Raw genomic sequence first — 71,404 nt, forward strand, 5'->3', positions numbered from 1 at the left:
TCATTCGCTGCATTTCTCCAGCTCTACAACATTACTCATCACTTCGGCATTCCATACAACCCCCAAGGGCAGGCTATAGTAGAATGCATCCACCGCCAGCTCAAAGTGCAAATTCATTAAGAGAAGGATCTACACCAACATAGTCAACCAGGCGACATTATCACTGCCTGCCTCATTCACATAAACCTCCTCTCCTTTGATAAAAACAGGTTTTTCCCCCTCCATAAGCATTGGGGCCCCTCCTATGCACCAACAGTTGCCCCGATGGTGTTTTGGAAGGACCCAGAAACAAACAATTGGCAGGGACCCAGTCCCCTTCTCACCCAAGGCAGAGGGTTTGCTTGTGTCTTTCCAGAAAATGCCTCCCAGCCGCTCTGGATCCCCGAAAAAAACATCAAACCCGCCACCGGCCAGCAGCAGGTTCCAACGACGGATGATGAGAGCACTCGCCCATCGGATGGAGAGGCTAAATATGGCCGCGGATCCAGCTCATGACACCCTCCTCCTTGGACAGCTAGTACAGCTTGCTGTCCCCACCTTGGCTTCAAACAAAAAACCTAAAAATCTACACTCTCTCCTGCTTTTCATGTTAGCTCTGCTCCCCTCCACTACGGACCAGGCTAGTATAAGCCATCGGCCCTTTAACTGGACACTCTCTCTTTGGCAGCAGGAAAAGCTCCTCGCTAATAACATTACTGCGGGTGCTCCCTCCTTCACAGTGCACATATGTAATCTTGCCAACCTTCCTGTCATCAGTTCCCTCGTAGACGTTACACACAAGACTCACCGGTGTTGATACAGCTCACTTACAGGCCTTGATGGCCCCTATAATCATGAAGTCTCAGGCTTCTATATCTGCCCTTCCACGGCCAGAGGCTGCCATGACCCAACGCACTATTACTGCCCCTCCTGGGGGTGCGAAACCATGGCCCACGAATGGTCGGGAGCTCCCAATAGGGACCCCTACCTCTCCCTTTCTTTTAAGGATAAAAGTCACAGGAGCAGCATTAAGCCCTACTAGAGCAACATTACACTCACTGTCAAAAACCCTAAAAATGCAGGCTGGCTACAGGGCCGCACCTGGGGAGCCCGACTTTACATGAGCAACTATGATTACGGTGCCTTTTTCATTATAAAGAAAAATTCAATCCGCACACAATCCACCGCCGTGGGCCCAAATCAAGTTCTCAATCCTCCCCACACACGGCCTCCCCCTCCTCCCTCTGTTTCTCCTTCTCCTCCCGCTACCACCTTAAATCCTTCCATCACTAGGTATCCTCCCCACCGCCAAACCCTGCCACCCCCCAACCCTCTTGTAGCCCTCCTCAACGCATCATTTATCTCCTTAAACTTATCCCAGCCCAACCTTACACAACGTTGCTGGCTCTGCTTCTCCGCCGAGGCTCCCTTCTATGAAGCCATAGCTACCAACGGTGCCTATCGCACCTCCCCAGACTCCACTGGTACCTCTTGCAATTGGAACCAAACAAAAAGAGGACTCACCCTCCGATCAGTTTCCCAGACTGGACTCTGTATAATAAAAATCGGCGGCAAAGTTCTCCCCTCCATGCAGTCCCTCTGCAGCCTAACTCACACCCCTAATGCAGCCGCTAAGTTCCTAATTCCCCTTAATAATACCAAATGGCTATGTTCTTCCTCCGGCCTCACTCCATGTCTCAATGTTCAAACCCTTAACTCCACCAGCGACACCTGTGTGCTCATACTCATTGCTCCCCGTGTTCTCTTTCATACTGATAACCAATTCTTTGACTCCTGGCAGCACTTCAGCTCCCCGCAGCACGAGCAGAAACAGGAAGTCTTCACCGCCATCACAATTGCCACCCTTCTAGGTCTTGCCGGTGCAGCCACTGGAGCTGCAGCTCTCAGCCTCCAAGATAATTCCTTTTCAACCCTTAGGCAAGCTGTCGATGCAGACATCGCCCGCCTTGAGACTTCCATGGCCCACCTTGAAACATCTCTCAACTCCCTGTCCAAAGTCGTTCTCCAAAACCACAGGGGCCTAGACCTCCTCCTCCTAAAAGAAGGGGGCTCTGCGCAGCGTTAGGAGAAAAATGCTGCTTCTATGCTAACCACTCTGGCCTCATTCGAGATAACCTTGCACAAGTTAGGGAGGGCCTCCGCAAGAAAAAGCAGGAATGTGAAGCCAGATGGTCTTTCTCTTGGGGGCTGCCCAATGGAATCCTTTCTTACTTTCTCCCCTTTCTAGGCCTGCTCCTCACCCTTGTCCTCCTATTAGCCCTAGGACCCTGGATCATCAGGCGAATTGTCCGGCTTGTCAAAAATCAAGTTAACTCTGTCCTTAGTAAGCCCATCCAGGTCCGGTACCAGCGAATCTGCACCACCGACAAAGACGCACCAAGAGTCTCCATTAATTGCCATCCTCCCCAAATGGCCAGCCGCCTCTCAACGCACCCAAGCCCCAGCTCCCCTGCCCCTACCCCTTCTCACCGCCCATCCTAACCACTTACCCTTACCCTTTCCCCTCCCCCGCCGTTTATCTAAGGCCACCAACATTCCATCGAGGCGCTGGACTGGTTAGCCAATGACGGGCAACGGGATCGGCCCGCCAGTCAACCTAAGGCAGGGACACGGCCTTTTGCTGCCGCGCTTCCCCATGATGGGTAAGACTGGCCACCTGTGTGGCACGGGCATTGCCTGGCTGGGCGCAATCCCAACCTAAGACAGGCACAGTCCCCCTCCCTCCTCAAATCAAGCTTTTCGGAGGAGCTTAATAAAAACAAAGGGGGAAATGTGGGAGGAAGGGCGCCCAGCTTGCCACAGTAGCAAACGGTGCGGCAAGAAGTGATACCGCCTCTGCCCACTGGGCCTAGATAAGGTAACCACGCCTGACTAGGCCTTTGCTGCTAACGGCTGGCCGGCGCTGCCCTCCCCCTTTCTATCTCCCGCCTAGACCAACATCCGGCCAGCTCTCACTCCCCCTTTCCCCTCCCCTATTCCAAACCTCTCAGCCAACCCTCCCTTCATCACGCCCCTCCCTCTACCCAACCCTATATAGCTAGTGTACTTCCGTAATAAAGCAGACCTGTTCTTGCGCTCAAGCAGTCTCCGTGGTTTTTTCCCCAACCGCGCGTCCCCCACGCCTGGAGAACCGTTGCTCCCCTCGGGAGTACCCCCTGCCGGCGGTTCGGCAGGAGCGAGCCCCCCCCTGACTCTTGGGCCTGAGCGAGGCTAAGCTCTCCAGCCCGACGGCAGGGAGATGCTCGGAAAGGGGGAGGGGAGGGGCTTCGCGGTCAGCAGCCCCCGCGCGCACGCGACCTGCCACGCCGGCAGTGCTGGGGTCCTAACGTCGTCCCCATGGACCGGGAGGATGCCCTGCCTGGTGGGCCCCAGCGTGAGATGCCAGGCCAGCCATGTCCAGCCTCAGGGCCTGTGGCCTTCCTCCCGGGCCACGCGGCCTCCAGGAGAAGGGGGCCACTCTGGGCTGCCGCTGGCCCAGGATGCTTCCTGGCCCGGTGGCCTCGTGCTGGAGGCCGCCCTGGTCCCTGGGATGCACCGTCCACCTCCCAGCTCGAGCGGCACCAGGCAGGGTTTCCTCCGAGGCTCCTCCTGGAGGCCCAGATTTGATGGTCCATCGCCTTAGTCCTGTTCTCTTGGCCTCGCGGAAAAAGCCCTGGGACTCCCCAAGCCCGGGCTCTTGATTTCAGAGAGAGAGAGCGCAGCCGCGGGGCTTGCCAGCGCAGAGGGACCTGGGGGAAGGCGGCAGGGAGAGACGCGGGTGGAGGAGTGGCCACCGCTTGGGTCTTCCTGCTCTAGCCAAATTCCAACCCCACATGGCCCTGGGCTGTTGATACCACCATTTACCTACAAAATCAAGGTTTTCCTGCAATGACAACCTTGAGACAGGGCCATGACAGGATGAAAGAATAAGGGCCACAGAGAAAAAAAATGGAGATAAGTGTTCTAGAAAAGTCTAAGCCACACTGCCTGTAACCAAATCCAGAATAGAGTTCTGAGCTTCCCTGCAGCCAAGGCAAAAAGGACTAGGTGCTAACTCCCATAGCAGTTAGATCAAACTGGCCTTTTCATTTTTCCTATGAACCTCCCCAGCCTCTTAGAAGTGCCAGTCAAGTGCTTGGAATCATGGCCGGTCGGCCAGGGAGAGAGCGCTGTGGTGTGGTCAGCCCGTCAGCTCTGCGTCCTGGGCCCCCTCCCCATCCTTCCCCTGCTCTGACGCCAGAGAGGTCCCCAAGGGTCCCTCTGCACCACCCTCGGTCTCCATACCAGAGCTGGCGCCAGGCCCAGCTGGGCCTGAGCAGGGGGTGGCCCAGATGAGGGCACGGCGGGGGGCACCTTCCCCCTAAGAGAGCAGGTCACACAGCCCTCTGATGCCGGCGGGTGGCGGGTATCAAAGCCCTGGGAGCTAAGCCGCTCTCCCAGCCTGGAATTTCACAGCCCGGTGGCCGATCGTGAAGTCACGCGCGTGAATGGGCAGCTAACGGGGGACCCATCGGCCCCCAGAAGCCGAGATGAAGGTGCCGCCAAGCCCCCTGCCACCGCAAGTTCTCTTCATCTTCCCTCACTGCCATCAGGAGGCCGGGTTTGGGGGAGGAGCTGGCCTGCCCGGGCATGGTGGGCCTCGGGGCTTTCTGTGCCCTCCACCGCCTCGCCCACCGCCCCTCCAGCTCGCCCGGCGCCCTCTCCAAGGCGTGACGCCGCCTTCCCTTGCAAAGCTCCCTCCTGGAGGGCATGGCCTTGCCAGCCCTGGCTGGGTCTCTAGCCCCAGAAGCACGACACCCCTCGCCCATGGAGGGCCCCGCTCCCCGGAGGCTTCTCGCCCACCCTTCACCTCTAGCCTCTCAGCCTGCAGGCCGGCCCCCCAGGGCCCTTCTCTGGGAAGTCCCTCCTCTTGGTGGCTTACCCTTTCTCCCACTGGACTGAGATCCTTGTCTGAACTGGTCTTGACCTTTCCCCCGGGACTGTCCCCTCCTCAGGAGCACTGGCATTCTCTGCCCCTCTGAATTTCCAGGACCTGGCATGTAGTAGGTACTTAATCCATCAGTGTTTGTTGAATGACTGATCAGATTCAGATCCGTGGAGGAAACCAAGCAGCTTTCCTTTTCTGGAGTCTGTGTTCCTCCATCTCTTTATTCCGCCATCTGTCCATTGATTCCTTCCCACAGTCATTTGCCACTGAGAACTAGCTCTCTAGGGTGCCGTCAGAGCCAGGGGTGGCACGACACCATGGATTTTGAGGTGAGGCAGGCTCAGCGTGCGTCCCAAGACTGGCACATGCCAGCTCTGACGTTCGGAGCCACTGGCTTTTCATGTGCCTGAGCCCAGTTCCCGCCCGTGTGGTGGAGGCAGTGGAGACCCTGGTGGAGAACTGGAGTGAGCATTAAGTGGGAAGTGGGTTCCCTCCCGCCGAGCCCAGTTCCCAAGCCCTCGTGACTTGGCGGCGCCTCGGGTGCCACCCAGATGTGCCCCCCATCCAGCTCCGGCCTAGCCCTGGCTTCCCTCTCGCTGGCAGCCCTGAGAGGCACTGCCAGCTGCGGGTAGAACCCTCCTGCCAGGAGGTGACAGAAGCAGGGCTCGGGGTCCTTGGAGACCTGGAGAAGAGCCCCCAGGGCCTGAAATGGGGCTGACAGCGAGGCGGGGGGAGGGCCGAGGCCCAGGCGGCCCTCCTCCGGGCGGGGCCGGGCAGCAGGAGCCACTTGCAGACCCCAGCCCACACCTCTGGCATAGGGGCCGCTGAGCGGGGCCCGGGGGTCTGCTCTACCCGCTCCGGCCGGCTCTGCTGCAGGCTCAGCGTTGGGAAGCGGGAGCTGGAGGGAGGCACAAACAGACCCGTTTGAACCCCAGATTTGGCCTTGTTCCCCGGCCTGCGTGCCCGGAGCGGGACCTGTCCGCGCTTCTGTCTTAGCTGTCCCTGCATCGGGTGGCGACTTAGATTTGGTCTCTGAGAGAGGTCAGCTCGGAGATAGAGCTCCGCTCCTCTGAGGTCGCGGGGCCAGCAGCTGAGGCCAGGGCGCGGGTGCCAGCTGCAGACCCAGAGCCCCAGCCTGGAGGGCCCCAGGGTGCCTCTTGACAAGACCTGGAACCGCAGGAGGAGCTGGTGGAGGGGAAGGGAGAGGAAGTGGAAGGAAGCGATCGGGGGAGGCACCTTCCCAGGAGGGTACAGACCCCCTGCCCCTGGGAGGGGGCGTCTAAGCCCCCTTTTGTAGACGACACTGAGGCCCGGTGCTCACCCTGAAGCAGGGGACGGACCAGCCTGGGGGGTCTGCGCTCTTTCCATGCCCCTCCCTCAGGCTGGGGCCTCAGAAGGGAGACCTGAAGAGGCTGCCCCCAGGTCGCAGCATGAGTCTGAGGAGGGGACCCCTGCCCCCCCAGCTGAGCTCTCCTGAGCCAGCCACCAGGCAGTGGGAGAAAGCCCCACCCCCAGGGAGGGGTCTGCACCTGGGGTGGGGGCTGAGGGTCTTAAGACTTCGGACCAGCCCGGCTCAGAAGGCGAGGGCAGATGACCCTGGCCACTTAACCCTGTCCTCCCAGGACTGGGGGCGTGACCCCTGCCCACACTGTCTTGGGCTCCTTTAATTAACTACCCAGCGCTGGCCGAGCCAGAGCCTTCCTTCCACCCCTGGGAAACGCAGCTAAACCTGGAGGGAGCCTGACGCCCCTTCCCCGGCCGAAGCCTGATCGTCACCTTGTCACCTTGAAGCTTGCCTCCGAGGTAAGGGCTAAGGGGTGGCGCACTGCCAGCCACAGAAGCCCGCCGGAAGTGGGGGGGGATTGGGGGGGTGGAGGGAGAGTGGCCTGAGATGGGGGGGAGGAGGCGGGGGTGTGGAAGAGAGGCCTGGGGAGGGGGTCAGGGTCGTGGTGGGGTTGAGTGGCTGGAAAGGGTGAGGCTAAAGAGGGGGAGGGAGGGGGCGGTGCTGGTTTGTGGGGAAGGGCTGAGGACCACACGCTGGGGGCACGTGGAAGTGCCACGGTGTGGATGGGGGAGCGGAGGTGAAGAAAGAGGAGGACCAGACCCGCTGGTGGGACGCATCGCGTCTCAAGAACTCTCCCTTGAGCTGGGGAGGCCCGCCCCGCGCCCTCCGTCTGCGCCTGCAGCTATGGAAGGCCCGAGAAACGGGGCCCGGCCCGGGCCCGAGGACCCGCGGCCCGGGCCCGAGGACCCGCCTCCGGCTGCGGCGCCCCCCGGCCTGTCAGCCCTGGGTGCCGGCGTCATCCTGCTCAAGTCGGCCCTGGGCACCACCGGCCTGCTCAGCTTCCCCTGGGCCTTCGCCAGGGCAGGCGGCGTGGGCCCTGCGCTGCTGGTGGAGCTGGTGAGTGCCGGGGCGACGGGGGGCGGCGGGGGCTGCGCTGCTGGTGGAGCTGGTGAGTGCCAGGGTGGCAGGGATGGCAGGGGCCTCGTGCGCTGGTGTGGACTGGCACGCGAGCCTTATGAACGGCCCCTTTGGGATTTTGTTTTCTTTCCCGCTCGGCGAACAGGGGGAAAGTTAATCCCACAGTGGTCCCGGCACAGAGCATCCCCCACGGCCCCTGCTGGGTCCGACCCGCAGCCCCGCGGCGCGAGGTAGAGATGGCGCCAAGCCCCGTCTGGCTGGCAGGCCACCATCCCGCCTGCGAGTGACCATTGTTGGCTGCTGGCCTCAGCGGGGTAACTGAGAGTCCTAAATCAGGGCCTGCGGCTCAGGCCTCCTACTGATTGTGACAAGCCACGCGCGCGCTTCGCACACACTCGGGCCAAGGCGCAGGAGCCCGCCCCTCCCCGGGTGCTGTAGGTCAGGTCTGCATTCCCCTCCCAGAAAGCCACTGCGGGGCCAGAAGAGCCTCCCGCTGTGCACAGGGCCTTCTTCTGGAAGATTCTTCCCCCCTCGATGCCCAGCCCTCCCCCCTCGATGCCCCGGCCTCCCGTGCCGCCGGCTCAGTCTCCTCTGCTGCCTCCCAGAGGGTACTGGTCCTTGAGTTCCAAGTCGTCCCGGCTGCTCTCATCTCCGCAAAGACCTTTCCGGGCAGGTCGCCTTACAGGCTCTGGGGGCCAGCCGGTACCCCAGGAGGGGCATGGTTCTGTCAGCTCCTGGGGCAAGAGCGGCGAGACGAAGGACGGGGTGGGGGGCCCAGGGGCAGGGTAGGCCAGGGTGGGCCCCAGCAGAGGAAGCAGTATGGACAGGGGTCCCGTGGCAGGGACAGGATGGCGGTTTCCCACGAGCGAGGCACCTCAGTGCCCTGTCCAGTAGGTACGCTGTGGCTTCTGGAGGAACGCGGCAAGAGCCACGGGCAGCGGCCTGGGCTGGTGGCGTCTGAGATTTCTGCAGAGAGTTGGGCGCAGTCAGGCCAGGAAGGGCTCAAAACCCCCGCCCGGGCACCCGGGGCTGGTGCTCGCCCTTGGTGGGGGCATCCAAATTGTGCAAAGCCTTCTGGCACCTTCTTACAAAGCGCCCCGATGCCTCCTCTGTGACCCGGTCACTCTAGCCCGGGGCGTGTGTCTGAGAGAAGTGACAGCTGTGTCCTCCAAGAGCCTCGTTCTAGAACACTCCGTGCAGCATTGTTCACAGAAGCTGCAAACTGAAAACACCCCCGATAACAGAGCACCCGTAGGAGGAAACCACCGATGCCCGCACCAAGGCAGATGCTCCGCATGGCCGTGCCCGGTGGGAGAGGCTGACATGGAAGGACGCGGCCATGGAAACGTGGCCCATCCCTGGTGGTTTCTGGGGACGGGCTGGGGGCAGGCACGGCCTGGGAAGGGTACGAGGAACTTCCGGGAGGAGGCGTTGTTCTCGCTCCAGAGGGGTTTGGCTTGTCCTGGGATGTTTGATGTAACTCTTCAAACCATACAGTGAATGTTTGTGAGTTTCATTCGATATAAACTTTTCCTTACAAGGGAGAAAAAGGGCTGAAAACAAATGCCAAGCTCTAATTTGTGATAGGCATGCCCGGGAAAAGCACACTGATGCCTGTACCTCAAGATGCATCGAAACATCACTGTGGGGAAGTGGACTTGGCCCAGTGGGTAGGGCGTCCGTCTACCACATGGGAGGTCCATGGTTCAAACCCCGGGCCTCCTTGACCTGTGTGGAGCTGGCCCATGTGCAGTGCTGATGCTCATAAGGAGTGCCGTGCCACACAGGGGTGTCCCCTGCATAGGGGAGCCCCACGCGCAAGGAGTGCACCCGTAAGGAGAGCCGCCTAGCGCAAAAGGAAGTGCAGCCTGCCCAGGAATGGCGCCGCCCACACGGAGAGCTGACACAACAAGATGACGCAACAAAAAGAGACACAGATTCCTGTGCCGCTGACAACAACAGAAGCGGACAAAGAAGAAGACACAGCGAATGGACACAGAGAGCAGACAACAGGGGTTTGGGGGCGGGAAAGGGAGAGAAATAAATAAAAAATAAATCTTTAAAAAAACAAAAACAAAAACAAAAAACCCTCACTGTGGTTTGATGGATACACAGAGGGAAAGACACAGCAATGTGAGAAAGCAGGACCGCCTGTTCAAGGTAGAATGCAGGTAGTGGGGTGTGCATGTTCACTGGAAAATTCTTTCAATTTTCTTATATACTTGAAATTTTTCTTATAAATGTTGGGGAAAAGCATTTAAGCTGAAGGAAAGGGAGCACTGGAGAAGGAGTTTGGAGAGGGAGCACTGGAGGAGTCCTGAGGGTACTAGTGGATGCTGCCACCCTTCCTTGAGCGCCACCCTGTGCCAGACTTTGTTCAGTCCTAATGGGTCACCGCCCCCGTGGGGTAGGTGGTGCTGCCCACCTTCACAGGTGCAAAAGCAAATGCGAGCGATGGCCTCAGGCCGCAGAGCAGGCACGTGGCAGCTACAGACCCAGCCCAGGTAGGGCTGCTCTGCCTCTGGTTCCTGGCCCCTGCCCCTGAGCTGTGCCACATTGGGGGAGCAGCTCAACCTCTCTGGGTTTTTGAAGCCTGCTCCATTCAGCTGGAACAGGATGGTATGAACAGAATGGTATGAGCATCCCAGATTTGTAACCTCGTAGCCGGTGAGCCACCTGGCCGTGGGGGCCGCACGGGGCCGTGGGGGTGGCCGGGGCCAGCCCTGGCTCCACACTCTTGCTCTGCAGGTGTCCTCGGTCTTCCTCGTCAGCGGGCTCGTGGTCCTGGGCTACACGGCCTCCACCAGCAGCCAGGGCACCTACCAGGGCGTGGTCCGCGGGCTGTGCGGCCCCGCCGCGGGCGTGCTCTGCGAGGCCTGCTTCCTCGGCAATCTGTTCATGATCTCCGTGGCCCTGCTCCAGGTGATCGGGGACCAGCTGAAGAAGCGTAAGTCCCTCTGCTGCGCGGAGCCCCCTCCCCCAGCAGAGACCACCCGGGAGCTCCCGGCGAGGGGGCTGGGACTCGTAGTGACAGCACGATGGGAGGCGCTGTGGCCAGGCCACGTGGGGACACCCCGAGCGACAGATGACAGAACGAGCCCGCCAGAGGGAGCCCCATGGAGAGGTGGCACCTTGGATTCAGGACCCAGTCTTGACCCTCAGGGTTCCCTAACACCTCCCTCTAAGCGCTGCTGCCCGCACCCTACCCAGCTGGACCTGCTTTCTGGTCATTTTCATTCCTTTCAGACGGTTTCAGAATTTTCCCTGGGTTGTCTGCTTGGATTCAGGCACTGTCTAGAACCATGCTTCATGTCCAATCGCATGGGAATTTTCTAGATTATCTTTTCAGTTTCTACTTTAAAGGCATGGCGGTCAGAGAACATTCTCTGTAACATTCCAGTCATTTGAAATGTCTTGAGACTTGTTCCAACACGCCGGGCATGCTTTGGTGTGCATTTGGTGCGCTCTTGGAAAGGACGTGTGTGCTGCGTTGTTGTGTGCGATGTTCTAGAAAGGTCTGTTGTCGAGATGGTCAACAGTTTTGGACAGCTCTCCCATAGCTTACTGATTTTTTTTTTCTAATTATCCTATCAATTTCTGAGAGAGGGGGTGTTAAAATCCCAACTCTGATAATTTGTCTGTTTCTCCCTTTCCATCAGATTTTGCCTCGTGGATTTTGAAACTCTGTTGTGAGGCATGTGCGAATGAAGAGTCAATCCCCTTGGTTATGAAAAATCGTCCATTTCTGTCTCTGGGGGTTCTTCACCATGAAATCTACCTTATCCGATATTAATGTATAGCTCCAGCTTCGTGACTATTTGTGCCTGCACAGCGTTTCTCTTTCCATTGTTTACTTTGAACCCATGTGGCTTGGGATTTTAAGATGCCTATCTCGTGGGCAGCATATGGTCAGGTCTGGCTTCTTTGTCCATTTTGACAATCTCAGGCTTTAATTGGAGGGCATAGACTTTTAGACGGGAATGTAATTACTGTTGGATTTAGGTCTGCTGTTTCGCTATTATTTTCTCTCTTCTCTGTCTTTTGAACCATGACTGAAAAGGTCTGTGGCTATGAGAGATTGAAATGAAACGCTTCCATCTCTTGGGAAACACATCTTATCCCCCAAAGCCCCAAGGATCATATATCTGCACTCCAGGTGTGAATGGGCACCAAAAATGCCCCCCTGCCTGCCAGTGGCAAGTAGAGTTCACCTCCATTTCACCTCCAGTCAGCTGGCAGTGTTGCTAGGTTAAGAAGGATTCTGAGGCTGTATTCAGGCTTGGTAGTAGAGTGCCATTGCTTAGAGCATGGATTAGGGTATGGGTCCCCCAGCTCTGGGTGCTTGGTCGGGTGGAGACCATACTGCTTAGGAGTGTGCGTTTGTGTGTTCAGGGAATGTGTCTTTGTTTCCACCCTGGGAGTGGGGAGGGGAGGGTCTCCTCTGGGTGGGTGCTTGGCGGAGTCATTGCTGAAGTCGGGTGCAAATGATTTGAATGCAGTGACTGGTACTGAGGACATCGAGGAGCGGGCTCAGCAAGGGGCCGCTGTAGCCCTCCCGTCAGCCGGTTTCCTGGCTGCAGGGGTCGGCTAGATAAGACGGCCACGCGGAGGTGGGAAGCCCCCCAGAGGCTCCATGCCCGCGGACGCGCTCACTTGGCTCCCACGCTGTGTCTGTGGCCTGGCAGTGGCGCCCAGCCCTCGCAGGCTGGCAGGGCACTTGCTCGTGAGCACGAGGAAGAGGGTTCTGTGACGGCTGAGTGGATGTCACCGGAGTGGATGTCTAAGAGGGAGCAGGAGCGTGGGGGGCGTGTCCCAGCCTCCTTCCGCTCTTCCCTTCCCCACCTCCCTCCTCCCTTGCATTCCTCTCTTTGCACTGGATTACGCATGGTCCCCGCTGTGTAGACATCGCTGTCCTAACAAACTGAAAGCAGACAGAATTCAAGGTCAGTTCAGCACTGGACAAGTCGCTAGTCGGATGCTCAAGGCAATTTATTCACTTGCTTAATTGCCAGCTGCCAGCATGCCCCGGAACCAGGTCAAGGGCACCCAAGGTGTTTAAAAGTGGAGCGGACAAGAGTCTCTACGGTGCCTCTGCCGAGGGGCCCGGAGGAGGCGACAGGGACCTTTAAGGGGAGCTCGGGTGCTGGACCAAGGCGGCACCAGTGGAGGGCCTGCAGCCGGTTGCAGCGCGGTGGCGGGGTGGCCTCAAGGCAAGGCCTGGGCACTGGGGCAGGCAGTCAGCACCCCGGATCAGCCTTCCCCTCGTGCCGCGTGCTCAAGCAGCGTCCACTGGGATTTTACGCCTCCAAGGTCCAACCGTCACCATTTTATCGAGGGAGGGCAGCCCTTGTCTGGCATCAAGCCAGCCCATAGCTCGTCTTTGCACAAATGTCGGTCGGCGCTGTTACGAAAGCACGTTTTTCCCAATTGGTTTACATTCCCTGTTGACACTATTTTGGGGATTCAAGGCTTTAATATCCTTTCAATACACAACGGTCTCCGTGGTTCATGGGCGCTCCTTTCCCCTTGGGCTCTGCACCCCCTGCCCTTGAATCGGGGTGGCTCCGCAGCGGCTTTGGCCAGCAGGACACGGCGGCATGGGGCCAAGCCAGCTCGGGGCCGGGCCTCGGTCGCTCGGGCAGCTTTGGCCGTGGCTTCGTGGGCTGTGAGCTGCGGTGGGAGAAGGTGCCTCTGCTGCTGGAGAGACCCCAGTGGGATCTCGGCGAGAGGGTGTCGCCGCCTCAGGCCCCGCAGACCCTCCCTGTGCCACGAGGGCCCACTGAGTCCTGCCCCCATCACTCCCCACCACACCACGTGCTACAAGGAGGCGGTGGCTCTAAGCCACTGCGTTCTGGGGCCAGGCAGCCGCTTAGAGCTACCCCCCGGTGATGTGGCCCCGAATCCACCCCCAGCCCTGCTGGGCCCCACGCACCCAAGTTCCATGGCCGAGCACCGAGGGCCGTGCACCAGGCAGCTTGTTGCTGCCCCTCTGGCACATGGAACCCGGAGCACGGGGTGCTGGGTGCGCGTTTATCGAACGAGTTCGGGTGGGGGCCTGTGCCCCCATCATACTCATCACCCTTCAGGGTCCCGAGGTTGACTTGGTACCCACAGCAGCCCCCCGACCCTTCGAGGGCCCAGGGCTGGGTGGGAGGGCCGGGGGCACGGGCCTGTGCTGCAGCCGCCCCCTCTCCCCTGCCAGTGAGCGCTTCGCTGCTGCCCGGCAGCCCGCCGCCCTGGTACGCTGACCAGCGTGTTGCACTGACCCTGCTCTCCGCACTGGTCCTCCTGCCGCTGTCGGCCCCGCGCGAGCTCGGCTCCCAGAAGTACACTAGGTACGGGGGCGCGGGCGTCCGCGCAGCGCCTTCTGCCTGCCTGGCCCTGGGGAAGGACTTCCCGTCCAGAGGAGGGTGGACGCTTCTACAGGACACGAGGAAAGCGTGCTGGAGGAACAAAGTCCACTACCCGGCAGGTCAGTGGGGGCTGCTGGAGTTGTGGTATTCAGTCGTTCTACACTTGGTTTTGCATGCAGCGGCATATAGCGGTGAGAGATGTACACACGGGCACAGGTGCACACACTGGCACACGGACACCTGCAGGTGTCCCCCGATACACGCCCCAATACACAGCGTGCGCAGGCACACACGTATGTACACACAAGGATATGCACACAGACACAGAGGCACACGGGTGCACAGATGTACACACAGAGGTGTGTACACACAGCCCCACAGATGCATGAGACACAGACACAGATGCACACGTACTTTTCACTTTATCGTCCGAGGCTTTGCATCCACTTTTGAAACAATTAAAACCTGGCAAAATTATCCCGGGAAGTTTCCGTAATTCCTTTTTCCTTGCTGTAGGCTTTTCACCTTGGGAGTAGAACAGAGGTATGGCGGGCGGAACACTGTGCCTCCTCGGCAGCCCCAGCCCCTTGCTGGGCCAAGCTGGGGCTCCCACATGCCTCCGAGGTGTGGCTGAGCCCAGGGAGGGTCCTGCCTGGGCTGCCACCCAGGCCACCGGCCAGCTCTGGCCAGCGAGGTGGAAGCTCCTCACGCTGCCCTGTTACTGTGACCCGACAAGTCTGATTTCCTCTGGGCCCGAGATGGCCTTACTGCCGTCCCCGTTGTCCAGACAAGGAGCCGAGGCTCCCGGGGTGGCCTGCTTTGCCTAATACCCCATAGCAAGGGGCAGAGCTGGAATCAGAGCCCGTGGGCCTCCTGGCAGGCCCTCTGACCCGTGCCTCGGGGCATGTGCCCCCTGCCTGATGGGGCACCCCTGACGCGCCCCCGCCTTGTGCAAGCTTCCTGGGCACCTGGGCCGCCTGCTACCTCACCCTGGTCGTCGTGCTGCATTACTACTTCCCGCCCGAGGGCCTGGTCCGCCAGCCGCACCTGTCGCCGAGGTGAGTCTCAGGCAGTGACTTGTTGGGGCGGGGGCGCAGAGGAAAAGCCGCGGTGGCTCCGATGGCAGGAAGCAGCGTGGAGGTCCCTTTTCTCCTTCAGCCACGGGGCCCAGGACCAGGGTCACAGGGGCCCTGAACAGCCCAGCAGCCTGGGCTGCTGGGGTGGGGGCGGTGGATTTGTCGCCCCACAGCAGTGAGACACGGTGCCCGGCTCAGGGACAGGGAGGAGGTGGTGTGGCTGGAGGCTCCTGGGCAGGGGCGAGCGGGAGGAGAGGAGGCAGAGTGAGGGTGGATGGGGTGGTGCTTAGGGGCAGGCTGGGGGCGTGCCACATGGCTTCTGTTTTAAAAGGATCCCTCCGGCCACATGGTGGTCTGCCAGGGTCAAGGGCAGAGCAGGTAGTGCCCCCGCTGCAGCCTGGCATCTCAGAGCAGGGTGGCACTGGAGGCGCTGGGGGCTGCTCAGACCCTGGGGTGGCTGAAGTGGCCTTTGAGGCCACCCCATGGCCTATGATCCATGCGGCCCACGGGTCCCTGCGCTCAAGGGCCCCGAGCCTGCTGTCCTCCTGGACATGCTCCATCCTTGCTGAACAGGTGCCCCGCATTTTCATTTCTTACCTTAAACTCCTTATTCTGAAATAATGACCAACTTTCAGGACAGCTGCAAAAACAATGCGCTCACAATCGTTTGGCACCGGGCCCTGCCGGCCACGCGACTGGTGCTGTGGACATGAGTAGACAGTGCCAGGGAGCTAAGCCTGACTCTGAGGCTGCGGGCTTGAGCACCCGCAGGGGGGAGGGGGGAGCCGGGGGGCTGGACAGTTTTGAGACATCTGAGTGGAGATGCCGAGCAGACGAGCGCGTGGAGTTAGAGGCACAGGCAGGAGGGAGATACGGCTGGCGTAGGCCCAGAGGGGGCATGGGTGGCCCCGAGCCCGTCAGGTGTCGGAGGAGAGCCGATGGGAGCTCTCAAGCTCCCATCAAGGTGCCAAATACCTGCCAAGGTCTATTTAGAAAGGGCAGCATTCTGAAACCTCCTTTCCCATCTCCCCAAACCTGGCACTGCAGTAATTACAGCCGCATGCGGCGGTCGTGCCCAGGTGTATTTTCCTGGTGCTGCTTAACTGTCATTCTCTCAAGCTGACAGGTGTTGGAGTCCATCTCTAGTCTAATAAACACCTCTTCTCGTCTATTTCCAGCCCTTTGTCCTGACCTCTGTATTCAGCATCTTTCCCACCATCTGCTTTGGATTTCAGGTAATTTCAGTGTCTGGATTGAAGCTTGTGGCACTTTCCAAGGTGTCGGGTGACACCCTGCTCCCTCGGGAGAGCGCTGCCTCACTGGGGGAGAGGCACATGATAGCCTGACCACCGCTTCTGCCCACAGGCCGTCTCCCAAGCATCGTGCATCTGGGGTTGGTGCCTGGGCTCGCTAAGGTGGGAACTGCCCTTGAACTTGGGGGCCTGGCCCACTGGTGGGCCGGTGCCAGAAGCACGCTGTCGGGCGTGGGGTGGAGAAGGGGGTGCTGGGCCTGCCCCTTTGCGGTACCCTTGGCTCGTCACCCTGCCTGGAGCCTCAGGGCCACCCGAGTGCTCACGCAGCCCGGCTTTGCGCAGGTGGGGCCCACAGGGGGACCTGGGAGCAAAGGTGTGGGCTGGTTCCCACCTCAGGGTGCTTGTGCTCTAGGGCCCTGCAGGTGTGTGGAGGCTGAATGGGTGCAGGATGCACAGAAGTTTCCATTGATGGGGCTGGAGTACGGGTGGGCGTGGGGAGACCAGCGCAGGGGCTTCCAATGTGGCCCCAGGGCAGACCCAGGGGCCCTGGACCCCTGCAGGGCCGGGGCGGGTGCGGGCGGGCAGGGGGAGAGGACAGCCCTGGGGAGGTGTGCGGGGGGCTCCCAGGTGCCTGGGACGGCTGTGCCTCGGGGCTGGGGGTTCTGACCAAACAGTGGGGGGCGAGCTGGGGGTGTGGCATGGTGCCCCATCTTCTGGTGGGTCTCTGGTTTTCCAGTTCTAGGGTGGTGGCCGGCCCCGCACTCTCATTGCTTGCTTTAGGGAAGCTGCGCTTCTGTTTCCTCGAAATGCCCACCGCCCCGCCGCCCCCGCAGCGCCCAGGGAGCGCCGTCCAGGTTTTGAGGCCGTGTCTGAGCTTCTGAGCCACTGGAGTGTCCTTTCTTTTTCCTTTCTCTCTTTATTTATTTTTTTAAAATATTACATAAAAAAAATAAGAGGTCCCCATATACCCCCCACTCCCCCCACCCCACTCCTCCCCCATCAACAACCTCTTTCATCATCATGGCACATTCATGGCATTTGGTGAAGACATTTTGGAACACTGCTGCACTGCATGGACAGTAGTTTACACTGTAGTTTACACTCTCCCCTAGTCCATCCAGTGGGCCATGGCAGGACACACAATGTCCAGCATCTGTCCCTGCAGCACCCCCCAGGACAACTCCAAGTTCCGAAAATGCCCCCACATCACATCTTTTCTTCCCTTTCCCTGCCCTCAGCAACTACTGTGGCCACTTTCTCCACCTCAATGCTACATTTTCTTTCATTCCTAGTCACAATGGTTCCATAGTAAAATATCCTTTCTCCATCAACTAGCTGCCACGCCAGTCTTCATCGCACTTTTCTTGACTACCGTTTGTTTTTGGAGTTCTGAAAGGTTGCCATCTCCCTTCCTTACAAGGGACCGTGGCTTTGCCACCAGCTCAGAGGCATTTCTCGCATTTCCTTTCACGTGCCCAATATTTTGAAAGCTCTAAAGCGACGACCTGCCCGTCAGGCGTCTGGATTTCGAGCAGCAATCCCCCTCTTCGGTCCCTAAGCGCCAGATGGCTGGATGGGCCCGCGCCGGGCGTCCGTCTCCCCAAGGCGCGGGGCTGCCCCTCCTCTGCCGCGGCCCCCCCCGTCCCGTTCTCCTGGCAACCAGGCCCGGGCTGCGTTGCCAGGGACACGGGCTCCGCGGTGGAGAGCTGGAGTGGATGTGAGTGAGAGGGCTGCCGGGACAGGCCAGGGGCGGTGTGAGCCCCAGGGTACAGGGACCTGGCGTGGAGAGGCAGGGCTGGGGAGGGGGGGTGAATAAATACAGGTGAAGGCGACAGGAAATCAGCTGAGGGGGTGGGGGCACGGCTGGAGGTGGGGTGAGAAAGCCACCTGTTGTCATCAGGAGCTCTGGCCTCATTCAGACGTACCCCCAAACACATTAGAAATGGGGCAGCACCCCCGCCTTGCTCCACGAGCGTCGGTGGAGGGGCCACGGAGGAGCCCACGTGGGCTGTGGGGCCCGCCCCAGCCTCCTGGCCTGCTCCCTGCCCCTCTGCTGTCCTTTCCACCAGCGTTCCTGCCTTCTGGGCCCCCTAACACACGGCCCACCCACCTCAGGTTCAAGCCCATGGCTTTTATTTATTTATTTATTTATTTATATTTTTTATTTTTTTTTTTAAGCCCATGACTTTGAATACATCCAGACTTGTGCACCCATCACCACAGTCAATTCCAGAATATCTTGACCACCCCTGAACCCCTTAGCTGTCACCCCGACACCTGAACCCTACTTTCTGTCTGTGGGTTTCCTCACTCTGGAGCTCATGGGGGTGGATCACCCGGCGCCTGGCTCTCGCACCTGCTCCAAGGCTCGTCCACGGGCAGCAGCGGGCAGAACCTGAGTCCTTTTTCATGGCCAAATAGTATTTCATCGCACGGATGAGCTGCACTTTGATCCATTCATCAGCTGAGAGACGCGTGGGGCGTCTCCGCTTTGGGGCTCTTATGTGCGTCCCCGTTCCTGCATCCATCTCCTAGCGACCAGGACTGTTGGGGACGGCACAGGCCTGGTGCTGCCATGCCAGGGCTGTTAGGGACGGCACAGGCCCCACCTCGGGCAGTGCACTGCTGGACGTCCTGACGAGCCCACAGGAGCCTGGTGAAGCGGTCTGGGGGAAAGCAGGAGGCAGGGATGAGTGCCCACCATGCCAGCATCTTTTCCTACCGTGAGTCTTCTCTCGACAGCCGTGGGCTCTGCTGCCGCCTGCGGGACACGGAGCCTTGGGTTTGGGGACCGACCCCCAAGATGAGGCTGGGGGCTGTGGTCCATTTGGAGCAGGGATGTGAGATGAGTAGGGACCCCCTGCAGGGTGCTGGGGTGGGCAGTGGGGCTCCTGGCCCCCTGGGCCACCAGACGGGTGCAGGGCGCACCCCAGCAAGGCCCATGGAAGGACGGGGGGCACGTTGATTTGCCGAATCCCACTGCCCATTGGCTGCAAGTCCCAGGGCCATCAGGCACCCTCTGCCCGGCCGAGCCTGCCTGCTTCATGGCTGGCAAGGAGGCTGCTCCCACGGCCCCCGGCGCGTCCAGAGGCTGCTCCCTGAGCTCATGCGGTGCTGGAGGCACAGCCGCGGCTGGAATTCGGGGGGCTGCACCTGGCTTGACCCCGCCCTCCAGAGTGGGCACCCAGGAGTGCAGGACCTGTGGGGACTTGTTTACTGCACACCCCAGCTCTCACCTGGTGGGGTGCCAGGTAGCACTGGGGTGACAAGAGCCAGGGTCAGATGGAGGCCCCGTGGCAGCCACGACCTCAGACGGACGAGCCCAAGAGCGGCCCGCCGCTTGCCCAGCTCTGGGCTCAGCCGTCAGCTTGGCGCCGAGAGCAGCACAGACGGGGCCATGGCGCCCGCCTCTGGACAGGCACCCCGGGCATGTTAGTGTGGGGTTGGGGGCTGGGGCGGGCCTTCCTGGAGGACGAGGTGGAGCCCGTCGCGGGAGAAGAGACCCTGGGTGAGAAGGGAGCATGGGCAGAAGCCCCGAGGCAGCGCAGAGTTGGGCCACCCGAGGAGCGGAGGTGGTCTGAGCTTGGGGAGCGGTGAGCATGGCCCTTGGGCCAGGGCCAGCAGGCAGAGGCCCTGGGCCCAGAAAAGGAGGGGCCCCGGGAAAGGGTCGGTCATAAGTGAGTGAGGGAATGGATGTGGCTCAACAAATTGGGCTCCTGCCTACCATAGAGGAGGTCCGGGGTTTGATGCCCAGGGCCTCCTGTGAGGGCAAGCTGGCCCATGCAGCGAGCTGACCCACACAGAGTGCCGGTCCACGCTGGAATGCCGCCCTGCGCAGGAGTGCCCCCTGTGTGGGAATGCCGCCCAGTGCGGGAAAGCCGCCCCGCGCAGGAATGCTGGCCAATGCTGAGAGCTGGTGCGGCAAGATGACACAACAAGAGACACAGAGGAGAGAAAATAAGAAGACGTAGCAGAACAGGGAATTGAGGTGGTGTGAGAGTGATCACCTCTCCCACTCCGGAAGGTCCCAGGAGCGGTTCCCGGAGCCGCCTGATGAGAAGACAAGCAGACCCAGAAGAATACCCAGAGAGCAGATAACGGGGGGTTGGGGAGGGAGAGAAATAAGTAAATCTTTAAAAAGTGAGTGCAGGACCCTCCTAGGACCCTGGGAAGGACCCAGAGTGTCACAGCCCCTGAGCGACCCTGGGCTGCGTTTACACCGTCATGCCCAGGACCTGCCACTGCCCGGTTACACTGGAGCCGCAGGATGGGCGCTTGGCTTCGGTTATGTCTATTTTACATGCAACGTCTTTAATCACAATATCACATATACACCAAACCAGGCGCCCCTGAAGCCTGCGTGCTCCCACATCACCGTGCCCGGTGCCTGGCCAGGACCCGGGGCACAGCCAGCCCCACCCCAAGGCAACGGCTCTTCAGTTCTGCCTCCGTAACCACACGGCAGTGCTGCTCAGCCAGGCCAGGCGGCACTGCCTGCAGACCTTTGGGGGGCGGGGGGCGAACAGCAGCCCGTGGGTGGGAGAGGTGAGGACGTGGCACAGGGCAGCGGGCCGAGAATTCTCTGCCCCCGAGTGCTGATACAGCCGAGGCTGAGAAACTCTGCCCCAGATTTGTGTGGCTTGTGCTTGCACTTGACCTCGACAGAGCCTCGCAGAGTGCATTCTCTTGTTTCTGGCTTCTTTTCCTCTACGTCGGATTTCTGAGACTCACCCACACTGAGGTGTGTGGTGGCATTTGTCCTTTTTTATCACTGTGTGCTATTCCACGTGAATTTCTTTTGCTTCGCTTCCACATTCTACTGTTGATGAATGTCTGGGTTGTTTTCCTGAAGTCTTTGGGACATGGGTATTATAAAAATTGCTCCAGCGGGGATGTGGCTGTGGCTCAGTCAGTCGGGCTCCCGTCTACCATATGGGAGGCCCTGGGTTCACGTCCCGGGGCCTCCTTGTGAAGGCAGGCTCGCCTGCACGCTGCAGAGCACCGCCACCCGCAAATGCTACGGAGAGCAGACTCTGCAAGATGATGCCACAAAAAGGGAGGCAAGTAAAAACACAGAAGAGCACGCAGTGATAGGACACAGAGAGCAGACAACAAGCAAGCCACAAGGGAGGGGGAGGAAAAATAAATAAAAATAAAAATACAGACACACAGAAGAACGCACAGCGAATGAACACAGAGAGTAGACAGCAAGCAAAAGCTGCCCTCCTTCCCTGCCCTCCTTCCCTGCCCCTTCCGGCTTCGGGGCTCCCGGAGCTCCTTGGCTTATGGCAGCGTCATCCACGGCCTCCCCCGGGCTGCTGTCTCTCTTATTCTAGCGGCATCGGTCATATCCATGGGCCCCACCCCGATCTGGTGTGACCTCCCCTTGATTAATTCCATCAGCAAAGATCCTATTTCGATAAAAAAAAGCAAAAAAGCAGACCATATTTCCAAATAAGTTGCCTTTTTGCAATTATTGGGAGTTAGGTCTTGGCCGTGTCCTTTTCAGGGACCCAGTTCAGCCCAGTCTGGGGGGGCTGGGGGAGCTCCTGGTGTAGGCATCGTGCGGGGCCCTCACAGAGCAACCCCGTGAAGGGGGCGCAGCCACCTCCCCCCCGTCATCCTGGCCTCGGATGGAGCCACCGAGGGCTGGAAGTTGAGGTGACTCTTCAAGGTCACGGAGCTGGGGGGCAGAGCTGGCTGGTCGAGCCCCGCCTCTGAGCTCTTGGCCCCCTGGCTGTTTGCTGGAGGGGACGTTTCACCATGTGTCTCCAATGGGGTGGAGAGGAGGACATCTTTCCTAAAGAACCTGGGGACCCCAAAAGGAGGGGTTCAGCTGGATACTCAACTCTTTGTTGAATGACCAGTCCCCGGTCCACAGCGGAGGAACCTGAGCGAGGGGTAGGGCAGGCTGAGCCAAGCAGGTTTAAATGTCAGTGTGGGCACTGGATTCAGAAAGGTGGGCATTTCTAGCGCATTCCACATCTTGCAGCCTTACCGATGCTGATCCCATCCAATTCCATGCCTTTGGCAGATAAATAAGCACAAAAGTGGCTTATAAGGTGCTTGCAAGACAATAAGACAGGCAAATTACAAATAGATGAAGACATCACCAAAAGTATGGCTCTACCTGCTGAGAAAGTGCCTCTGAGCATCCCAGCAGCCAGAGTGAAGAGGGAAAGCTGGTCAGTCACATGCTCCACCAGGTCTTTAAGGGGAACACGAGCTGACTGCTCAGGACACATGGCAGTTCCTGGGGCCAGGACCAGAAGGGGCTTCTCCGCTTTGTCCTGACCCAGCAGCACAGCTTGCCGCTCCTCCAGCTTGGGGCTTGTTTCTCTGCCGACAGCATCATTGGCCGCTCTTTCCTGTGGCTGCTCGCTTCCCTGTCCTGGAAGCCCGTGTTGTTTCTGCCAGGGGCACCCTGGGGAGGACCCCCGTGACGACCAGTGTTTGTGGTACTTTTGCGTGTGCGGGGCACTGCGCTAGCTGCGTGTTTTAGGGGCCGCCACCATCTCTATTTATAGGTGAGGAATTGGAGGTGTGGGAGGTTTAGGTCATTGGCCCCAAGCCACTCAGCTGGCAAAGGTCGGAGCCACTGGAACTTGGCTCAGAGTCCCTGTACTTGACCTCTCCGAGGGTTCCCTGATGGTGGGCGATCCACCGAGCTGGCCGAGCTCTGCGGGGGGAGTGGGTGCATGGGCGTGCAGCCCCCGCCTGGTCTGGGGGGAGGGCAGCCGGCAGACAGGCGACCTGGGTCCTCTGTGGCCAGGTCGGTGATGCAGGACCTCTGGACGAGGACCTGCCACTGGGTGAACGGGCCCAGGGCCCCAGGGGACCCCGCGGGGCTGTGGGTGCAGATGCCGCTGACCGTCCTGTGGGTCACCCTGACGCTCACCGTGGCCCTGCTCGTGCCTGACCTCAGCGAGATCATTGGCGCCATCGGGGGTGTCAGCGCCTTCTTCATCTTCATCTTCCCAGGCGAGTCGCCTGTGTCCCACGTTTCCTTGCGTTCGGGGCCACTTGGGAGTCGGTCCCCAAGAGCTGGCCTTCCCTCTCTCCTTTGCAGGCCTGTGCCTCATCCATGCCCTGGACGCCGAGCCCCTGGGACCAAGAGTCAAGTACGTGTCCCCGAGACAGGGGCAGCGGTGTGGAGGGTCCCCCCAGGCATGAGGGCCTCAGTGGACCACGGAGGTCCCACTGTCCAGCCAGGGCTGCAGGGAGGGGGCCTGTGCCCAGGCCCACCTGCGCCTTCCTTCTTCTGGGGATCTGGGGCTTCTTGTGGGTGGGGGCTACTCAGCCTCAGGACATCCCTGCCTGTCTGGAGGCCCCGGCTTGTCACTCTTGCGCCCCTCAGGCCTAAGTTCAGGCCCAGCAGGTCCTCAGGGGCCGATGGCACGGAGGTGCTGGCGCCGGGCAGCCCCTGGGCACGGCACATCTCACGGCCAGGGAGCAGACCTAGTCGGCCGCCTCTGACCAGGCACCCGGCCACATCCCTTTGGCGCTCACTGCCCTCCTGCACCGTGGGCTCCCTGTCCCATGGGAGCCCGGGCACACGCCAGTTCTGGCAGTGGTGTGAGCAGGGCTGGCGCACACGCCCGTCCGCCAGAGCCGGAACCTGAAACAACCCCCTCCCTGCCCTTGCTGCTGGCAGGATGGGAGCGCGGCCCATCTCCTGGCTCAGCGCCCGTTTTTCCAAGGTCCCTCGGGGCTGTCCTGGGGAGCTGAGGGCCCGGGACCCTGCCCTCGGGGGGCCTGGTCTGACCCTGCTGGAAGGGCAGCGTGAGGGGCGTGCAGTTGCCTCTGCCTCAGCAGATCCTCGGCACCCTGAGGGGTGCCATTCCCAGTTCACAGATGTGGAAACTGAGGCTGAGGGAGGTAAAGAGAGGCCAGATCCGTTTCCTGGGGCTGCCCTGACAGAGGCCACAAGCCGGAGACCGAACACAATAGAAACTTCTTCACAGTTCCGGAGATCAGGCGACAAGACGCAGGGGTGGGCAGGGCCATGCTGCCCCCAAAGCTCCAGGGGGCTGCTTGCTCTGCCGCGCCCTGCATTCTCGGCTTGCGGCTGCGTCCCTTCCTCTCTGCCTCCGTCTTCACGAGGCCGTCTTCCCCATCTCGGTGTCCTCTTCTCACTAGGACACGTGCCATTGCATTTAGGGCCCGTCCTAATCTAGGATGGTCTCACCTTGAGACCCTTAACTTATTACAACCCTAAAGACTCCATTTCTACATGCGCTCACACTCACGGGCTCCGGGTGGATGGGTCTTTTTGGGTAGGGGGGCACCACTCACCCCACCACAGATGCCGCAGGCGCCACAGCCACGGATTTGGGGCCCCGTGGCCGACTCGTGCTGTGGCATTCCATGCTCGTCCAGCCACATCAAGCCAAGCTTGGTTTTCCCAAAGGGGTGGATTGGCCGGGGGCACTTCTGGGTGGAGAAGAGTGTTTCTGGATGTCTCCAAACCTGACTTGGGCACAGAACAGGCTCTCAGGGGTCCTGGGACCCTGTGAGTGACATTCCCCATGCTGACTTTTTGACATCTCGCCTGGGCCTTGATCCAAGCTCACAGCAGTTTTTACCGACGGGCTTTCAAGATATTTTTAGCTCTTGAGGGCCTTGTGCTTCATAAAAGCTGCTCACGGGCTGCAGCCCCAGGCATGCCTGCCCCTTCCTGCCCCTTTGCGGTGCACACTGCTGCTCCAGCATGCTGCTTGGCTAGAGACGCGCCTTCCATGGCAACGGATCCTTTTGGCCTTTATTAATGGGGCCAGAACTCTCCCGTCGGCCCTGCCATCTTGTGGGAATCTCATTATGGCTCTTGCCTCGCTGTCTGCATCTCGCCGCCACGGGGGCATCATGAGCTCGCCAGTGGGCCTCACGGCTGCCCGCCCCAGCCGCCTCTGCTCGGCACCCGCTGCCGGGCACCCAGAGCTTGGGGCCGCTCTGGGCGAGGGTGGTTGAAAGTTTTCTTCTCTCTTGGCTCTCAGCGGTGGGTGCCTGAGTTTCCTGGGGCCCCCACCACCAAGGCCCACAAACGGGGCGGCTTAAAACAGCAGTAATGGGTTTCCCCTGGGCGGGGGCAGGGGCCTGGGGTCAGGTGCGGGCTCCTCGGCCCCTCCCAGCACCTGTGCCGCCCGCAGTGCCTGCGTTCCCGGGGGGAGCTGCTCCCGAGCCTGCCCCGGCTGCCCTCGCCGTCTTTCCTGGGTGTCTGGGACTCAGGTTTCCTGCTCTTCTGAGGCCACTGTCTTTGGATTTAGGGTACCCCTACTCCAGTGGGGCCTCATCTAAGCATGCCTTCAAAGACCCATTTCTCAAGAGGACCAATTCCTGGGACCAGGGATTCAGACGTGAACATTTTTTGGGGGTGGAGTGGTGGTGAATATGATTCAACCTGCGATGGGAGTGGAAAGGAAGGGGGTTTGGAACAGGTGTCTTCACCCCCGTTTCTTTGCTAAATATTGGGGAGCGGCGAGGTTGTGAAAGAGCAGGTGAAGGGAGAGCTTTCGTGATTGCCTGGGTGCTCTCTGTCCCATCAGCGCCAAACCCATCCCTGCAGGTAAAGGATATTTGGAATTTTTTTTCCAAATTGGCATTTCCACTGGGCTTCAAAATATTAAGAGATCTCTACACGTTTACTTGGCTTATCCCGCGAGGCGCCTGCTGACGCGGCTCTCCTGCTCGGCAGGTGCAGCCTGGAGTTCTGGGGCGCCATCTCTGTGCTGGTGGGCATCTTCATCTTCGGGCACAGCGTGGCGACGGCCATCCTGGAGCTGCCTCCCGGGCCGGCCCACTCAGCTGTGTCCGTCCAGCAGGAAGCAGAGTGAAGTGTTTCATCATAAAGATGTTGGAGAAGCGGCTCCGTGTCCCCGTGTCAGGCTGCTCCTTCGGGCTTGTCCTTGTTCAAAGAGTTTCTGGGGGAATTGGGGGGGGGGGCTGAGGCCCTGGAACCCTACTTTGGGGGTGTTGTGAGCCAAGACAGTTCATGAGGGCAATGCACTGTGGGATGCACGGCCAGGAGGAGAACAGGCTGGGGGTCATGGGAAAGAAAGGGATGGGGCGGGGGGCTTGGGAGGTCTCCAGGTACCTCTGCTGGGGATGATGGGGGACTCCAACTGGCCCTTGGGCCGGGGCATGGGCGATGCCGAAATCCTGCGGCACAACGTGTAGGGGCCCGAGCCCCGGCGGCGACGGGGAGGGACCCCGCGGAGAGCCCCGCCTTTGCCTGCTTCCTCACCGGGCTTGGAGGGGCTGGGCAGGGTGGGCTGCCTGCTCCACAGTTCCTGCCCCCCTCACCACCCTTGGTTCTGGGACTAGGGTTGGCCGCAGCCGCAGAGGGTGAAGAGTGGGTGAGAAGGGACGAGGAGAGGGTCCATGCGGGGATGGCCACGGGAAAGGGGGGTGGGACGGGCGCCGAGCCATGTCCGTGTCCTCGCTGGCACTGACCCCGCGCAGGGCCCTGGGGACGTCCTGGATGTTGACAGACTCAGGCCACGCTGCTTCTGCCGTGAGGGACCCCCTAGAAGCTGGTGGCACCCAGAGCCGGGCTAGGCAGAGAGTGCCATGCCAGCTGGCGGCCAATCGGCCATTTCATTGCTGGTTTTTCCCACTGGCCTTCGTGTGGGAACCTTCTTTATGGAGGTAAAATTCCCAGACTATACAGGCACCTTCTTTTTTAAAGATTTTTAATTTATTTCTCTCCCTCCCCTCCCGCCCCCCATAGTTGTCTGCTCTCTCTCTCCATTGCTGTGTGTTCTTCTGTGTCCACTTGTATTCTTGTCAGGGGCGCCAGGAATCTGTGTCTCTCTTTGTTGTGTCATCTTGCTGCGTCAGCTCTCTGCTGTGTGTGTGGCACCACTCCTGGGCAGGCTGTGCTTTTTTCCATGGGACAGCTCTCCTTACAGGGCACACTCTTTGCATGTGGGGCTCCCCTACACTGGGGACACCCCTGCATGGCATAGCACTCCTTGCATGCCTCAGCACTGCATGTGGGCCAGCAGTATGGGTAAGGAGTACCCATGGGTAAGGAGGCCCTGGGTGTGAACCCTGGACCTCCCATGTGGTAGGCAGACACTCTATCGGTTGAGCCACAACCGCTTCCCCAGGCACCTTTTTATAGTCTCCTCTTCAGTGGGTTTTTGGTACATTCACAAGGCCACTAAGTTCCAGAAGATTTTATCACACCAAAAGGAACCCCGTACCCATTGGCAGTCCTCCCCCACCTCCCCCAGCCACCCACGATCGACTGTGGATTTCTTTGTGGACTTGCCTCTTCCGGGCACTTCACGTAAGCGGCATCATTCCACACGTGGCCTTTGGTGCCTGGCTTCCTTCACTCAGCATCGTGTTTTTCAGACATGTCCATCTGACAGATGAGGCAACTGAGGCTTGGAAAGGTCAAGGCCACCTGCCCTGGGTTAGAACCATTTGGGGCTGGATTCCATCATCTATTTTCTTTCCACCCCGTATCTTCTGAGGTGTGGTCAAAACAGCGGGGGCTGGGTTGCAGAACTCTGAGGAGGAGGGGCAGCCTCTGCCCTCCTGCACCCTGGCCACTGCCATCTGGCTGGTGGGTGTGGCCACAGGTGGAGGCTCTGATCCCGGGCACAGCCTCAGGAGCTGGGACCGGTAGTGGTTGTTTACCGCCCTGGAGCGGCCAGCGAGAAGGCATAGCGGTCATTCCTCCGTGACCTCTCCCAGCTGCCTCCCAAAAGGCTTTGCTGACGCTGGCCAGGAGGCCAGGGTGAAGAGAGGACCGTGCACGGAGTCCGAGAATAAGAATAAAGTGTGTGAACCGGCTCTGGAGTGGGATTACTGGTTTTGAATTTTGAATACCGGCTCTGCCATTTGCTCTCTCAGGATCTTGGGTAAATTTACATATGAACCTGTTCAGAGAATCTGTTTCCTCTGCAGCAGATGGGAATGCTGCGAGAGGCAGGCTGAGTGGGAGGATTAACGGCAAGAAGGCAAGTTTGGAGCAGCTGGTGGGATGCCCCTCATCCAGCAGCAACCCAGCAGCGGGAGCACCAGTCCCCAACCACCTAGGTGGAGACTGGGGAGTGGGGGTGGGGGAGGCAAATACCGAGCTTCCCAGCAGCCAAGGGGAAAAGGACAATATGGGGACCCTAGGGCTCACCCCAAAGCAGGAAAGCACATCAGAGCAGGTGTAGTCTGGCATTAAACATTTTCTATGAGGAGCCAAGGGTGGGGCTTTTCAATTTAAGGGGTGACCAAATAGCACCACTGGGGACAGTAATTACTTGAATCTGTGACAGGTGCAAACTCAGCCTTAAATGAACTAACTGTAAAAACTGCAAGTGTAATTCAACACTGTAGCCTCGTGCAGTCAGAGAACTCAAGCTGGGGTGTCACCCTGTCATGTCTGATATCATAAGGGCAGGTCACAAACCGTCTCCCAGAACCTGCATGACTGGGGCTGCCACTGTCCTCAGTGGTGAGGTGGCACCATGTGGGACCTGGGGCATGCTCTGAGTCTGGAGCTGTGTGACCTCGGACAAGACACATGCCCTCTCTGAACACAGCAAGCAGGCCCCAGCTTGCTACGGCAGGAAACCCTTCATTAGCACCGTCTTAAGCCAGAGGAAGGGCGCCGAGGCTGGCCCACACCAGCTGGTCCCCTCTCGGTCCCCTTTGTCCTCGTCCAGACTTTTCTCCTCTAAAGCCAAGCCCATGGCAGCACCCGCCTCCTAGGAGGGCTGGGAGGTGAGCTGGGATGGCACCTGCCAAGCTTCAGGTGGCCACGGGGGCTGAGGACCCATCTGTCTCGAATAACGACAGCAACCAAGGCCACGTGACATTCTGTAGTGCATATGACATACCATGAGGGCCACCAGGTGCCCGGGGGAAGCACCTGTCCACTGCCTTAGGTGCCCTCCGGTAACTGCCGAGGGGCACCTGCCCGGGTGAGATCATGGCTGGCCCAGAGCACCTGAGGAGTCGGCCCCTCTGGCCCAGGACGGCCTCTGCCTGCCTCCGCGGGAGGCCTGGGCTTTGAACCGGGTCTGGCAAGGCTGCGGGTGGGCCAGGTGAGCACAGGTGGGTTGTCAGTGGGTCCACCATAATTCATACTTTCTAGTCTCAGATAATCCTAGGATGGAAATATAAGGATTTGGAGAACCTGAGTGGCAAGGTGAGAGGGATACTGAACACCAGTTTGAATCTTGGAATGCCGTATCATTTTATGGTGTTAAATATTGATAAATTGTTATCTTGAGTATAAGAATTGCCCTTGTAGACATTTTTGCTGATGCCCCCATTGAATCCCCATTGACCCTTGCTCTGAGTCTTTGTGCATCTCTTTCCTTGGTGGTTTGTGGAAAGAAACTGGGACAGAGTAATTCAGGGATGTGGCTGAGAAAATAGCTTGCCTACACCAAGTCCAAGCTGCTTACTTAGAACCTAACCTTGCAGGACCATGATGCTATCTCTTATGGAGAGATTGACCATATGCTCCCCTGAAATCACCACCCAACATGGCAAAGAAAGGAACACTGTCCAGGGGAGAGGTAAGGAACGTGTAAATGGCAGAAAAAATAGAATGCTTGTGTGGATAGCAACTTCCAAGCTGCAGGTGGTTATTTCCTGACATCATTACTTAATGACTCAAGTTTCTCTGGCCATGCAAGGGGAGAGATGATTTCTACACCTCTGTCGAGAAGCAGGCAGCACTAGCCTTCCAGTTTTACTGTGGGTTGGTTTTTAGCCATGACTGGCCTGTGTAATATTGGCCGTCAAAGGAGTCTTTTATCTCAGAAGTTCTCTTGACTCTAGCACCATAGTTAGATAGAGTCAACTCTGCAAACACGCCATTCTAAGCAGAACAGGGTCAATTCCCTTTGGAATATCACGTTCTCTTAAATGCAATTTGAGGGTGTGCTTGCCACCTTTCTAAGCAGATGCTGAGTGGGAACTTAGAGACGACGTCAGCAAAAGAGAACTTTAAATGTGAACTTTGGCCTTGCAATTTTGAGGGGGAGGAGAGGGGAAAATACTTTGGATTAAGTTCAGATAATAGACACTACACCAAATTCTAATGCTGCGAAGTGCCTGGAGTTTAAAAACACCATGAACTTTAGCAATGTTCTTCTACTATCTTACTAGACTTAATTTTACCTAAAGTTAAACTTTTTCAGTGTGGTTTTAAATTAAATGCCTACTTAAAAATATGAAGTCTTAAATAGCAGGGTGCTGGGGCATATTAAAGATTTATAGCATGTCTCTAAAGCAAGTAGGCAGATTCCTTACACACACACACGAATTATAGCTTGGTATGATGTTTGGAAGGTATACAAAACAAAAATTAGACTTCTCCAAACCCATGGCTTTTACCAGAGGTGGAAGGTGAGGGGACAATATGTAGTTTGTAAGCAGGACGGTTTACAAAAATACACTAAATTTAAGATTACACCAGTTTGTGACATTCCATTAGAATTTAAATTAGCAAGCATAGCTTAGCTTTATGAAGAAGTACAAACCACAAAATGAAAAGCACCAGTTCCCTTTGTGTTTTATATTACAATGTTGTTTTCAAATAATCATTCTAAGTCATTTCCATCTTTTTATTTTATATGTCAAGAAAATGTGAAAAGTACACAGAGTGTGAAGTAATAAAACAAACACATGAACCCATTTTCAAGAGTAAACAGAGAAGCGAATGAGCTCAATGATTGAGCACCTGCTTCCCATGTATGAGCTCCCAGGTTTAATTTCTGGTATCTCCTTAAAAAAAAAAAAAGTTAATATTTTATATTCTTTGTTTCACATGGTTTTTGTTTGTTTCTTTCTTGTTTTTAATTTGTAAGTCTTTCTAATTTATAAAACTTAATATTTTTCCCTCCCCTCCCCCCCTCCCATTTTCCTGTAAGTCTCTAGCTCTCTGAGACAGCTTGGTTTGCATATTTCATATCAGAGAGGTCAGGTAGTATTTGTCCTTCAATGCCTGACTTGCCTCACTCAAAGTAAGGGGGAGAATTACAAGGAGTGCCAGTATTTGGATCATGTGCAAGTCTTCCTGAACACAGGAAAATAGTTCCTCCAGGGATGACAGCTAGATATGGAGATTCTGGGCTCAACAGTATCTTAATCAGCAGCTTCTTTGTTGCTCTGAATCAGCAGCCATGCTGTGCAGAAGTTCAAGCCATCACATGGAGCCATACTGTGGGGAAGCTCAATCCATCACATGTAGCCGTACTGTGGGGAGGCTCAAGCTCTCATGTGGAGCCATACTGTGTGGAAGATCAAGCCATCATGTGGAGCCAAACTGTAGGGAAGCTCAAGCCATCACATGGGGCCATACAGTGTGGAAGCTCAAGTCATATGTGAGGCCATACTGTGAGGAAGCTCAAGCCAACACGTGAAGGAGAACTACAACTTCTGACCAACACCCCCCCCCTTGAGTTCCCTCTTATAAATTTCTGCTGGATAGTGAGTAAAGCTTCTTTGGATTTTGTATTCTAGGTAAACCACCAGCTGATGCAGCTAAGTGAATGTCCCAATCCATCAACTTTCAGAGTAAAAGAACTCCCCAGCCTTATTACCTCAAATCCCTAAACCTCAGAATTGAGAGAAAATACTATCATTGTATACAGTTTTGATAACTGAAGCCATTCTATTGGAGATTCCATTGGAATTGCATTATATTATGAGATTTGGAATAAAGAGAGAATTATCTCTAAAATACTGTGATTTCCATTTTATGATAAAATTCTCCAGTAAAATAGATTTTCTGTCCCTTTTACTAGATTTATAAATGAAACTACTAATCAACAAACTACATGAAACCTTTTATACATTCTAATCCTTTTTAGATTTTTTCTGAGTATTATGCAGTTCTTCCACTTGAAAATAATGACAATATTGTCTTGTCCTTTATAAACACACACACACGCACACGCACAAACACATATGTATTTTAATAAGTCAGGAGTCTAACTATTGAGTTATAAGGGTAATGAAAAGAATCTTTTTATTGTTTTTCAGTTTTAGTATGTGCATGTACCTATTTATTTGAATTTTTGTTAGGTATAAGTAGGATTACCACATTTTTGAAGGTTTGGTAAAACTCACCTCTGAGTTTTAGGTGAAGGAGAATATTTAACCATAAATTGAATTTTCTTAATGGATATTGGTCTCTTTGTGTTTCTTATCTCTTCTTTGATGCATTCAAAACATTTATTTATTATTTATTTATTGTTTGTAGCTGGGATAGATCAGTGACACCCTTGCCTTCATAGAGCTTGTGTTCTACCTGAAGACAAAGATCCAGGGGAGCAGATGTGGCTCCAATGGTTGAGCTCCTGCCTCCCACATGGGAGGATCCAGGTCAGTTCCTAGTGCCTCCTGAAAAAATAAAACAAAGACAACAAGCAAAACAAATGAAAAAGCCACCTCAGGGAAGCCAATGTGGCACAGTGATTAAGCACCTCCTTCCCACATACAAGTTCCCAGGTTCAATCCCCAGCTCTGGTACCTCAAAAAAAATCCAGTGGGCTACACTGGTGAGCAATATGATCTTTCAGAAGTTGATACTTGAAAATGAAGGAAGGAAAAGTAGAGCAAGAAAAGAGGTAGAATGTGCTGGAGAGGGATCACCAGCTCTATTACAGAGAGGGCAGGGTACACCAGCTTGGGGAGGGGGTACCTGAGTGGTGATTGGAAGTGGTGAGAGGCTGAGCAAAGTGGATCTCCAAGGAAGATTGCTCCAGGCAGAGAAAATAGGTGGAGCCAATGGGCCTGGAGAGTTTCAGGAACATCCAGGAATCCAGAAGGACTGCAGCCAACCAAGCACATTGAAGCTTTGCCGGAGATGAGAATCAACGGAAAACGGAGTATCAAGGTGGAGACCAAGCATTGTCACACTTTCATTAGCAGTCCATGTCACTCACATTCCTACTGGCTTTTAAAAAACAATAAATTGTACTTCCAACCAGCACAAAAAGTTTAGGGTGATGATTTCAATTAGACCGTTTTCCTCTGTGTGGAATAAATTTTCCATAAGATCTCCTATAAACAAATAAAAATTGTTAATTTTCATCAAACAAATAAGAACTGGCTGTATCTCTGCTTTTACACAGAAAACAAAAAGATACACGTAGATATGGGGTAAAAGTAAAAATTACTGTCTCTCCCTTCCCCCACAGGAATATTCCTATATGTGACTCATATTTCAGGAAGTTTTTAAAAAAAGAATTCCTTCAGGTCCTGCTACAGAGTAAGTTTTGGAATTTTGCCATGCGTATTTGCAAGGAATGTGTTTTATTTTGGGGGCCATGTTTTAGACTACCTTTGAAAATTGTGTAATTTAAATCCTCCATAATTTAACTATTTTTGAATTACCTCGAATTACAGTTTCTGAGTAGATTTTCCAATATCACCAAATAGAAATAAGATTTTGGCAATTTGTTCTCTTCTTTCTTTGCAGTGATCATCACAGGCCTGTTCTAGGAAATTATACTTCAGAGTGAGCTGTACATCTTAAAATTATAAATTTCCCCTTTTCTCCCTCAGGTGTCCATTTTGAGGTTTATCTGAATTTCATATTGCCATACCTGTTTTCTTTTTTCCTGCACTTACCTGGCATATGTTTTTTTTTCTATTTTTTTGTTTTCCACTTTTTCTTTCTTATTTTTCAGTGTTATTTCAGGTTCCTGGGGCTGCCCTAGCCTAGTACCGTGAACTGGGTCACTTAAAACCTCATAAAGGTAGAGGTTCTGGAGGCTGGAAGTTGGAAATCAAGGTGTGGGAAGGGCCATGCCCTGTGAAATCTGTAGGGAAGCAGCTGGCCTTGGGTCTTTCTTGGACTCGGCCAGGGCTGGAGAGCCTCGGGGTTCTCTTTCCAATTGTCACATGGCCTTCTATGATTTATGTCCAGGTTTCCCTATTCTTATAAGGACACTGATATATCTCTTTGGGAGATGTGATTCAGCCTATAAAGTTTCTCACCAATATGTAGCTTAATGGTGCCTTTTTAATCCAATGTGAGAGTTTCTTTATCATAATAAGATGTTTCATCTCACTTGCGTTTCCCAAGTTGCCTGTTCAGTCTCGTGCCCTTCATAACTTAATTGGCATATGATTGTTTTGTTGTCACTGCTGTTACTATTTGTCCATCCTTAATTTTTGCTGGATTGAGTATGGGAGATGTGCTTTCTTTCTTTTTTCAAATTGCCACATTTAAACTTATTTATATTGGCATCTGCCCTTTACACCTAAAATCAATCAAAAGTTAGATATTTTCTTTTAAAATATCCTTAAGGCTTTGTTGTTTCAGTAGTAAATGACTATGTATTCTTTAACTTGAAGATTTTTAAACAAAAATATGCCAAAATCCAATGAACTCTTAAAAATGGAAAAATGTACTAATGAATGAATCAATACTTGGAGTCAAATTCCTAGATAATTTTCCATTTCTGTCAGTATTCATTAGAAATAAATTTTAATATGTGTGTAACGCTTTAAATTAATCAGAACATAGAAACAAATGTGGTCTTGTCACTATTTTCCAAGTGGTCAGGGGAAGAAAAATTGGCACAATCAGTCAAGTGGTGGCAAAATGCAGGAAAATTAAGAGGTTGTTTGCAATGAACTTATTTTCACTTTCCCCAGCATTGCATAATTCAAACCCACTCTATGCTGAATAGGATATTTTCATCTTTAAAGCGAAGAAGAAATATATACCTTTTAAAAGCAAATCTTCAGGCGGAACTGTTAGTGTGTTTCCTGGAAAAGCCATTCATTTCTGCTTCAGCAAAGCAATTTGCAGAGGGAAATCATTTCCATCTCAGTCGGGAGATTGGAAAATGAAACTTTAAATGGAAGTTTTTCACTCAGATTCGCAGCAGTGGGGCATACCCATGGAAGGGGGAGCGAGATGATACTTTAGCCGCTTTTGAAATCCTGCTCTGATCTGCATGGGACGTGTTCCAGTTTCCTTCCATTTAGCTCTCTGGCTTGATACTGAATTTGGACGGATCTTTTCACAGAACAAAAGGTTGGTTTGTGAGTTGAACGCAGACACTTATTTTTAATGCTTCCCAAAACCCTTCACATGGAAAAGGTAATCATTTTGTTTCAGTTTGGAACTGATTTGGAGTTCACAGAAAACCATTCCCATGACTTTGTTTGGTTACCAGATCATTGGATGTCCTGAGTAGCATGTGTGTCTCAGAATATAAAATGAAATTGGATTATGCCATTCCATGTATGTATAAATTAAATGGCTACTTTCCTTGGCAGTAGAAAGGGAAAGTATTTGCTGTAAGAAGAGATTTCTCAAACTCCTTATAGAAGTCTCTTTCCTCTGTTAAATGATGAAAATATCTACTTTCCTGATAGTGGTTTAAAATATGTTGAAGAATTTATTACTTTCTTGAGCTCTGCATAAGAAGAAAGGAGCAATCTGGTATCAGAGTGGCACTGGTGAGTTTTGACTAGGAAAGGTTTTTCACTTAACTCCACTTACCTTAGGAAAACAAAAATTACCATCTGCACAAGCAGCCAAAACTCAGCAAACACCTGAGACTCATCATAGGGAAAGAGAAACTACTCTTAATATCTAGGTTCTTTGTTTCAGTCAAGCCATTTCACATCTCTAAGGTTCAGATAAATTTACAGAAAAGTGGAATGTTAGACACTTCAAATAGCTACAGAGATATGTTAGTATTTTGATTGCTCTTAATCCCCTAAGAAATAAATGGTCAGGATTAGAAAAGGCACTTTATGAAAGATATTTGTAAATCCGCTGCTCACTGAGACTGAAGTTAGCTTCAAGTTATGAAGCTGCTGGGTGGATGAAGAGTCCCATGATTAAGACTGGTTTTGAGGACCACCTTGTCACTGATAATGGACACAACCACAGGAGCAGTCAATCCCCGACACAGATGAATTTACCAGGGCTTTTCAAACCTAACATTTGACTCAAGGGCATCCTCGTCTCTTTGGAAACTGTTTCATACCACCAGCCACCTTCCTCAGACTGCTGCCTTAGTGTTCAAGTCTCATTTGGGATATTAATCTCAGCTGTGACAAAGTGAATAGGCGCTTCTCATAATCAAATGTTTTTCATATTAACCTGATTCCAGGAAATGGAATTCCTTGCATTTAGTGAGCTTGTCACTCTTCTTTTCCAACTTGCAGCTATAAGATTTTGTCCAGACCCAATAAATTAAAACACAGAACAAAACCACTTCAATTAGACACCTAACCACCCAACATTTTAATTAAAATTCATTCAGTCCATTCAACTGATTTTTCCCCTATTTCCTATTCAAAGGCATATTCACTACAATAATCCCAGGCCCTTTCACCCAAGATGGAAAGTCCTGTAACGGAATAGACAAGCAGCCAGAGGTCTCCCATCACAGCCCAAAGATTGCTTTTGGATCTTGGCTCAGAGCTACATTTATCACCTCTCTGGAAAGAGGCTTGATGAAACCAAGGAACCTTGCCCTCAACCCTAAAATAGCCTATGCCTGTCAGACCCCCTTTCTCTCTGCCCCCCTCACTCTCTGTTTCTCACTCTCACTCTCTCCCTCCTCCTCCATTCAGCTTATAAGGGACTCCAGTTAGCGAATGAAGATCACCATCATTGGGGTGGGTTATGCTTAAGCTGAGGGCTGAGAATCTAGTTTTTCTGAATAAGAAGACCAAAAATTCACCATGTCACTGTCCACTAATTGGCCTTTGACATGCTTCATAATGTTTCTTAATCAATTCAACCACAAATTAAATAATAAAAAGAGTCTGTGGAGAACCAGCAAGATGGCGGTGGAATAATAATAAACTTTGGTTTTAGACACGTTTAGATTTACAGAAAAATTCCAATGGAAATACCGGGAATTCCTGTCCCATCCCCTTACACACCCACACACAGTTTCCCCTAATATTAAAAGCTTACATTAATGTGGCCCATACCACAGCAAAGACCTGTACCATCTCCTTCCTGTCCTACCCTGAACACTGGGACATGAAAAGGTATCCTCATTTCCATAATTTTGGCCGACACAGGATTTTGTAAACATGGAGTCACGCATCATCTGTAACATGGGGCATTTCATCTGGTCCCTTGGCACTGTTCTATGCAGAGTCATCCTCAGCCCCTGGAGACGCAGCACAAATGGCCACTTTAAGCTCTGCTCACCTGCTTAACTGAATTTCCAAAGTGAGGTTGCCGGCTGTGGGACTAAGGGGTCAATATGTTAATCCCTTTCCTTGCTGATTACTCTTCCATGACATTAGGTGCCGTGGCACTTTTAAACAGTCACCATTCAAGAATCTTGGAGTTCTTTCCAGTGTTTGGCTTTTAAAGAAGAAGTTGCTATGGTATGCCTGTGCAGATTTATGGAAACATAGGTTTTCACATCTCCAGAGTAAGCTCCAGGCTGCAATTGCTGGGTTGTATGATATTTACATATTAACATATTTAACAGAAGACTGTTTTTAGAGAAGCTGCATATTTGACATGTGTGAGTGATCCTTTTCTTTTTCCCTAAAGTATAGATCTACGTGAGCTTTCCAAGTATAAAAACCCTGGAATCCTTCTGCATGGATACGGCCACAACTTTCTGGTGATATGGACCCTGTTTAGCTCATACCCTTTTCCAGGCATCCTTCCCTATCTAGGATGTGCACTCATTGCCTGTATAAACCCCAGACTCCTTGTCCCTGAACAGACAAGTGGGTTCTGCTTGAATAATCCCTCAGCCCCCTCTATGCTTCAAGGGATGTGAATTGGAATTTCTTGGCAGTATAAGTCATGGGTGTTTTGGTCTTTCTTTTTATTTCTTTTCATTTTTTTTTCTTTTTCTTTTTTGTAATAATGGAAATGGATGGGCAGATACCAAGCATATGAACTCTAGTCTCTTTGTCCTTTGTACAGCAGGCAGAACCATTGACCATAGGCAGGGCTGCAGTTCTTATTCTTTGCATGCACACATGGCTTATGCTGGAATTTTAAGTTTTAGCAAGTTTACACAAACAGCCCAGATATTCATGAAGAAACACACAGCCCCCACACATAGCCCATATCAGTAGCATGATAAGAACTGTAAGGGCCCCTTGAAATCTAAAGTTCTGGAACTGGAAAGGCCTCTGTCAGTCCCATCTGTGGGGTGAGTGATAGGAACAGCAGCCAAAGCTGATCTAGGCTTCTTTTCTAGAGTTTAAGCTTCCCCCCTTAAAAAGGGGGCCACGGCATCTTCTAGAATGTCAGATCCATAGAGGAGGTGATATCTAATGCTTGAGGGGCAGGGAAGATCCATGAATTCTGATATCAAATCCTGTGCCTTGACAGTGCTGCTGTGATACACAACATTAAGTCTGCCATAAAATTAGCAGGGGGGACAGAGTCGATATAGAGCCAGCAATGTCAATATAGTTATGGCGATGACAGAGATGCTCATGTGGACTCTTACCTGATCATGGGGAGGAGTTCCTGGGTGAAACAATGAATATCCATTTACAGTTATGGGCAGGGTCTCCCCTTTGTTGTTCCCACGGACTAGAGTTGCTTCTGGGAGGATATTACACTCTCAGGGAGGAAGAGCTGAAGTGTCTGCCCTTGCTGAGGGAGTTTTCCCAGGTGTGGGTCTTTCTGCAGGAGACCGTCCCATTCTTTGAATTTAATGCATTATTAAATGACGACATAGGAAAGGACAGGACCACCAGATGCACAAGCACTGGTTGTGATAGCAACTGTGTGGTGCACCGTACAATAAGTAGGAGACTTCTAATAGAGGGTTTCATGGCCAAGAAGTGTATTCACAGAGGGCATAGAGACCCCACATTTTCCTATGAACCACCTACTGCTGGGCTTGGCACAACACTTAAGCCTGCCTGTAGACAAGAGAGCTATTAACAGAGGTAAAATACCTGGTGTCATCACTAGGAATACCCTGGGGACAACCTTGCATCTGCATACTTGCCATTCCACCTTCTATCCCCAATGGAGAGGCCTGAGTAAAACAAGGAATTCAGCTGAGCCCAGGCAATTATGAGCCAATCTCTTTCTTTCCTATAGATCCCCTTTCCATTAGTTACCAAGATCAATGGCACCTTTACCACCTCCTCTCAGGAATCTACATTTCCTGCATTTTTTGAGACATACCTTTTAAAAGATACTTAGATTACATATATGTTACATAAATGAATGAATGCAGACAATTCCCATATTTCCCAGTCGCTACCCCTCCCACACTTTCCCACATTAACAACATCCTTCATTCGCGTGGTACTTTTCTTACAATTGATGAACACATACTGGAGGACACTATTAAGTGTGGTTTATAGTTTACATCATAGTTTAAAATCTCTGCCACACATTTTTATAAGTTATGGCAAAATGGCCTGTATCTGTCACTACAACATCATTAAGGACAATTCCAATGTCCTGAAAAGGCCATCATATTACAACTGCTTTTTTTTAAAAGATACTTAGGTCACATAAATGGTACATAAGAAATAGGGGATTGGCATATGACCCACTCCCCACACCTGCCACGTTTTCCCACATAAACAGTAACTTTCATTAATGTGGTTATTCATTGCAATTGATATTTTAAATACATAATCCCATTTAATCCTCACAGCGACTTCACAAAACAGGAATTATTATGGCTCATTTTTCAGAGATGAGAGGACTCAGTTTAAGAGAGGCAAGTGTAGTCCAATAATCCAGAGTGTAGGAGTTGTAAGTCTGCATAGGAGTTATAAGTTATAGTGCAATAATCCAGAGTAGGAGTTGTTATAAGTCTGCACCCCTCTCGATATAGAGGTGGAGTGGAGTGGACATAACCATCCCAGGGTCCACAGGATGGAGGAATAGAGTGTGGATTAGAGTGGACTTACTGATATTCTACTATGGAATTATTGTGATTATTAATAGCAGAAATTATAGCGTAGATGTGGAGAAAGGGCCCATGGTAGCTGCTGAGGGTAAAGAGAGGGAAGAAGAGATGTGATGTGGGGGCATTTCCAGGACTTGGAGTTGTCCTGGGTGGTACTGCAGGGACAGATGCTGGCCATTGTAAGTCTAGCCATGGCCCCCTGGTGGACTGGGGGAGAGTGTAAACTATAATGTAAACCATTATCCATGTGGTGCAGCAGTGCTCCAAAATGTACTCACCAAATCCAGTGAATGTGCCACAGTGATGAAAGAGGTTGTTGATGTGGGAGGAGAGGGGTGAGGAGAGTGGGGGGTATTTGGGGGTCTCTTCCGTTTTTTGAATGTAACATTGAAAAAAAATAAAGGGAGAGGTAGGTTTACTTGCCTAAGCCTAGAACTGAACAACCAGTAGCCTGGCCCCAGAGCTTATTCAAGCAATTATCCCATTGTTTCTGAAAGTGTGTTCTGCATAAATCAGCTGCATTAAACGCACCTCATTAAAACAATAAAGTGCTGGGCCTCACCCCAGCTAAACTGAGTCAGTATTTTCCACGTGGCACTCAGCAATATGCATTTTATCCAGGTATTTGAGATCAGACTCAATTTTGAGGATGAACTTACTATACGTAACACATGCATGCTGACACACTATTATCACCTATTGATGCAGGCATGTAAATAAAAATGCCTCATTAGCACATAATATATTTTTGTTGTAAGCTGCTGACATTCTTGATTTTATTTTATTTACAGTAGTGTTCATCTCTGTACAATATTTCAGAAATAACTAATTAACAAAATCTATGTGTGTCCACAGAGTTAGTCCAAATTTCAGACAGTGACTCAGTAATCTTTAAATACAGTGAATTACCCAAACTATTGTTTAGAAACACTGATCTTGACAAGTTGCCCTATTTAGAACTGTGTCATTAATACAGATTTGGAAAACATTTTGTTTAGCAGAAAAGAGTTTGAAGAGTTCCTTCTTCTTGTGTTTTGTTCATTCTCATAAGAATATTCAAGATGAAAGTATATTAAGTGAAACTTATCAAAAATTAAGCACATAAAGGTTTTGCCAGCCCGTGAGCTGCTTGTTCACTATAGCCTTTATCCTTTCTTCCCCCTTGTAAAAATGATAACCCCAAATTAACTGGCCTCTCTTTTCTCTCATCATTCCTAATCCATGAAATGGTAGGAACCACTGTGCCCCAAACTATAATTCCATGGCTGCTATACCCCCTCACTCCACCATTAGAGGCCCTGCTTTCCACAGATAAGTTATTTTTATGTAGCCATTTTAAAAAGCTAAACAGGAATTCTTAACTTTTTGTGTTCCATGGACCCCTTGGCCAGTCAGGTGAAAACCATGGACGTCTCCTCAGAATGTAGCCTCAGAGAGTTTTAAGACACTCAACAAGTGTCAGGTCTAACAACTATGTGTAAGTGAGCACAATTATTACTGACTTTTCAACTTATGCAATAACTGTCACGTGACATGAGATGAACAATACTGTAATCTACTGCATACATTCAAAAGTGAAGGAAATGCTGGATTTCAGGTACAGGTCAGAGAAAATAAAGATAAGTTGACAGTTTTCAATTCAAGCTCATGTATGCTCTGATTAAGAACCCCTCGCCTAAAGTGACGAGCTGTGCTGTCATTGAGGGCACTTCTCACCTAGCATACAAACACACATGCAGAGTGACACACTTGGCAGTGTTTATTTCTCTTTTACTAGTGTCATTCCAATTTCATCCAAACTCATTCTTTGTGTTTTCACAACTCATTCCTTCCTTCCTTTCTCAGTTTTGCAAGAGAAGCAAGTTGTCAATTGATCTCTGATAGCTGAAGTGGTCTTGTCCTATTTGTTTAAATTTGCTGCTCCATTGTCTGCAGGTCTAGAGGCCAGAGTTCCCTGGAAAACACACACATGCACACACGAAGAAATATCAAAAATGGAATTTATTAAATGATATTTAAGAGCGGGTCTTAACTCTCTAGATCCTGCACTACCTACACCGTTTTCCACTTGTGATGTCTTTAAATTCTAACTCTTAAGTTCAAAATGGCCTTCACTGTCCATGCAATATTATCTGTTTTTGTATGGCTGTTCACAACAAAGAAATGGATATAAAAATCAAGGAACACTCTGAAGATTAAAAAATATACCCGATGGGACACTGGAGTGAGTTCATCCCTAAGGATTTGTATAGTTTTAAGGGAAGGCTACTGAAGAATCTTAGGGTGAGCAAAACCAAAATGTTGGAGCTGGGGCTGGGGCTGATGCCCATGTTACTATGCTTAGGAGTGGAGAAGATTATCTCTGCATCTAAGTGTATTTGGCTGGACATGCTCTCTAGCTGGATTAAGCTTCTCCAGTGGCAACTTTGTTTGCATTACACTACTCCAGGGTTCCTATCTTGGAATACCTCCCTGAAGACCTGGGGTTACTCACCGCTTCTCTCTTACCCTTAGTTCCTTCACTAGAGAACCGAGAGTTCCAGGCAGCTGGCACACAGATTTAACCCCCACTGCATCCCATTCTCACCTGTCTGCCTCTCTGTTCCCTCTTCTTGCCTCTTCCATCCTTGGGTAGTATTGCAGGGGATTCAGCCAGAGATCCTCACAGATGATCTGGCAGTGGAAAGAGAATGGTGGGACCAGGGTATGGACCCTATTCCCACTACCCAAGTAGCTGGGAGGCCCTCCAAGGCCATTTCTTATGCTCCCCATGATGGCCTCACCTCAGCAATCCTATTAGATTCTGCAAAGTTGTGGTCAGAGAACAAGTTAACAAGCTTAAAGTCGGTGCAGTGGTGAGTGCGGTTGTAGGCCTGGTGTTCAAAAGTGTGGAACCATTGGATCGGAGTGGAGTAAAATTCCCAGTATCCTGGAAGAAGAGGAAGATGTGGGAAAAGATCCTGAACACCTCCGTGCCTGGCCCATCCAGAAAACCACCTCTTACCAGTGATGGTAATGTCATAAATCTTAATGATGGCTTCATTTTCAAAGTAGGGGTTGCTCCGAAAGGAAAAAGTGATCTTGCAGCTCTTCCTGGGATGGTTGAATTCTTCCACCTGACAGGGAAAGGTAGAGAATGTGACACCTTTCTAAGGAACAAAACTTTGCTTCATTCGGTTCTGAATCAGTACCACTTGCCCTCAATAGCTAGCTCATCCCTGAGGGCTGATGCTCCCAGACTCACCTCCAAATTGATCATGTAGCTGAGCATGTCCACATCTTGGTCAGTGATGATGGCTGACATCTGAGGGTGGTTCAGAATCTGCACTGGGTCAAGAAGCCTTAACATGCTAGGAATGGAAGGGATAGATGCAAGCAGTGTACATCTACAGAACAATGAGAAGTGGGTAGTGCACCTCCCAGATTTCTTGGCATTGCTGGATGGTCTCCTTCAATCAAGATCCTTCATCATAGACTACCTTTCGTCTACTGTTTCCTTGGCTTTCTGTTCCCAGATAGCTATCTGCTCTTACACTTGGAAAATCTGTTTCCTGAGATCCTGAGCTCTATCTTACATATGTGTGTGGGGGTCTGTATGCTACTAATTATGCATGGAAAGCAGGTTCTGAGTTCCCAGTGAGAATGTGGAAGTGTTCTTTTTAGGACATCATGTGCTGAACGTACCCACCTAAGTAAGCAGTACCTAGATGCTAAATCCTATACATGAAGAAGGAAGACAAAACTACCCACAGAATCCATATTCTCCCAAGACCCCTGTGTGTGGTTGTGTCCGTCCCTTTTCCTCAACAGGACCTCTTTCCTCTTGCACCACTGCCTCTCACAACTAGGACTGCCTCCTTCCCCAGCTGTGACTTCCTCCCACGACCCTCACCCCTAGTCCACTCCCCTTGGAATTGCAGTAAGGATAACTTTTTGTTGGTATTTTTTTTGGCGTTTTTTGGGGGAGGGTTTTTATGATCTTTTTGTATTAAAATATAATCAAGATATAATAAAATGTACAGCCCTTAATCTGTTCAGTTTCAGCAACTGTACACACACACATAATCACCACTCAAAACAGAAATTAGTACATTTTCACCACCCCCAAAAGTTTCTTTGCGTCTCTTCGGCCAAATTTCCTCCCTGCACTTAAGAAAGCTGCACTTTCTATCACCAGAAAGGAGCTTTGCCTGCGCTTGGATTTTAGCTAAACGCAGTTGCACAAGGATACGGTTTTGACCCAGAAGCCAGGAATACCCTCGATGATGCTGCTTCTGCGCTCCAGGTGCGGCTTAAGCCTCCGCTTCAGCTTGCGCTTCAGCAGGCACAGGGCCCGGTTGGCTCGGGCTTGCAGGCTGCTCAGCTCTAACTGCAGGACCTCCAGCGCCTGCAGGGATGTCCTGGCCTCCGCGGCATCGCACCCTGGCTGGGCCCGCCCGCACTCCTCCTGCCCCTCCTCCAGGCTTTTCTGCTCCGCCTCTCGCTCCTGCTCTTGCACCTGCTCTTCGGCCACTCCCTGCACTACCGCCATTACATTCTGTGGCACCACGTTCTCCTCCACCACCACCTCCACTCTCCACTCCAGCACCGCCGTTTCCGGCAGCTCCACCACCCAGAGCACCGCGGCCTCCTCGCAGGGCGCCTCTCCCGTCTCCATCCCTCCAGCTGGGGCCTGTGCCTCCGGCCCTGCCCTGCAGCTCTGTGGGGACCGCTCGCCGGCAGGCCCCAGCGACTCTCCTACCAGAGGGCCGCTTGCCAGGCCAACGAGGTGTTCTGAACGTGCCTGGGGAGCCGGGCCTTCGCCAGGACCCGCTTCACTCGCCATGTGGCCCGGGCCGGTGCAGGCAAGGACGCCGCACACGCTCTCCCCAGGCCACGCCCGCGGGTACAGCAGCGCCCCCTAGCTACGCGGGTGGGCCCCGGCAGCCTGTGGCGTTGGAGACGTCCTGGGCGCATGCGCAGGGTTTGGTGACGCAGACCTGGCCGACCTGGCGGGAAAGTGGCGCTTTCCACGCCCCACGCCTCTCCTCCCAGTCCCCACCCCGCCGCCCGCGTGCCAGGGGGCGCAGAGCACGTGCTCCGTTACTTCCACCTTCACTTTTCTTTAAGGCTTTCAGGTCAAGGTGATAGCTGAGCATCAGTCTTCTTGTAAAATGACAGTCTCTACATACCCGGTCTGCCCATGAGCCATTTGCATTGTGTTAATATTTCTCACCATGGCAAGTAAGAAGAATATCATAATGGACCATGTTCAAATATTTCAATGATCCGACCCATTTCATCACCTAGGTTCATAGTTTAATTCCCTGGTCATGTCCAGCACCATCTCCAGCAGCCATGAGATGCTTCCTAAGAGTTTAACTGTCAGCTCTTGCTCCTCATAGCTTGCATGGTGGTTACAACAATGGTCGCTAAGTCCGTTTTTTAAACATTTTATTTTTTATTAAATAAAGATTTTTAAAATACTTTATTTAAATAATATGTTTCTAATGGTTATACTGAAATATAATTCACCTACCATAAAATTTGCTCATTTAACGTGTATGTTTCAGTGATTTTTTATATATTCATAGAATTGTGTGACCGTAGCCACTATCTAATTCCAGAACATTTTCATCACCCAAAAAGAAAACCTGTACCCATCAGCATTTCTCATTGGTATTGGAGGCTTGCTTCCTTTTTTCTGTCAACAAGATATACTGGGTACATCTTGTACATTCCAGGCCTTCAATGAGCCCTGGAAATGGAAGTGATCTTCAGAAACCACAATATGGGCACGGTGTAGCTCGTTGCTACTGCGTGGTCATTGCAGTTATGTGGGTTTTTTTCTTTATTCTCTTTTAAATGTTACATTAAAAAATGAGGTCCCCATAAAGCCCCCAACCCACCCACCCCACCCCTTCCACATCAACAATCTCTTCCATCACTGCGGCACTTCTACTGCACCTGGCAAATACATTCTGGAGCACCGCTGCACCACATAGATAGTGGTGCACATTGTAGTCCACACTCTCCCCCAGTCCACCCAGTGGGCTAGGGCAGGACACACAGTGTCCAGCATCTGTCCCTGCAGCACCACCCAGGACAACTCCACATCCTGAAAAAGCCCCCACACCATATCTCTTCTTCCATCTCCCTACCATCAGCAGCCACCGTGGCCACCTTCTCCACATCGCTACTACAATTTCTTCCCAAACTAATCACAATAGTTTCCCAGCAGAACACCAGTAAATCCACTGGAATACATATTCTATTCCTCCATACTGTGATGGACCATGGGATGGTTATTTCCAGTCCTCCTCTACATCAAGAGGGGGCTTAGATTCCACATGAATGACAGATGCAATTCTCCTGCTGGTAGCTGTAGACACTCTTGGCTCCCTGGTGTAGTGGGTGACTCTCTTCATCTCCCTGTCAGCTGGCCAGGGTAACTACAACTAACCAGAGGGTAGGAGCCAAAAGTCTGCTGATGCCAAGGGCCTGGCCATCACATGGACACCAACCCAAATGCCAACCACAGATCCAGTAAAATGAAAAGAAGAAGCATATGTAGAAAGGTCATATCTGAGCCCAACTCCATCACACTTAGGCACACAAACTCCAAACTAGGACCAACTGACATGGCCCTGAACTCCAGAGCCAACTGCCATGATCATTGAACCTCTCTGCAGCCCTCAGGAGAACCAGCACCTGGGTTTCCATCTACCTTGGCTGTCTCTGGCACCCTGCTGTGGCATGCATAAGCATCACCCCTCTGATGACCTCCTGACTCTCTTTGGAGACTCACAGCCATAAAAACTCACTTGTCCTATCCATTTCCCCCTTTTATCCAAAGTTAAAAATAGTTTTTAATACCTGATACTACATGTAGGCTGAAATATTCTGCTGGTCTGAGGTGACCCCTTTATTCAAGGTCTTTTTCTAGTTACATCATCAGCTGGTGCTTGGTTGTAATCCCTTGGTGCCAGGAAGGCTAATCCCCAGGTGTCATGTCCCATGCTGGGGGCAGGTAATGCATCTACATGCTGAGTTCAGCTAAGAGACAGCTATGTCTTTTTAGAGGACAGAACTGAGATATATGAATTTTTGAGAAGAGAGAAATCAGATATTATAATATTTTGAATTGTGATCTTAAAATAGAATTTTAAATTCAGTTTTAATTATAGAATTTTAATTTAGCTGATGTTATATACTGCATTTATTCCCCAAGATTGAAGACCCTATATTAATATAATTGCTCATCTGCCTTTCCTAAAATGTAGAGAGTTGCTTTAAAATATTACCCATCATCATTGACTGTAAGACTGCTGATTAAACTTAAAGGTTTCATTAAAGCACTGTTTCCAAACTTTATTGTATTAAATATATATATAGTCAAATATGGTATTTTAAACTTATTTGATATGACTATTTCCTCTTGTGTTTTTAACACCAGCTTGATAACCAATTAATTTCATTCATTTTAGCCTGTTTGCATTTTAAAGTAGCTTTTGTTTTTACATAGTTTTCTTTTTGAAAATGTGAAATATTTGGATAATTTTAAAGTCAAAATTACATGACCAGGTTTATAAAGAAAAACCTGAATAAACTGTGGCCCCTATCCCCATTCTGTTCCCTCTCACCATAGGTAAGTAATTTGATTTGTTCTCCAGTGTTTTCTTTTGCAAATATAAGGGAGTATGGGTTCATATATCTCCCATGGCTTACAAAATGCTCTCATAGCTTACACATTGCTTGTAACCTGGCTTTTTTCACTTAGTGTATTTCTAGAGATCATGCTATATCAATGTGTAGGGGTCTTTCTCATTGTTTTTTTATGGCTGCATATTGTTCCATTGTGTGGATCTATCAAGTTCATTCAACCAGTATATATATATATATATATATATATATATATATATATATATATATATATATATATATGTATGCATGTATGTATGAATGAATGTATGTATGCATATATTATAGCTTTCATGCATATATCTTTTTGTATTTTTGTCAGTGTCTCTTGGAAATTATATTCCTAGGTTTGGGAATGTTGGATCACAGGGTCAATTCTTCTGTAATCTGTGTTTTAATCACTAAATCCTCCACCACAGGGGTGATTCATTTTGTCCCCCCATGAGAAAATTTATGAAAATGTCTACTTCCTCACAACCTTGTCAAGAGAATATGTTGTAAACGTTTGGGTTTTTCTTCAAACTCAGGTGGGACATGATATCTCAGTGTCTTTCCTGATATGCATTTTCTTTAGTAATGAGGTTGGACATTTTTCAAATGTTTGTGGGCTATTTTTAGTTCTTCAGTGATACCTGTCATCTCTTGATGTGTAACAACATACCGCAACACTTAGTTAGTCATTTGAATCTATACACATTGGTGATCTCACAGTTTCCATGGTTAAGAGTCTGGCCTGGCTTTGCTGAGTCTTCTGATTCCGGGGATCTGCCAGGCTGCAGTGAAAGTGTTGGCTGCAGCTGTGTTCTGATCTGAAGACTCGACTGGGGAAGGAAGCACTTCCTAGCTCCACCAGAGGCTTCTGGTAGGATTCAGTTCCTCAGTGCCTGACAAGCTGCTGGCCAGGGGTTTCAGTTCCTTGCCGCAGAGCATCTCACAGCATAGTAGCATAGCAGCTGATCATCAGGGCAAGCAAGCAAGAGGGTGAGAGAGCACTAAGATGGAAGTTGGTCCTTTCCAACCTAATTCCAGAAAGAATATCCCACCACTACTTTTGCTTCCATATTCACTTAGAAGCAAGCCCTCAGGTCCAATAGATGCTCAAGGGGAAGGGATCCAACAGGGATATGAACACCAGAGGTGGGGATTACAGGACACCCTGTCAGAAGCTGCCTACACCCATCTTTATTCATATTTCTAGTGCCTTCTCTTGAATTGTTGGGAATTTTCTTGAGTTTTAGGAGTGCTTGACATATATAAGCAGCAGTGTTCTAGGTTGAGTGAAAAAAAGTATAACTTCAATTACAGAAACAGTGTCTTGGTCCTTTAATCAATTCTCAGACTTGAGATAGTTTACAGACCCAAAGCCCCTTAAATGATGGGAAGACGAGGTCTCTTTGGGGAGTGAACAGTTTACACTGCCAAAAATTTGTACCAGTAGGAGGAGGGGTGAGATGGCAGCAGAGTAAGGCTCCAAGAGTTGGCTTGTCCTGCAAAGCAGTTAATAATCACCCAGAGCTATCTAAAGCACCTGTGTGTGGTGGGACCAGGAGATATCCTGCAACCTCCTTGAAAGAATGGAAGAAGGAAACTGCCTTTCTGTGGTGAAGATTTGTGGGTAGAGCACTCCACATCCCATCCTCCACTGGTGGTGTAAGTCACCTTGGGAGCTATTCTGTGGCTAGAGTTGGAAGCTCCAGTTCACAAAACCTGGGGAAGAAGAAGGCATTGACTTCAGCTACTGATTAGTAAATTTGGTAAATTCAGTAAATTAGTAAATTTGACTAAAGTATAATCCTAAGAACAGCTAAGGTTTGAAACTGTCCAAATCAGAAAGAGGCCTGTAGCCACCATTTTAACTCTGCCCCTGGTATATGGGGAAAATCAGAGAGATAATAGGGACAGCATTCTTTCTATTCATATTAGATTGCTGCTCTAACCTAGGCTCCAGCCCCACCTGAAGTGGGGAGCAAACTAGGGGGACATGCACCAGGACCCCTGGGCAAGTACAGGCACTTTTGACTGGCAAAGAATGAATAGGTTGCCCGTGGGGATCCATCTCTACTAATAGGATAGGAGGGGCACTGTGTTTCCTTGGCACCTCTGGGCAACTGCAAGTGCTTTTGCCCTACATAAACAGTTTGTTGAATATCTTTGATTCCATCCCTTCCCCTTCTTCCATAGAGAGGAAGTGGCTGGTAATTCTTCAGCCTCTCTGAGCAACTGTAGGCAATTTCAGCCTACACAATCTGGATACTCAGACACCTGTAGCTCCATTCCTGCCACCCCCCTCCCAATAGGATCGGAGGCAAGTGTGTTCCCTCGATCTCTCTAGAAAATGGCAGACACTTCTGGCACACATGGAATTTTTTTTTGAGGACCTGGAACTCCATCCCCACCCCCACCTGTGCCCTCTGGACAACTGCAGGTGTTTGGGGTCTGCATGAACTGGACTGTTGGGTGCCTGTGGCTCCATCCCCATCCCCAGTAGGACGAGGGGAGACAGTGTCTCCACAGCCCTTCTGGGCAACTTCACATCTTTTTGCCCACACAGATCGAATAGTCAGAGACTTGTGGCTCCATCCCTGTCCCCTAGTAGGGTAGGAGGGGAGCTGTGTTTCTTTAGCCTTTCCAGGAAGTCAGGTCCTTTCAGCCTTCATGGACTGGACCATTGGGTGCCTGTGGATCCACCCTCACTCCCCATAGGAAAGGAGGAGGATGGTGTTTCCTTTGCCTCTCTGGGCAACTGCAGATGATTTCAGTCCACAGAGAATGGTTTGTTGTGCACTTGCGGTTCCATCCACCTCCCTTATTGGGCAAAAGGGACAGTATTCTCAAGCCTCCCTGGGCAACTGCAGTTGCTTTTGGGTCACACGCTTTAGACTGACCTTGTTGAGGATCCATCCCCACTCCTGGCAGAGGAGGAGGGGAGCCAGTGATAAGTTTTTCTACCTGGTAATTGTGGTCGGTTCTGACCTAAATTGCTTTGTTTGCTGCTCATCATACCGACAGCTCTATCCTCATACCAGGCAATGGAGGAACGGGCATGCAGCTTCATCAATCTCTCCAGGCAGCTACAGACTTTCTTGGCCTGCATGGCTTGAATTAATACACATGGTTTTTGGTTCTGTCTCTATCTCTATCCCTGGCTGAGAAGAAAGATGGGAAAAGATGTATTGGTTCCCAGGGCAACAAGGGTAGCATCAACCTCCACAACTTACAGTATGAACTACATCCTCAGCTCCTACTACAAAGTCGGGGGGGAAGAAAGGGCAAGAAAGTCCTAAACTAAAGAGAGAAACTTCACCCAGAATGCATACTCTAGTAAGTGAGAAGCAAAGACGCCAACAAAAAATTTAAATCCATACCAAGAAACAGGAATACATGACCCAGTTGAAGGAACAAGATAAGCCTCCAAATGACAAAAAGGAATCTGAGCATCATAAATATTGAAATTCCCTTCATAAAGTCAATGAGATGACTAAAGAGATTAAGCATATGAAAAAAGATCCTGAGTGAGCACAGAGGAATTTGAAAGCTTACCCAGAAAAATAGCAGATATTCTGGGAAAGAAAGACACAATAAATGCAATAAAAAATATACTCAAGCAGCGAGCAGAAGTGACTCAAACAATTGGGCATCTGCCTCCCACATGGGAGCCCCCAGGTTCAGTTGCTGGTACCTCTTAAAAATGATGAGCATTAACAAGCCTCAATGAGCTGCAATGAGCTGCAAGCAGAAGTGCTCAAATAGTTGTTTTGGGCACTCCCTTCCCACATGGGAGGTCCTGGCTTCAGTTCCCTGTGCCACCTGAGGAAGATGAGCAGACAATGAGCAGACAGATGAGGTATCCATCTGGGGGGAAGCGGAATAAGGAATTATTGGGAAAAAAATACACTGGAAGTATATGACGGACTATTCATGGAGGCAGAAGAAATGATCAGTGAGTTTGAAGATGTGGTCTTGAAAAGTGAACATCCAAAAGAAGAGATAAAGAAAATAAATGGGAAAAGTTGAACAGGTTCTCAAAAACTAAATGATGGCAAGAGACATGCAAACATACATGTCATGGGTGTCCCAGAAGGAAAAGAGAAGGCAAAAGGGGCAGACGGAATATTTGAGGAAATAATGGTGAAACTTTCCCAGTCCTATAGTAGCACATAGATATCCACGTCCTAGAAGCACAATATATTCACATACAAATAAAATTTGAACAAACCTACTCTGAAATGCTTACTAATCAGAATGTGAAATACCAAAGGCAACAGAGAATTCTGGGAGCAGCAAGAGAAAAGTGATGCATCACATACCAAGGATACCCAATAAGATTAAGTGCTGATTTCTCATCAGAAACCATGGAGGCAAGAGTGCAGTGGCATAGTATATTTAAGATACTGAAAGAGAAAATTGCCACCCAAGAATCTTTTTAAATATGTTGAGTAAGATTGTCCTTCAAAAATGGGGGTGAATTCAGGCTGCACAGACAAACAGAAATGGAGAGAGTTTATAACACGAAGACCAGCTTTGCAGGAAATAATAAAAGGAGTGGTACAGCACGAAAAGCAAAGACAGAAGAAAGGGGCTTGGAAAAGAGTCTAGAAATGAAGATTACATCAGCAAAAACAACTAAAAGTGTAAAACGATTAAAATAAAGTATGACATAAAATCCATGTATTTTTTTTTTTTTTGCTGCGAATACTTATTTATTTATTTGGTCTATTAACACCAAGATCTGCAAAAAACAACCTCTAAACACAGAATAAGAAAACTTGAACATTAACATTCTTCTTCAACTTTTATGTAAGCTCTGCAGTACGGAAAATATACAAACTTCAAACAGCTGCAAAAATAGTGTCTTTGGGTGAAAATAGAGTTTCTACATCAATAAAGAAAAATAGGCATTTTTCTAATCCAACCCAGATATGGGCAGGTGGAGAGTATAGTTGCCACTTGCCACCCAGAGGAATGCCAGCTCTTCCTCTCCCCCACTACCCACCTGGGGCTTGGACAGACTGGGTTGCTACTTAAGACAATCTTTAGTCAGGGTAAAAGTGAGATGAAAATGCTCCCTCCTCTGCCAGCAGCTGAATTGGTTGAGTGTTATGGCCCTATAGGGCTGCTTTGGTCAGCTCCTCTAATGAGTAATGGTAAAATGAGTAAAATAGGAAGTACCTTTACAGTAATAATATTGAATGTTAATGGGTTAAACTCCCCAATCAAAAGATACAGACTGGAGGAATGGATAAGAAATTATGAGCCATCTATATGCTGTCTATGAGAGACTCACTTTAGATCCAAAGATACCAATACATTGAAAGTGAAAGGCTGAAGAAAGATATTCCACACATGCAGTAAGAAAGCAAAATAAAACAAACCTGGAGCAGTTAGGTTTAAAAGCAAAACTGCTATTAGAGATGAGGAAGAATTTAAAAGCAAGACTTTAGAAGCAAACCTACTGTTAGAGATGAAGAAGCTCATTATATACTAATGAAAAGGTAATTCATCAAGAAGAAATAACCATCATAAATATGTGTGCATCTAATCAGGATGCCCCATGATACAGGAGGCAAACAGTGGCCATACCGAATAGAGAAATGGGTGTCTCTACAATAACATTCGGAGACATCAATATACCACTCTCAGCATTGGATACTACATCTGGACATAGGATCAATACAGAAACAGGGAGCTTGAATAATATGATAAATGGACATAACAGACATATATAGAACATTGCACACACATCCAAACAGCAGTATATACATTCTTTTCAATTGGTCATTTCTGCAGGATAGTCCACATGCTGATTCACAAAGCAGATCATAAGCGATTCAACAAGATCGAAATTATACAAAGCACTTTCTGTGATCATATGGGAATAAGGCTGGAAATCAAGAAGGGGTGGAAAAGGGAAAATTCACAAATACATGGTGATAAACAACAGCAGTGAGTCAAAGAAGATTTTGAGAGAAATCAATAAATATCTTGAGATGAATGAAAAGAACAAAAAATACTAGAGTCTGTGGGATGCAGTGAAGGCAGTGCTCAGAAGAAAATTTACAGCCCTCAATGCTTACATTAAAAAAAAAGTAGAGCTAAAATCAATGACCTAACTACACAGATGAAGGAAGTAGATAAAGAACAAAAAACTAATCCCAAAGCAAGGAGAAGGAATGAAATAACAAAAAGTAGAGCAGAAATAAATGAAATTGAGTATAAAAACAATAGAGTTAACAAAATCAAAGGTTTGTTATTCAACTTTTAGCCAGAAAAACTCTTAACCAGACTGAAAAAGAACAAAGATAGAAAATGCAAATACATGAAATAAAAAATGAAAGCTGGGACATTACTACTAACTCCATAAACATAAAAGAGATCATAAGAGGATACTATGAACAGCTGTACACCGAAAGAGTAGACAATGTAAATGAAACAAAAAAATTCCTAAGGAATATATAAACAACCTACACTGACTGCAGAGAAAATAGAAGACCTCAACAAATCAATCACAAGGAAAGGAATTGAAACAGTCATCAAGCACCTCCCAAAATGAAAGGCCCAGGAGTTCTACCAAGCATTCAGAGAAGATTTAATACCAATATTACTTAACCTCTTTTAAAAAAATAGAACAAACAGGAACACTACCAAACTCATTCTATGAAGCCAGTATCTCCCTAATACCAAAGTCAGGTAAAAATATTACAAAAAATGGAAATTACAGGCCCATTTCCCTGATGAATACGGATGCAAAAATCCTCAACAAAATACTCGCTGATTGAATCTAACGATGCATTAAAAGAATTATTCATCACGATTAAGTGGGTTTTATACCAGGCATGCAAGGATGTTTCAAGACCAGAAAGTCCATCAGTGCTAATACACATTAATAAAGAAGAAAAATCACACGATCCTATCCACTGATGCAGAAAAGGAATTCAACAGAATACAGTATCATTTCTTGATAAAAATTGTATAAAAGATAAGAATTAAAGGAAATTTTCTCAACATGCTAATAACCATATATGAGAAACCCACAGTTAACATTGTACTCAGTGATGAAAGACTTAAAGCTTTTCTGCTGCGATCAGGAAAAAGACAAGGATGCCCACTGTTACCACTATTATTGAATACAATGATAAAAGGTCTAGCTAAAGCAATCAGGCAAGAAAAAGAGATAAGTTTAACAAAGGATATAAAACACTTGTATTTAGAAAACTACAATGCAATGTTAAAAGAAATTTTAAAACAACCTAAATAATTGGGAGAACGTTCCATGATCATGGAATGGAAGACTAAATATCATTAAGATATAAAGTCTATCCAAATTTACATACAGACTCAAAGCAATCCCAATAAATATTCTACCAGTATTTACACTTTTCATTTTTCTTTTTAATGAAGCTTTAAATTGCAAAAAATACTGTTTAAAAAAATAGTTGATTTATATATGCTCAACTCCCTCCCCCTTCCACACTCCCATCCTTCAATTAACAATATCCTTCATTATTATGGTGCATTTGTAACAAATGATGTTATAAATTATGAACACATATTGAGAGGCATTGCTACTAACTTTGGCCTAGAGTTTACATTATAGTTTACTTTCTGTCCCACACAATATTGTAGGTTATGACAAAATATATAATAGCCTGTATCCATCATTGCAATGTCAGGCATCACAATTCCAATGTCCCAAAAATACTTCATATTGTTTCCTCATCCTCCCCTCCAAACCTTTGGTGGCCAGTACATTTTATGAGTGATAAAAATTCTTCCATTGCTAGAATAATAATGAATCTATAATAGAAAACTAATGTCTACTTTATTCCATTGTTCATTCCCCAGTCTGGAGGATTTGGGCATGGTGATGCCCACTCTGTTTCTAATTGAGATGGGGCTTAGATCCCATGGGGTACATGGATGGAAGTATCTTGTTTGCAGTTGCACTCTCTTGTCTCTGGGATGGGCCTTGTCCACTCTGCCTATGTGCTTGGGGGATTCTTGCCATCCTATTAGAGAATGTAGCAGGACTCGCCGGGATGGGAAGTCATTATTATTTTACCTTTTTTTTTTTTTCTTTTGTAATTTTTTGTTTGTTTTGATGTGCTAGCATTTTTTTGTCTTTATAGAAAAAAGGTAAATAGATAACATAAAATGTTACTCAGTATTCTTTCAGTTACTGTGTGGGTCTCTATCCAAGGAGACCATGCCCCATAAACACTTGAACATATTCATATACCTTAGAGGCATGCCCAGATTCACCCCTCCCCATACAGCCCACCATCACAGACATCCTGCATCAGTGATCCTCCCCTGCCAAAGATGTGACCTTTCTGTGATCCAAAACCTCTCCAAAATTAGGCTAACAAAGTAACCAAATAAAACTAATAAGAAAATGAAATGATTTAAATAAAATACCAAAAAAACTTTTAAATTTGAAATATTCTAAAAAATTTTAGACATCGCCTTTAATTACCATAGACCTAATATTTTATGTGTACATTAACCATTTCTTCCTTCCAGGATCTTTTTATTTTTCCTCCCATTTTATCATCAAAGAAGCTTTAGGTTAGAGAAAAGTCACATAGAAAATATAGGGGATTCCCATACACTTAATGCCCTCCCAAATTTATACTATCTTCTATTAGCATTTTACATGCAGATGGTATATTGGTTACAACTGATCACAAATATTGAAGCACTGTTACTGAACATGGTCAATGGTTTATATTGTGTTTTACATTTTGCACCATACACTTTTATAGATTTTGGGTTGACAGGGAGGTGAGGAGGGCCAACGACCACACCGAGGAGCCAAGAGTGCCTACAGATGCAAGCAGGAGAATTGCATCTATCACCCATGTGGAATCTAAGCCCCCTCTTGATGTAGAGGGGGACTGGACATCACCATCCCAGAGTCCACAGGATAGAGTATGGGTTAGAGTGGAATTACTGATGTCCTGTTGGGGAACTATTGTGATTAGTTAGGGAAGAAATTGTAGTAGTGATGTGGAGAGGATGGTCACGATGGCTGCTGATGGTAGGGAGACGGAAGAAGAGATATGGCGTGGGGGTATTTTTAGGATTTGGATTTGTCATGGGTCGTGCTGCAGGGATGGATGCTGGACATTGTGTGTCCTGCCCTGGCCCACTGGGTGGACAGGTGGAGAGTGTGGGCTATAACATGGACCACTATCCATGTGGTTCAGCGGTGCTCCAGAATGTATTCACTAGGTGCAGTGGATGTGCCGTGATGATGAAGAGGTTGTTGATGTGGGAGGGTTGGGGTGGGTGAGGTGGGGGCTATATGGGGACCTCATTTTTTTAAATGTAACATTTAAAAGAAAATAAAGAAAAAAAAAGACACCCCCCCCAAAAAAATAACATAAAATGGGTCTGTTATTGCAAGATCATGCAGAACAATTCTAAATGTCCTATATTCCATCTATTCTAATCTTCCCTCTCCCTCCCCACAGAAACTATGGTAACCACTAGGTTTCAATTTTTGAAGAATAAGATTCATATTTACTTGCAATAATATTGAGGACTTGACATATTGGTCTGTTTTATTTTATTAGGCACTGCTTATGTTTATTATGTGGGTCTCCACCCACTGAGATAATGCTATGAAAGATGAATACTTACATATTCCATAGAGGCATGCCACAGGTGTGACCTATCCTGCATACCACCATCTACCCGACACCCTGCACCAGTAACCCTCCCCCTGCCATATTTGTGAAAGGAACAATCCCAACAGTGTAGGTCTAACCACAGACCTGGAAATCCCCAGAGTTCACCTGCTCTTTCCTCCAACCACCCCCCAGTTCCATGGATAGTTCAACACAACCCCCCACACACACACATTACTTCCCCTCACAGACCAGTACCACCAAACCCAATCACGTAACTGCATCATCATTTTCTGAACAAATGGAAAACACCATTATTAAGTTTATTTGAAAGGATAAGAGGACCCAAGGAGACAAATATCTTAAAAAGGAAAGGTGAGGTTGGAGGACTCTTGGACTCTGGCAATGGCAGAAATTATATTATTGGTGTGGGGACAGTGGCCACAGGAGTTGCTGAGGGCAGGGAGAGGGAAGAAGAGATGTGATACAGGGTATTTTCAGGACTTGAATTTGTCCTGAATGATATTTCATGGACAGAAGCAAGACATCATAAATCCTGCCAAAACCACTGAATGGATTGTGAGAAAGTGTAAAACACAATGTAAACTATAATCCATGCTGTGTAACAGCACTGCTAAATGTAATCATCAAATGCAATGAACGTCCCACAGAGATGAAAGAATTTGCTGATGTGGGAGGAGTGGGGGTGGAAGTGGGAATGCGGGTATATGGAATCCTCATATTTTTTTCATGTAAAATTTTGCATTATCTATGTATCTTAACTTTCTAAAAAAATCTATTTAAAAAATGGGTAAAAGACTTGGAAAGACAACTGTCCAAAGAAGAAATACAAAGAAGAAGAAATCCATGAAAAAAATGTTCAACATCGCTAGCCACTAGGGAAATGCAGATCAAAACTTCATTAAGATATCCTGGTATATCGATTGGACTGGACGCTATTAAAAAGTGAGAAAACTGTAAATTTTAAAGAGGATGTGGAGAGAAAGGAATGCTTAGTCACTGCTGGTGGGAAAGTAGAACGGTGCAGCTTTGTGGAGGACTGTTTGGCAGTTCCTAAGAAAGTTGAATATAGATTTCCTATGTGACTCGGCAATATCAGTACTTGGTATATACCCAATAGAACTGATAGCAATGATATGAATCTTCACACTGTGTTCATAGCAGCATTATTCACAATAGCCAAAAGCTAAAACAAACCCAGTTATCAAGCAACTGAAGAATGGATAAACAAATTATGAAGTATACACAAGATGGAATATCACGCAGTGGTAAGAAGAAATGAAGTTGAGAAATGTATGACAACAGGGATGAACCTGGAGGATATTATGCTGAATGAAGCAAGCCAGACACAAAAGGACAAATATGTATGATGGCAGTATTATGAACTAAGTATACTGTGTGAAATATGAATACGGGTAGAATTACCTACGCAAGACTGTTTTTCTTTGAAGCTGAACAAATGTAAGTTAATAGTACACAATGTTAATATCAGACAAAAAAAAGCCCCAAAACATTATACTGAGTGAAGGAGATCAGAGTACTACATATTGTATGATTCCATTTATATAAAATGTAAATATAAATCAATTTATAAATATAAAGGAGATTACTGGTTATGTATGTCTGAGGAAGGAATGCTAAGGCGCTTGGGGTCTTTCCTTTTAGAGTAATGAAATTGTTCTAAATTTTTTGTGATGATGAATATACAACACTGTGATTTAATAAAAGCCATTGATTATATAGTTTGTATAAACAACAGCTGTGTACAGTGGGGAAGCATAAGCAGATTTAGAGGTGAGGAATGTTCTTGTTTGTTGTCTGTTTTTTGTTTATTATTACTATCGAAATAACGAAAATGCCCTAATTATGAAGTGATGAATGCACAACTATGTGATTATAGCAAATGCCAGCGATTGCATACTTTGGATGAACTGTATGCTTTATTGATGTGTAATGATAAAATTGATTTGTTAAAAAACAAACTAACACACAAGTGGATCTAGGGTGGACCTTACACCAATTCAACTGATGTTCTTACAGGGAGAGGGAATTTTGACACTATCAGTAGGAAAGAGAGAGATGACTTTTGTGACAGAGGCACTAACTGAATTATCATGGATTGCCAATCACCACCACACCTCTAGAGACTTCAGAGGAAGTATGGCCCTGCCAGCCTTTTGAGTTGGAATGCTGGCATGTAGAATTGTAAGAAAATTCCTATTGTTGTAAGTCTTCTGGACTGCAGTACTTTGTTATGGCAGCCCCAACAAACTAAGATAGGAACTTTTACCACCAGGTACTTAGTATTAAATATTATTAATTTTTGGTGTTATCTAGTATTATGTCAAAATAATCCAAAAGGAAAGAAGAGGTGGAAGGTTTGGGTGAATTGTATAGCTAAAACAAGATTGCTGGTAAATTAATCTTGGAAGAGGGAGGAATAATGAGTAATAATGATCATTATAAAATTGTCCACAATTATTTGTAATTTTTCATATTTTTAAAAATCTAGTGAAAATGATTTGGAATTAAAATGCATTTAGTTGTTGAAGGGTTAAGTTATCTACTGTTATTTTCTGTGGTTACTTTTGTGGTAAAACAGGTAGGAATGCCCTCTGTGATTATTTTCTTTGAAAAACTTGCTGTAAAAGACATAAAGATAACAAACAATAATGGTTTATTCTTTTGTAAATACTTACTGAAATGGAATGAAAACCATAAGGTTATAATATATTCTACCTTTCAAGTAAATTTTGCTTGGAACACTCTTACTCTTTAGAGTAAGGCACACTTAGTACTCACATAGAATCTAACGTCTAATCATTGTGATATTTTCCTCTTTTTTATCCTTTGAAAATGTAAAAACAAAACAAAACAACACTTCTACTTGAGAACTGTATAAAAACAATGGAAATAACGGAAAACATATAGTCATAATATATGTATAGGTGTGTGTGTGTGTGTGTGTATATATATATATATATATATATATATATATGCTACCAGATGCATCCCACTAGCTGTATTTTTAAAAGAAAATTCTTCTAAGAAATAAGTGTACCAACTGATCGACAAGAACAGTCTACTAAATACCTGATCCATTGATGGCCTATAATTTTTTTGCTAATTGCCTGAATATACCATTTCTGACAAGATCCTTTTAAAAAGTCATCCCCAAAATTGGGTGAATTCTTGTTCAATCTGGCCAACATTTGATACCAAATTATCAGTAACAAATAATTTTACCTATTTTATAAACTCAATTCAAACTGTATTGGTACATGAAACTCTACCCAGGAAATGAACACATGCAAACTTCCTTAAAATTACTCTCTGATGCGCACTATCCATCCTCCACACGTATAAATAGACTGTTCTCTCATTTGTCCCTGCAGGTGGAAACAATGATTGGCTAGGTCTGTCATTAAAAGAGAGAAAACATGCATCTCTCATGTAATAAAGGCTTATCAATCTTCATGTATTTTCATGCAGTGATTCTAAGGTCATCTATAATGGTGTAATAGAGTAGCAGACTCTTTTCATATGTGCTACTTCATTCTCAGGTGTCAATCGCCAAGATAACTGCTGTCACTTCAGAATATCACTCTGAATCAGATAAAACTTTCTTGGCTAAATTATTTTTTCCTACATGATTTACCTACTTAATTATTTTTGATACAGCACAATAGGAGTGATACTTACTGAACATAGAGAATTGACAGACAATGGTATTGCAAAGCCTTTTTTAAGAATACTTTGGGGAGTGGATATGGCTCAGGCAGTTGAGTGCTTGCTTCCCACATGGAGAGCCCTGGTTTGATCCCTGGTGCCTCCTAAAAAAAACAACCAACAACAACAACAGAAACAAACTTTGGCATAGTCAGTCTTATCAGTATAATTAAATAATATGCTTATATTCTGTGACAGGGGATAATTTCAGGGAGTTTTCCACACATGAGAAAACTTTCAAAGCTGTAGATGGAATGTGAAAATATTATTTTTGATGAAAAATATGATGATCTAGTCCATCCTTAGTTACATTAGGCTATTAAGTACTGCCTATCAAGTATTTTTCCAGATATATCAGCAATCACTACTTAATTAGAATATAAGCAGTGTGCAACTGAGAGTGGGGTTAGAGTGGGGTGAGTCTATATTCTTGTAAGAGAGACTATATTCTTAAAGTTATAATCACAGGTAGAATTCTCTAGGATTAGAAAAATCTAAGAATTCTGGTCTTTATAAGCAAAGGAGTAGATATTCCAAAATTCAATTCTCGGGTATGATAATATTCGACAAATCCCATTCCTTAACCAAGTAAGCTAGTATTGATTTTATTCACAGATCGTGCAGTAAGTTTCATATCATTTCATTTATGTTCAATTACCTATATCCTAAAGTTACTGTAGCTCAAGAAACTCAATTTTATGGCTAACTGCATCATGTTGATTTGGAAAGACTTTTATTTTCAAAGTAGTCCTCCTTAGTTACATTTTCTGACTATCCTACTTTCCTCAATAAAGCCCAGTGCACAACATTACAATAGGGACCAACTGCATTTTTCTCACACAAATGAATTAACAAATTTGCAAAAAAATCTGTACTGAACAGCTTATACCATTGTGTTTCTGTTAAATTATGATGGTGACACAAAGTGCTCTATCTCTGCTATAAATAAGAATTCTTCCAAAATTAGAAGGCAGAAATAATTAGACTGCTTAGGGACTGCACACATTTCTTATGAGCTCTAGATTTCCCACTGGATTTTGGAATGGGTTCACAGGTGGTATACCCTGTTATTAGCAAAGTGCAGATTGACAAAAATGTCATTTATGAAGTGAGTCATACTTTGTAGGGACTTGCTTCTTAATTTTAAAACATGGCTTAATGAAAGTATGCCGTAACTTAAACAATAGAGTCATTATATGGCCTAGTCAGGACTAGTTACCAGTATTGATAAAGCTTGATGAACTTATCACTTCTGACTGTACTTTAAAACAAAAGGAATTTTATGCCTAATTCCAGCTATGAATCATTTTTGAAAACATATGTGATAAATACATCATATATAAGATGCATATATATGAATATATATGTGTATTTAGAATTACACATGAAAATGCCCTTAATTTTTTGCAAAATATAAATAAACAAAGGTACTCTGGGGGCATTTAACTCACCTTCATTAGAAATCAAAAGGCAAAGGAAAGGTAGTCTTTGTTTTCTAGAGTTGTGAGGTGTATAAGTTGGGGTTCTCTAGGCTAACAGAATCAACAGGAGATATCTGTAAATAGTAAGAGATTTTATAAAATTCTTTCATGTGTCCGTAGGGATGTACATGTCCAAATTCTGTAAGTAGGCAGCAAACTGTTCTCCTACGAAATCTGATGAAATCCTTAATGAGTTCCTGGGAGATAACTGGCTGTCTGAAATGAAGCTAGAATATTTTCTCCAAATGCTGGAATCACTTTCCTTTTTAAGACATTTAAGTGAATAAAACATCAATCATTGCTGATGGCAGTCTCTCTGGCTGATCCTAGATGTAATTAGCCATCCATGCAGTAAACTCACTGGTGACTTAATCCCATAAATGTCCTTGTATTGCAATTAGCCCAGTGCTTGCTTGACCAGACATCTGGGCAATTACCCGGCCCAGTTGACACATTAACCTGAACTTTACCAGGTAAGTCTGTCCTGGTATTTTACAGTTAGTCTGTACAAACTGTAACATTTCAGGCCATGATACAGAATTCGAGTTTAAAATTTTAGGGCCCCTTGGTCGTATCTTTGTACACATTCTTCCAGGAATGAATTCTTCCCCAGTTTCAAGTATGCTTTTCTACCTTTCACTCTGCCATGCATTAAGAAAGGGGGAAAAAAGCCTCTATGCTTCCTTTAATGAGCACAAGCAGATACAGATCACTCCTCCTTCTCTCTATGCAATCTAACATTAAAACGCTGGGGTAGGGAAACGGACTTGATCCAGTGGTTAGGGCAACCCTCTACCACATGGGAGGTCTGCAGTGCAAACCCCAGGCCTCCTTGACCCATGCAGAGCTGATGCGCTCAAGGAGTGCCGTGCCACACAGGGGTATCCCCCGGGTAGGGGAGCCCCATGCACAAGGAGTGCGGCCCCGTAAGGAGAACCATAAGGAGAACCACACAGCATGAAAGAAAGTGCAGCCTGCCTAAGAATGGTGCCGCCCACACACAGAGCTGACACAACAAGATGACACAACAAAAAGAAACACAGATTCCTGTGCCGCTGACAACAACAGAAGTGGACAAAGACGACGACGCAGCAAATAGACACAGAGAACTGACAACGGGGGTGGGGGCGGGAAGGGAGAGAAATAAATAAATAAATAAATAAATAAATAAATAAATAAATAAATAAATAAATAAATAAATAAATAAATAAATAGAAAAATAAAATAAAAGGCTGGGCTGGGTGTTCAAAATTTGACTCTTAGAATTGAATCATACGTGCTTCTAAATGTCATATGCATCACTGATCTAATGACCTGTAGAAAAATAATTAGTAGCTGACAGCACTGATATACCAATAGAAATAAGGAAACATAGTTTCAACACTTTTATTTCTGTTCCTCAGCTTCAGTCTTTCTGTATCCTATATCTATAGAGAAATCCAAGGCATTCAGAAACATTTTTTAACATTTTTAGGCATATTATGCAGAAATTTTTATATCTCAAAGAAAAAAACGGCACCAGGCAGTGTGAGACAGGAATCACTTTGTTCACGTTCATGGTAAGGAGAGAGAGTAGAACTGAAAAAAAAGAAAAAAGAAAACAGAAACATCTGACTCATCAACTGGGGCAGACTCTTCTGAATTCAGGTGTACTGGGGCATCACACACTGCTCACAACGAGTTAGTGCTGGGTGATTTAGAAAGGGGCAACTATTTCAGTTTCACAGAGTCCCTTCACTGTTTTCATGCAGAACATGTGTCTGAGGATTCTGAATTAAGTTGGTGGACTGTTCTAAGGGAAGTCAGGACTGAAAAGAGAAAACAGATAAATCTTTCTCCAATTATAAGCCACACTGAAATTAAAAACTATACTATCAAAAAAATCAATGAAGTTGATTTCCTAGCAGTATGTAAGCCAATGAGCAAACACATTTACTGAAAATTCATATAAACAAAAAGTTTAGGGATATTTGTTTCTATTTTTTTCTAAATACTTTATTTTTCTTATTTTAATATCTGGGTAGAAATATAGATTACCTTTCTGATTTATTATCCACAGATAGTAAATAGTTATGCAATATTACGGAAAAGGAAAAAAATGAGAAAGTTCCATGGTATGTTAAATTTATTGTTTCCTCCATAAGTCTTCCCTGATAATTTCAACCCACCTTGTCTCTTCCTAATTTACTATCCATGCTGCATTAAACATCTGATTTTGTATGCCTTTTTCTCTGAGAATTTAAATTCTACAGTATAAATATACCACGAATGGTTCATAAATTACAGTGACAGGCCATAAAAAAGTTTTTCACCAGTATGATAAAAAGTGAAACATAAATATTCTATAGAGAATTTTTCAGCAAGCTAAACTTACTCCACATAAAAGACTATTTTTATGCTGAGATTCTTACCTATATCTTTGGCAGTAATATGCCTTCAGGTATCAGCTTTAATTCTATAACTGATAATAGAAAATGCTGTGAATCTTACCTTGGTTCTCTAGATTTCATCAAACTGTGAAATCCTCAAACTAAAAAATGATCCTCTATCTATTTAATGTCTTCATACTCTCTAGCCTTGTGTTTCAAAGGGTTTCCTCACTCGAGTAAATTAATAAATCCTACTTTTCAAGACAGTCCTTACTGACAGCTAACAAAATCCAAATCAAATTCATTCTAGAATCTGTGACACATCAGAATACTATGATAAGTCATCTGTAAAACCTTATTGGAAATCATCACTCTTGACCAAGAGATAAGATATAAGGAAAGCTACCTAAATAGACCATAAAGCGGAAACCGGGGAAGCCATATTGGTTACAGTATGGGGTTAAACATTTCTGGGACTTGAAAATAAAAGGCTGAATTCTGGTTCATACTACATCATACTGGTATGACTAATGTGAAACATTCTCCAAGAGGTAAAAAGAATCCAGTTTTAGTCCCTGGACCTTATAATAGGTACAATAAGTTCCCCTAAATGACAAAGGCTTATAAACTTACAAAATAACAGAAAATTTCAGCCTATAGCTAAGGAAGTCACAAGAAAGTAGAATGACAACCTACAAAATGGGAAAAAATAATTTGTAAATCATATATCTAATAAGGGACTTTGATCTAGCACACTTATTTTATTTTTATTTTTTTAAAAGATTTATTTATTTATTTAATTCCTCCCCCCCCCCCCCCGGTTGTCTGTTCTCTGTGTCTATTTGCTGCGTCTTGTTTCTTTGTCCGCTTCTGTTGTCGTCAGCGGCATGGGAAGTGTGGGCAGCGCCATTCCTGGGCAGGCTGCACTTTCCTTCGCGCCGGGCTGCTCTCCCTTTGGGGCGCACTCCTTGCGCGTGGGGCTCCCCTACGCGGGGCCACCCCTGTGTGACAGGGCATTCCTTGTGTGCATCAGCACTGCGCGTGGGCCAGCTCCACACGGGTCAAGGAGGCCTGGGGTTTGAACCGCAGACCTCCCATGTGGCCCTAACCACTGGGCCAAGTCCGCTTCCTGATCTAGCACATTTAAAGGAGACTTACACCTTAACAAGAAAAAGTCCAACTAGCCACTATGGGGTCCAGCCCCTGGTTAGCTTGCTAGTGACAGGAAGGGAATAAAAATCCTCTTCGCTAAGATTAGGGGTGGGCATGGCAGATGAGATGCTGATCAGGGCTTTCGATTAGCAATTTCAGATCATGGGGGCTCTGTTCTGAAGATGAGCTGATTCAACAGTCCAGAACAAAAGATGAATCAGAGGAGGCTTAGGATGCTAGGCTCAGGGTGGTAAGAGACAGTTAACTGAAGGTCTGCTTTTGCTGGGCAGGCCAACAGAGCATCTCCTGAAGCTTTCCCTTTGGAGCTGGTCTGTGCTTCTTTGTGAGTCCTTGACCCTGTTTTCCCTGGAAAGACTGTATTTGGCCACCAAAGGGGTGCTGATGCAAAGTACCAGAAATCTGTTGGCTTCTAACAAAGTTAAATACTTGGGGTGGGAACTTACAGTTCTGAGGCCCTCAAGAGTCCCCCTCAAGTTACTTCCTCACCAAACTCTGTTGCCATAGGTTGATGCAAGATGGCTGCCGATATCTGCGTGGGTTCAGACTTCCTCTTTCTCTTCAGGCTCCATGGGTCAAGCTTCTTTTGGTCTCAGGTGTAGGCTGCATAAGGCTTGTCTCTCTCCCTGGGGCTCATATCTTTCTGGGCTCGGCTGCTGTATTCTCTTCACAAGGTCAGCAGTAAACTATCAGGTGAATGGCATATCTCTCTTCTGAGGGCCACAGGATCAAAGCTGACAAGTTCTCCCCTCTTCCATGACTATGGAGCTCTCTCTATTCCTCTTTGTATCTTCTTCTGTGCTCTTGATTGAGTGTTATATAGCCCACCAAGAGAACAGGGACTCAACCCTGAATAATCTAAAGATGTGATCAAATCAAAGCCCTAATCTTGATTTAGTCAAGTAAACATAAACCCTCTGAATTTAAATCAGTTAAAGGTTATGCCCAAAAAAACATAATCAATAGCTCTTTTAGGAACTCATAAATAATATCAAACAGCCACAAAAACTGGAATGTAGGAAACTATGAGGCAGAAAGTCTGGGGCTTTAGCTTTGCAAGTTTCCAACACCTGGTAGAGGGAGGTCTATCTCTTGGGAAGTGGGAGGGGGACAATCAAACTCCTATAAACAGGGGAGCTCCAAATAACGACCAAGCAAGAGACCAAAACAAGACACAGCCACAGAAAGACAGGGAAAACCCTACAACTGCATAGCCTTGGGCTGACTTTGCTGATAGTGTAATCACAAGGTAAAAGTTAACAAGTGATTATAATTACTGAATCTTTAATAGATTCCTTTTTACTTCCTATCATATTGTAGAATAGCCAATATACCGAAAACAGCAGGATAAACGTACTTTTCAAGTGCTCATGGAACTTTCTCCAGGATAGCCTCAAAAATTTTAAAAGGAATGACATTATATGAAGTACTTTCTCTGATCATAATGGAATGACACTGGAAATGAAAAGAGAAAATTCACAAATATTTGGAGATTAAACAACACACTTAAATAATCAGTGAGTCGAAGAAATTACAAGAGCATTTAGAAAAGACCTTGAGATGAATAATGAATATTATTTGCTACATTATATTTGACAATGTGTCAAAATGTAAGAGCAATGCAGACAGGGATATGTATAGCCTTCAATGCTTCATTAAAAAAGAAAGCTAAAATTGAAGATTTCTAACTGTACACCTGGACAAACTAGAAAAAGAACAGCAAACTAATCTGAAGACAAGCAGAAAAAAGGAAATAATAAAGATTTAGAGCATAATCTCTGCTCTAAATGAAACTGAGGGGAAAAAAGCTACAGAATTATCAAAACCAAAAGTTGGTTTCTTCAAGATCAACAAAATAGATAAGACCTAAACAAAAGAATCATGAATATAGAGACTGAAACAGTCATCAAAAACCTCCCAAAATTGAAAAGCCCATGACCAAATGCTTCACAGGTAAATTCTACTAATTATTCAAGGATGATCTAAATAAAATCTTGCTCAACCTCTTCCAAAAAAACTGACTGGAAGGAACACTACCTAACTCATTCTATGAAGCCAACATCACCCTAATACCAAAGCCATTTATAAAAAAAGAAAATTAGAGACCAATTTTTGTAGTGAATATAGATGCATAAATCCTATGGCAGTTTCAGATTATTTTATGAACCCCGAGAAGAAGATTGGGTTTGTATACTTATCTTTTCCTCTGGGTGTGATACCATTTGCTTGCATTAAATGTGATTGAGGGCCTTTTGACTTGATTACTTTTGATTGGAGTAGTCAGTGAGGTGTGACTCTGGTTGAATCTCCACCTCCTTGCTGGGTCTGATATAAATGGAAACAGTGAGAGACACAGGAAAAGAAAGCCACCATGTTTGACCCTGCCATGTGAGAGAGAGGACTACAGCTCACTTAAGTATTAAGTCCCAAGAGGATGGGACCATGAAGTGGCTCAAGAGGAGAAGGTAAGCATTTAGCCAAAGGCTGAAACCTCACCAGAGATCAATGGTCATCTTGCTTCACGTGTGGCAACATGCTGGGGTCAACAGCTGACTTTGGTGAGAAAGCACCTCTTATTGGGCCTTGATTTAGACTTTCCATGGCCTTGGAGCTATAAGCTTTTACCCCAGAAAAATCCTCCTTATAAAAGCCACCCCTTTTCTGGTACTTTGCATAGGCACCCCTTGACAAAATAAAACAAATCTTTTTTTTTTTTTTAATTTTTTTATTTTTTATTGACTTTGTAATAATATTACATTAAAAATATATATGTGAGGTCCCATTCAACCCCCCCCCCACCCCCCCATCCCCCCCCCCCCCCAACAACACTCGTTCCCATCATCATGACACATCCATTGGATTTGGTAAGTACATCTTTGGGCACCTCTGCACCTCATATACATTGGTTCACATCATGGCCCATACTCTCCTCTATTCCATCAAGTGGGCCCTGTGAGGATTTACAATGTCCGGTGATTACCTCTGAAGCACCATCCAGGGCAGCTCCATGTCCCAAAGACGCCTCCACCTCTCATCTCTTCCTGCCCTTCCCCATACCCATCAGCCACCATGTCCACTTTTCCCAATCCAATGCCACCTCTTCTATGTGGACATTGGATTGGTTGTGTCCATTGCCCCTCTATGTCAAGAGGAGGGTCAGATTCCACCTGGATGCTGGATGCAATCCTCCCATTTTCAGTTGTAATCACTCTAGGCTCCATGGTGTGGTGGTTGTCCTTCTTCAACTCCATCTTAGCTGAGTGTGGTAAGTCCAATAAATCAGATTGTAGGTGCTGGAGTCTGTTGAGGCTCAGGATCTGGCTATCACATTGTCAGTCCAGAGATTCAAATCCCCTAAATATATCTTAAACCCCAACATTAACTGCACCTCCAGCACATTAGCATGAAAGTCTTATGAAGGGAGATCCCATCTGAGTCCAGATTCATCACACATAAACACCATTTCCAAAGAGGGGCCATCTGCCCTGGTAGTTAACCCCATCGGCCATGACCATAACTCCCATGGGTCTCTTTAGCCCTCAAAGGAACCAATATCTGGGGGTTGTATCTGCTTTATCTGTCTCTCTGACTCTGCTCAGTAAAACAAATCTTTAAAAAATACTTGCAAACCGTATCCAAAACTATATGAAAAGAATTATACACCTCAATCAAATGTATTTTTTACTCCAGATATGCAAGGGTGATTCAACACAAGAATATCAATTAGTGTAATAAGTCACATTAATAAAGTGAAGAAAAATCATATTATCCTCTCAATTGATGCAGAAAAGGCATTTGACAAAATACAGTTTCCTTCCTTTTTCTTTCTGACTAAACTTTCTTTCAATGGTCTCAAAATCTGTGACAGATTTTTGTTAGGTTGTTTCCATTTAAAAAGTACTGATTTCAAAATCTAATAACTTAAAACTGCCACACCAAAACAAATGGCCCACAAAATATTCCTTCTGAAGGTTTTATGATCCATTATCTTTAACCAGTCTTTTACTATTAAATTTAAATGGTCAATTGAGAGAAACAATTCTGAGGTCATTCTTCCACCATTGATTAAGACTGGGGTCGCAGGTGTTGTGGATAATATTCACTTAGCCTTCTGAGCTTTCTGGTAGATTAGGTGACAGCTCCAGCAGCCTCCTTTTCCACTGCCTTGATGACACCCACAGCAGCCTTTCTTGATGAAAAGCTTCCAGATTTTGGAATAGAAGTCAGCTTTTCAAATATGGTAAAGTGCAGATATGAAAAATCACCAGCAAGTATTATATTCAACAGTGAATGACTGAAAGCTTTCCCACTGGGATGTGGAACAAGACAAGCCACTGATATCATTACTTTATATTATGCTAGCAGTTCTAGTTAGAGCAATTAGGTAAGATAAAGTAATAAAAGGCCTTCAAATAGGAAAGGATGAAGTAAAACTTTAGCTGATGATATGGTGCTATATATGTAAAATCCTGGGAAAAAATCGCAACAAGCTAGTCACTGGCACTAATAGACAAGTTCTGCAAAATGGTGGGATACAGATTAAAATGCAAATCAGTAACATTTCTATACACTACTGAACAATCTGAGGAAATTAGAAAACAAATTCACTTGCAATAGCAACTAAAATTAACAAATATTTAGGAATAAACTTAACCAAGGACTTAAAAGGCCTGTACTCAGAAAGCTACAAAACAAAGATGACTTAAATAGAACATTCTGTGTTTAGGAAGACTAAATATCATTAAGATGTCAAATCTACCCTGATTTATGATTCAAGGCAAACCAAATAAAAATCCCAAAGGCCTTTTTTGCAGTGTTGGAAAAACAATTATCAAAACTATTTGGAAGGGTAAGGGGCCCTGAATAGCCAAAATGTCTTAAAAAAAGGAAGAATGAAATTGGAGGACTCTCACTTTCTGACTTTTAATCTGATTACATAACTACAGTGGTAAAAAAAAAAAAAGCATGAAATTGGCATATGGATATTGAGCAATGGAAACAAACCAAGAACTCAGAAAAAAGATGCGGTCACCCCTCGGGCTGAAGTGTGGTTTGCTGGCCTGGCAAGGGGAGCGGCCGCGGTAGGCCTAATTCCACTGCCCCCATAATAGGGTGGTTGGTCGGGCCCACCGCCACCCCTGAAGGAAGCTCGGCATGGGCGCAGAGTGCCCTCGGGTCTCCCCTTCTCGGCAGCCATGCTTCCGCGGCCGCCCCTCCTCCCAGATGGCGCCACCCGATGCCTTGTGGGGCGGCACCCTTCTTCTTCCTTCTCCCTGCGCAGGCGCAGGGCAGAAAATTCCAGTCTGCCCTTTTCCCCTCCCCCAACAGCAGCAACAGCCAGGCGTGGGCAGAAAAATCCAGTCTGCCCTTTTCCCTACCCCCGACAGCAGCAACAGCCAGGTGTGGGCAGGAAACTCCAGTCTGCCCTCCACCCCAGCAACAGCAGCCACC

At 48.2% G+C, this 71,404-nt stretch overlaps 2 protein-coding genes across 2 annotated transcripts; one reads left to right on the top strand and one right to left on the bottom strand.

Annotated features, from left to right (window-relative positions):
• Nucleotides 1-2,563: 2,563 nt before the first annotated feature.
• On the top strand, nt 2,564-25,840 carry LOC139438269 (solute carrier family 38 member 8-like). The gene is made up of 11 exons (XM_071213403.1): nt 2,564-2,642; nt 7,093-7,307; nt 10,077-10,275; nt 13,531-13,663; nt 14,638-14,739; nt 14,880-14,901; nt 15,936-15,992; nt 16,123-16,172; nt 22,783-22,991; nt 23,080-23,131; nt 25,702-25,840. The coding sequence occupies exons 1-11, from the start codon at nt 2,564-2,566 to the stop codon at nt 25,838-25,840; spliced, it is 1,257 nt and encodes a 418-aa protein (XP_071069504.1).
• Nucleotides 25,841-41,631: 15,791 nt separating this feature from the next.
• On the bottom strand, nt 41,632-43,223 carry LOC139438270 (testis-specific Y-encoded protein 3-like). The gene is made up of 5 exons (XM_071213404.1): nt 43,119-43,223; nt 42,879-42,990; nt 42,658-42,803; nt 42,462-42,547; nt 41,632-41,828 (listed from the first exon to the last, which is right to left on the bottom strand). The coding sequence occupies exons 1-5, from the start codon at nt 43,221-43,223 to the stop codon at nt 41,783-41,785; spliced, it is 495 nt and encodes a 164-aa protein (XP_071069505.1). The 3' UTR covers nt 41,632-41,782.
• Nucleotides 43,224-71,404: the final 28,181 nt, after the last annotated feature.

The sequence above is a fragment of the Dasypus novemcinctus genome, chromosome Y (assembly GCF_030445035.2).
Source record: "Dasypus novemcinctus isolate mDasNov1 chromosome Y, mDasNov1.1.hap2, whole genome shotgun sequence".
In the NCBI taxonomy this organism is placed as follows: domain Eukaryota; kingdom Metazoa; phylum Chordata; class Mammalia; order Cingulata; family Dasypodidae; genus Dasypus; species Dasypus novemcinctus.

Coding starts and splice junctions, on each gene's coding strand:
- LOC139438269 (XM_071213403.1), top strand. CDS start 2,564: ATGACGGGCAACGGGATCGGCCCGCCAGTCAACCTAAGGCAGGGACAC. Junction 13,664..14,637: donor GGCTCCCAGAAGTACACTAG/GTACGGGGGCGC, acceptor GCCTTGTGCAAG/CTTCCTGGGCACCTGGGCCG. Junction 14,902..15,935: donor CAGCAGCCTGGGCTGCTGGG/GTGGGGGCGGTG, acceptor GTCTATTTCCAG/CCCTTTGTCCTGACCTCTGT.
- LOC139438270 (XM_071213404.1), bottom strand. CDS start 43,223: ATGTTAAGGCTTCTTGACCCAGTGCAGATTCTGAACCACCCTCAGATG. Junction 42,991..43,118: donor GCTACATGATCAATTTGGAG/GTGAGTCTGGGA, acceptor TTTCCCTGTCAG/GTGGAAGAATTCAACCATCC. Junction 42,804..42,878: donor TTATGACATTACCATCACTG/GTAAGAGGTGGT, acceptor CTCTTCTTCCAG/GATACTGGGAATTTTACTCC.